The sequence below is a fragment of the Ranitomeya imitator genome, chromosome 7, assembly GCF_032444005.1.
Source record: "Ranitomeya imitator isolate aRanImi1 chromosome 7, aRanImi1.pri, whole genome shotgun sequence".
Taxonomy (NCBI): Eukaryota; Metazoa; Chordata; class Amphibia; order Anura; family Dendrobatidae; genus Ranitomeya; species Ranitomeya imitator.
The window spans coordinates 192,486,800-192,558,888 of record NC_091288.1 but is presented as its reverse complement, the minus strand read 5'-3'; the positions used below and the strand labels follow the sequence as shown (position 1 = coordinate 192,558,888).

General features: G+C 44.2%; 1 pseudogene; it reads right to left on the bottom strand.

Annotated features, from left to right (window-relative positions):
- Positions 1-16,068: 16,068 nt before the first annotated feature.
- On the bottom strand, positions 16,069-68,095 carry LOC138645180 (cytochrome P450 2K6-like; annotated as a pseudogene).
- Positions 68,096-72,089: the final 3,994 nt, after the last annotated feature.

The following is a 72,089-nucleotide window of genomic DNA, read 5'->3' as shown; positions in this document are numbered from 1 at the left end:
GGCCTTCGATGCCTGTCTGCGGTCACTCCTTCCACTAGGCCTCCACTGACCACACCACTGCTGCCCGTGTACCCCTGGAACCAACTTAAAATTGCCTACAGCCAGCCCAATTTTTTTATGTTAGGCCTTCGAAGCCTGTCTGCGGTCCGTTCTTTCTACTACTACTACACTGACCAGGCCACTGCTGCCCGTGATCCCCTGGAACCAATTTAAAATTGCCTACAGCCATCTGTTATTATGTTAGGCCTTCGATGCCTGTCTGCGGTCACTCCTTCCACTAGGCCTCCACTGACCACACCACTGCTGCCCGTGTTCCCCTGGAACCAATTTAAAATTGCCTACAGCCATCTGTTATTATGTTAGGCCTTCGATGCCTGTCTGCGGTCACTCCTTCCACTAGGCCTCCACTGACCACACCACTGCTGCCCGTGTACCCCTGGAACCAATTTAAAATTGCCTACAGCCAGCCCAATTTTTTTATGTTAGGCCTTCGAAGCCTGTCTGCGGTCCGTTCTTTCTACTACTACTACACTGACCAGGCCACTGCTGCCCGTGTTCCCCTGGAACCAATTTAAAATTGCCTACAGCCATCTATTATTATGTTAGGCCTTCGATGCCTGTCTGCGGTCACTCCTTCCACTAGGCCTCCACTGACCACACCACTGCTGCCCGTGTTCCCCTGGAACCAATTTAAAATTGCCTACAGCCATCTGTTATTATGTTAGGCCTTCGATGCCTGTCTGCGGTCACTCCTTCCACTAGGCCTCCACTGACCACACCACTGCTGCCCGTGTACCCCTGGAACCAATTTAAAATTGCCTACAGCCAGCCCAATTTTTTTATGTTAGGCCTTCGAAGCCTGTCTGCGGTCCGTTCTTTCTACTACTACTACACTGACCAGGCCACTGCTGCCCGTGTTCCCCTGGAACCAATTTAAAATTGCCTACAGCCATCTGTTATTATGTTAGGCCTTCGATGCCTGTTTGTGGTCACTCCTTCCACTAGGCCTCCACTGACCACACCACTGCTGCCCGTGTACCCCTGGAACCAATTTAAAATTGCCTACAGCCATCTGTTATTATGTTAGGCCTTCGATGCCTGTCTGCGGTCACTCCTTCCACTAGGCCTCCACTGACCACACCACTGCTGCCCGTGTACCCCTGGAACCAATTTAAAATTGCCTACAGCCAGCCCAATTTTTTTATGTTAGGCCTTCGAAGCCTGTCTGCGGTCCATCCTTTCTACTACTACTACACTGACCAGGCCACTGCTGCCCATGTTCCCCTGGAACCAATTTAAAATTGCCTACAGCCATCTGTTATTATGTTAGGCCTTCGATGCCTGTCTGCGGTCACTCCTTCCACTAGGCCTCCACTGACCACACCACTGCTGCCCGTGTTCCCCTGGAACCAATTTAAAATTACCTTCAGCCATCTGTTATTATGTTAGGCCTTCGATGCCTGTCTGCGGTCACTCCTTCCACTAGGCCTCCACTGACCACACCACTGCTGCCCGTGTACCCCTGGAACCAATTTAAAATTGCCTACAGCCAGCCCAATTTTTTTATGTTAGGCCTTCGAAGCCTGTCTGCGGTCCGTTCTTTCTACTACTACTACACTGATCAGGCCACTGCTGCCCGTGTTCCCCTGGAACCAATTTAAAATTGCCTACAGCCATCTGTTATTATGTTAGGCCTTCGATGCCTGTCTGCGGTCACTCCTTCCACTAGGCCTCCACTGACCACACCACTGCTGCCCGTGTACCCCTGGAACCAATTTAAAATTGCCTACAGCCATCTGTTATTATGTTAGGCCTTCGATGCCTGTCTGCGGTCACTCCTTCCACTAGGCCTCCACTGACCACACCACTGCTGCCCGTGTACCCCTGGAACCAATTTAAAATTGCCTACAGCCAGCCCAATTTTTTTATGTTAGGCCTTCGAAGCCTGTCTGCGGTCCATCCTTTCTACTACTACTACACTGACCAGGCCACTGCTGCCCATGTTCCCCTGGAACCAATTTAAAATTGCCTACAGCCATCTGTTATTATGTTAGGCCTTCGATGCCTGTCTGCGGTCACTCCTTCCACTAGGCCTCCACTGACCACACCACTGCTGCCCGTGTTCCCCTGGAACCAATTTAAAATTACCTTCAGCCATCTGTTATTATGTTAGGCCTTCGATGCCTGTCTGCGGTCACTCCTTCCACTAGGCCTCCACTGACCACACCACTGCTGCCCGTGTACCCCTGGAACCAATTTAAAATTGCCTACAGCCAGCCCAATTTTTTTATGTTAGGCCTTCGAAGCCTGTCTGCGGTCCGTTCTTTCTACTACTACTACACTGATCAGGCCACTGCTGCCCGTGTTCCCCTGGAACCAATTTAAAATTGCCTACAGCCATCTGTTATTATGTTAGGCCTTCGATGCCTGTTTGCGGTCACTCCTTCCACTAGGCCTCCACTGACCACACCACTGCTGCCCATGTACCCCTGGAACCAATTTAAAATTGCCTACAGCCATCTGTTATTATGTTAGGCCTTCGATGCCTGTCTGCGGTCACTCCTTCCACTAGGCCTCCACTGACCACACCACTGCTGCCCGTGTACCCCTGGAACCAATTTAAATTTGCCTACAGCCAGCCCAATTTTTTTATGTTAGGCTTTCGAAGCCTGTCTGCGGTCCGTTCTTTCTACTACTACTACACTGACCAGGCCACTGCTGCCCGTGTTCCCCTGGAACCAATTTAAAATTGCCTACAGCCATCTGTTATTATGTTAGGCCTTCGAAGCCTGTCTGCGGTCCGTTCTTTCTACTACTACTACACTGACCAGGCCACTGCTTCCCATGTTCCCCTGGAACCAATTTAAAATTGCCTACAGCCATCTGTTATTATGTTAGGCCTTCGATGCCTGTCTGTGGTCACTCCTTCCACTAGGCCTCCACTGACCACACCACTGCTGCCCGTGTTCCCCTGGGACCAATTTAAAATTGCCTACAGCCAGCTGTTATTATGTTAGGCCTTCGATGCCTGTCTGCGGTCACTCCTTCCACTAGGCCTCCACTGACCACACCACTGCTGCCCGTGTACCCCTGGAACCAATTTAAAATTGCCTACAGCCAGCCCAATTTTTTTATGTTAGGCCTTCGAAGCCTGTCTGCGGTCCGTTCTTTCTACTACTACTACACTGACCAGGCCACTGCTGCCCGTGTTCCCCTGGAACCAATTTAAAATTGCCTACAGCCATCTGTTATTATGTTAGGCCTTCGATGCCTGTTTGCGGTCACTCCTTCCACTAGGCCTCCACTGACCACACCACTGCTGCCCGTGTACCCCTGGAACCAATTTAAAATTGCCTACAGCCATCTGTTATTATGTTAGGCCTTCGATGCCTGTCTGCGGTCACTCCTTCCACTAGGCCTCCACTGACCACACCACTGCTGCCCGTGTACCCCTGGAACCAATTTAAAATTGCCTACAGCCAGCCCAATTTTATTATGTTAGGCCTTCGAAGCCTGTCTGCGGTCCGTTCTTTCTACTACTACTACACTGACCAGGCCACTACTGCCCGTGTTCCCCTGGAACCAATTTAAAATTGCCTACAGCCATCTGTTATTATGTTAGGCCTTCGATGCCTGTTTGCGGTCACTCCTTCCACTAGGCCCCCACTGACCACACCACTGCTGCCCGTGTTCCCCTGGAACCAATTTAAAATTGCCTACAGCCATCTGTTATTATGTTAGGCCTTCGATGCCTGTCTGCGGTCACTCCTTCCACTAGGCCTCCACTGACCACACCACTGCTGCCCGTGTACCCCTGGAACCAATTTAAAATTGCCTACAGCCAGCCCAATTTTTTTATGTTAGGCCTTCGAAGCCTGTCTGCGGTCCGTTCTTTCTACTACTACTACACTGACCAGGCAACTGCTGCCCGTGTTCCCCTGGAACCAATTTAAAATTGCCTACAGCCATCTGTTATTATGTTAGGCCTTCGATGCCTGTTTGCGGTCACTCCTTCCACTAGGCCTCCACTGACCACACCACTGCTGCCCGTGTAGCCCTGGAACCAATTTAAAATTGCCTACAGCCATCTGTTATTATGTTAGGCCTTCGATGCCTGTCTGCGGTCACTCCTTCCACTAGGCCTCCACTGACCACACCACTGCTGCCCGTGTACCCCTGGAACCAATTTAAAATTGCCTACAGCCAGCCCAATTTTTTTATGTTAGGCCTTCGAAGCCTGTCTGCGGTCCGTTCTTTCTACTACTACTACACTGACCAGGCCACTGCTGCCCGTGTTCCCCTGGAACCAATTTAAAATTGCCTACAGCCATCTGTTATTATGTTATGCCTTCGATGCCTGTCTGCGGTCACTCCTTCCACTAGGCCTCCACTGACCACACCACTGCTGCCCGTGTTCCCCTGGAACCAATTTAAAATTGCCTTCAGCCAGCCCAATTTTTTTATGTTAGGCTTTCGAAGCCTGTCTGCGGTCCGTTCTTTCTACTACTACTACACTGACCAGGCCACTGCTGCCCGTGTTCCCCTGGAACCAATTTAAAATTGCCTACAGCCATCTGTTATTATGTTAGGCCTTCGAAGCCTGTCTGCGGTCCGTTCTTTCTACTACTACTACACTGACCAGGCCACTGCTTCCCATGTTCCCCTGGAACCAATTTAAAATTGCCTACAGCCATCTGTTATTATGTTAGTCCTTCGATGCCTGTCTGCGGTCACTCCTTCCACTAGGCCTCCACTGACCACACCACTGCTGCCCGTATTCCCCTGGGACCAATTTAAAATTGCCTACAGCCAGCTGTTATTATGTTAGGCCTTCGATGCCTGTCTGCGGTCACTCCTTCCACTAGGCCTCCACTGACCACACCACTGCTGCCCGTGTACCCCTGGAACCAATTTAAAATTGCCTACAGCCAGCCCAATTTTTTTATGTTAGGCCTTCGAAGCCTGTCTGCGGTCCGTTCTTTCTACTACTACTACACTGACCAGGCCACTGCTGCCCGTGTTCCCCTGGAACCAATTTAAAATTGCCTACAGCCATCTGTTATTATGTTAGGCCTTCGATGCCTGTTTGCGGTCACTCCTTCCACTAGGCCTCCACTGACCACACCACTGCTGCCCGTGTACCCCTGGAACCAATTTAAAATTGCCTACAGCCATCTGTTATTATGTTAGGCCTTCGATGCCTGTCTGCGGTCACTCCTTCCACTAGGCCTCCACTGACCACACCACTGCTGCCCGTGTACCCCTGGAACCAATTTAAAATTGCCTACAGCCAGCCCAATTTTATTATGTTAGGCCTTCGAAGCCTGTCTGCGGTCCGTTCTTTCTACTACTACAACACTGACCAGGCCACTACTGCCCGTGTTCCCCTGGAACCAATTTAAAATTGCCTACAGCCATCTGTTATTATGTTAGGCCTTCGATGCCTGTTTGCGGTCACTCCTTCCACTAGGCCCCCACTGACCACACCACTGCTGCCCGTGTTCCCCTGGAACCAATTTAAAATTGCCTACAGCCATCTGTTATTATGTTAGGCCTTCGATGCCTGTCTGCGGTCACTCCTTCCACTAGGCCTCCACTGACCACACCACTGCTGCCCGTGTACCCCTGGAACCAATTTAAAATTGCCTACAGCCAGCCCAATTTTTTTATGTTAGGCCTTCGAAGCCTGTCTGCGGTCCGTTCTTTCTACTACTACTACACTGACCAGGCAACTGCTGCCCGTGTTCCCCTGGAACCAATTTAAAATTGCCTACAGCCATCTGTTATTATGTTAGGCCTTCGATGCCTGTTTGCGGTCACTCCTTCCACTAGGCCTCCACTGACCACACCACTGCTGCCCGTGTAGCCCTGGAACCAATTTAAAATTGCCTACAGCCATCTGTTATTATGTTAGGCCTTCGATGCCTGTCTGCGGTCACTCCTTCCACTAGGCCTCCACTGACCACACCACTGCTGCCCGTGTACCCCTGGAACCAATTTAAAATTGCCTACAGCCAGCCCAATTTTTTTATGTTAGGCCTTCGAAGCCTGTCTGCGGTCCGTTCTTTCTACTACTACTACACTGACCAGGCCACTGCTGCCCGTGTTCCCCTGGAACCAATTTAAAATTGCCTACAGCCATCTGTTATTATGTTAGGCCTTCGATGCCTGTCTGCGGTCAGTCCTTCCACTAGGCCTCCACTGACCACAACACTGCTGCCCGTGTACCCCTGGAACCAATTTAAAATTGCCTACAGCCAGCCCAATTTTTTTATGTTAGGCCTTCGATGCCTGTCTGCGGTCACTCCTTCCACTAGGCCTCCACTGACCACACCACTGCTGCCCGTGTTCCCCTGGAACCAATTTAAAATTGCCTACAGCCATCTGTTATTATGTTAGGCCTTCGATGCCTGTCTGCGGTCACTCCTTCCACTAGGCCTCCACTGACCACACCACTGCTGCCCGTGTACCCCTGGAACCAATTTAAAATTGCCTAAAGCCAGCCCAATTTTTTTATGTTAGGCCTTCGAAGCCTGTCTGCGGTCCGATCTTTCTACTACTACTACACTGACCAGGCCACTGCTGCCCGTGTTCCCCTGGAACCAATTTAAAATTGCCTACAGCCATCTGTTATTATGTTAGGCCTTCGAAGCCTGTCTGCGGTCCGTTCTTTCTACTACTACTACACTGACCAGGCCACTGCTGCCCGTGTTCCCCTGGAACCAATTTAAAATTGCCTACAGCCATCTGTTATTATGTTAGGCCTTCGATGCCTGTCTGCGGTCACTCCTTCCACTAGGCCTCCACTGACCACACCACTGCTGCCCGTGTTCCCCTGGAACCAATTTAAAATTGCCTACAGCCATCTGTTATTATGTTAGGCCTTCGATGCCTGTCTGCGGTCACTCCTTCCACTAGGCCTCCACTGACCACACCACTGCTGCCCGTGTACCCCTGGAACCAATTTAAAATTGCCTACAGCCAGCCCAATTTTTTTATGTTAGGCCTTCGAAGCCTGTCTGCGGTCCGTTCTTTCTACTACTACTACACTGACCAGGCCACTGCTGCCCGTGTTCCCCTGGAACCAATTTAAAATTGCCTACAGCCATCTGTTATTATGTTAGGCCTTCGATGCCTGTCTGCGGTCACTCCTTCCACTAGGCCTCCACTGACCACACCACTGCTGCCCGTGTTCCCCTGGAACCAATTTAAAATTGCCTACAGCCATCTGTTATTATGTTATCCCTTCGATGCCTGTCTGCGGTCACTCCTTCCACTAGGCCTCCACTGACCACACCACTGCTGCCCGTGTACCCCTGGAACCAATTTAAAATTGCCTACAGCCAGCGCAATTTTTTTATGTTAGGCCTTCGAAGTCTGTCTGCGGTCCGTTCTTTCTACTACTACTACACTGACCAGGCCACTGCTGCCCGTGTTCCCCTGGAACCAATTTAAAATTGCCTACAGCCATCTGTTATTATGTTAGGCCTTCGATGCCTGTCTGCGGTCACTCCTTCCACTAGGCCTCCACTGACCACACCACTGCTGCCCGTGTTCCCCTGGAACCAATTTAAAATTGCCTACAGCCATCTGTTATTATGTTATCCCTTCGATGCCTGTCTGCGGTCACTCCTTCCACTAGGCCTCCACTGACCACACCACTGCTGCCCGTGTACCCCTGGAACCAATTTAAAATTGCCTACAGCCAGCCCAATTTTTTTATGTTAGGCCTTCGAAGCCTGTCTGCGGTCCGTTCTTTCTACTACTACTACACTGACCAGGCCACTGCTGCCCGTGTTCCCCTGGAACCAATTTAAAATTGCCTACAGCCATCTGTTATTATGTTAGGCCTTCGATGCCTGTCTGCGGTCACTCCTTCCACTAGGCCTCCACTGACCACACCACTGCTGCCCGTGTTCCCCTGGAACCAATTTAAAATTGCCTACAGCCATCTGTTATTATGTTAGGCCTTCGATGCCTGTCTGCAGTCACTCCTTCCACTAGGCCTCCACTGACCACACCACTGCTGCCCGTGTACCCCTGGAACCAATTTAAAATTGCCTACAGCCAGCCCAATTTTATTATGTTAGGCCTTCGAAGCCTGTCTGCGGTCCGTTCTTTCTACTACTACTACACTGACCAGGCCACTGCTGCCCGTGTTCCCCTGGAACCAATTTAAAATTGGCCTCCACTGACCACACCACTGCTGCCCGTGTACCCATGGAACCAATTTAAAATTGCCTACAGCCAGCCCAATATTTTTATGTTAGGTCTTCGAAGCCTGTCTGCGGTCCGTTCTTTCTACTACTACTACACTGACCCGGTCACTGCTGCCCGTGTTCCCCTGGAACCAATTTAAAATTGCCTACAGCCATCTGTTATTATGTTAGGCCTTCGATGCCTGTTTGCGGTCACTCCTTCCACTAGGCCTCCACTGACCACACCACTGCTGCCCGTGTACTCCTGGAACCAATTTAAAATTGCCTACAGCCATCTGTTATTATGTTAGGCCTTCAAAGCCTGTCTGCGGTCCTTCCTTCTAATAGTTCTCCACTGACCAGACCAATGCTGGCCGTGTACCCCTGGAACCCAGCTGAAAGTGCATGTAGCCTCCTTTTTTTCTTTGTTTTATATTTAGAAAGCCCAGATGAACTACGCTGTACCACGGTTCAAGCTACCCAGTCGACATTTCTTTTGCGAGAAAAGCCATCCCAGCCCTCCAGCGGCATGAAAAAGTCTGCATTGTCATAGCACTCAGGCAATCAAACAGTAGAAAGGTGCACCTGACAAGAGACGCATGGACCAGTAGGCATGTCCACAAAAAGTTACGTGTCCATTACGGCGCACTGGGTTAATGTGTTGGATGCATGGTCCACAGGGGACAGCCTACAAAGTCTGTCTGCAGTCCCTAATTCCAATTTTCCTCCGCTGACCACACCACTGCTGCCCGTGTACCCCTGGAACCAATTTTACAGTGTCTACAGCCTAATTTTGTTATGTTAGGCCTACTACGCCTGTCTGCGGTCCCTCCTTCCAATACTCGTCCACTGACCACACCACTGCTGCCCGTGGACCCCTGGAACCTATTTTTAATTGCATAGAGCATCCTTTTTTTAATAGTAGGCGTACAAAGTCTGTCTGCGGTCCACTATTGAAATTGTCCTCCACTACCCAGAGCAATGCTGCCTGTGTACCCCTGTAACTTTTTTAAGCTGCAGTGAGCCACATTTTTGTGTCTGTCTGCGCCACTCAATTCAGCTGTGTTCCTTTGAAAAAAGCTGAGCGTCAATAGTCTTGTTTTCAGCCTCTAGGAATTATAAAACTGCATTGGGGGTACAACTTTGGTAGGGCCTACTAACGGAGTCTGCTTCCCCAAGGTGTGCCCCAGGTTTCCTCACCATTGCTTTGATCTTAATGCTCTCGTTTAGTAGTTGTTGGAAACTACACTGCATTAGGCCTACAAATTGGGTATGGGGTGTAGAGAGATGGTGTGTTCCACTCCAAGGTGTTCCCCAGGTTTCCTCGCCAATGCTTCGATCTTCATGCTCTCGTTTAGTAGTTGTTGGAAACTACACTGCATTAGGCCTACAAAATGGGTATGGGGTGTAGAGAGATGGTGTGTTCCACTCCAAGGTGTTCCCCAGGTTTCCTCTCCATTGCTTCGATCTTCATGCTCTCGTTTAGTAGTTGTTGAAAACTACACTGCATTAGGCCTACAAATTGGGTATGGGGTGTAGAGAGATGGTGTGTTCCACTCCAAGGTGTTCCCCAGGTTTCGTCCACATTGCTTCGGTCTTCCGACTCTCGTTTAGTAGTTGTAGAAAACTACACTGCATTAGGCCTACAAATTGGGTATGGGGTGTAGAGAGATGGTTTGTTACACTCCAAGGTGTTCCCCAGGTTTCGTCCACATTGCTTCGGTCTTCCGACTTTCGTTTAGTAGTTGTAGAAAACTACACTGCATTAGGCCTACAAATTGGGTATGGGGTGTAGAGAGATGGTGTGTTCCACTCCAAGGTGTTCCCCAGGTTTCCTCTCCATTGCTTCGATCTTCATGCTTTCGTTTAGTAGTTGTTGGAAACTACGCTGCATTAGGCCTACAAATTGGGTATGGGGTGTAGAGAGATGGTGTGTTCCACTCCAAGGTGTTCCCCAGGTTTCCTCTCCATTGCTTCGATCTTCATGCTCTCGTTTAGTAGTTGTTGGAAACTACACTGCATTAGGCCTACAAATTGGGTATGGGGTGTAGAGAGATGGTGTGTTCCACTCCAAGGTGTTCCCCAGGTTTCCTCTCCATTGCTTCGATCTTCATGCTCTCGTTTAGTAGTTGTTGGAAACTACACTGGATTAGGCCTACAAATTGGGTATGGGGTGTAGAGAGATGGTGTGTTACACTCCAAGGTGTTCCCCAAGTTTCGTCCACATTGCTTCGGTCTTCCGACTCTCGTTTAGTAGTTGTAGAAAACTACACTGCATTAGGCCTACAAATTGGGTATGGGGTGTAGAGAGATGGTGTGTTCCACTCCAAGGTGTTCCCCAGGTTTCCTCGCCATTGCTTCGATCTTCATGCTCTCGTTTAGTAGTTGTTGGAAACTACGCTGCATTAGGCCTACAAATTGGGTATGGGGTGTAGAGAGATGGTGTGTTCCACTCCAAGGTGTTCCCAGGTTTCCTCTCCATTGCTTCGATCTTCATGCTCTCGTTTAGTAGTTTTTGGAAACTATACTGCATTAGGCCTATAAATTGGGTATGGGGTGTAGAGAGATGGTGTGTTCCACTCCAAGGTGTTCCCCAGGTTTCCTCTCCATTGCTTCGATCTTCATGCTCTCGTTTAGTAGTTGTTGGAAACTACACTGCATTAGGCCTACAAATTGGGTATGGGGTGTAGAGAGATGGTGTGTTCCACTCCAAGGTGTTCCCCAGGTTTCCTCTCCATTGCTTCGATCTTCATGCTCTCGTTTAGTAGTTGTTGGAAACTACACTGCATTAGGCCTACAAATTGGGTATGGGGTGTAGAGAGATGGTGTGTTCCACTCCAAGGTGTTCTCCAGGTTGCCTTTCCTGAGCTTCGATCTTCTGGCTCTCGTTTAGTAGTTGTTGGAAACTTCACTGCATTAGGCCTACAAATTGGGTATGGGGTGTAGAGAGATGGTGTGTTCCACTCCAAGGTGTTCCCCAGGTTTCCTCTCCATTGCTTTGAACTTAATGCTCTCGTTTAGTAGTTGTTGGAAACTACACTGCATTAGGCCTACAAATTGGGTATGGGGTGTAGAGAGATGGTGTGTTACACTCCAAGGTGTTCCCTAGGTTTCCTCTCCATTGCTTGGGTCTTCCGACTCTCGTTTAGTAGTTGTAGAAAACTACACTGCATAGGCCTACAAATTGGGTATGGGGTGTAGAGAGATGGTGTGTTCCACTCCAAGGTGTTCCCCAGGTTTCCTCGCCATTGCTTCGATCTTAATGCTCTCGTTTAGTAGTTGTTGGAAACTACACTGCATTAGGCCTACAAATTGGGTATGGGGTGTAGAGAGATGGTGTGTTACACTCCAAGGTGTTCCCTAGGTTTCCTCTCCATTGCTTGGGTCTTCGGACTCTCGTTTAGTAGTTGTAGAAAACTACACTGCATTAGGCCTACAAATTGGGTATGGGGTGTAGAGAGATGGTGTGTTCCACTCCAAGGTGTTCCTCAGGTTTCCTCGCCATTGCGTCGATCTTAATGCTCTCGTTTAGTAGTTGTTAGAAACTACACTGCATTAGGCCTACAAATTGGGTATGGGGTGTAGAGAGATGGTGTGTTCCACTCCAAGGTGTTCCCCAGGTTTCCTCGCCAATGCTTCGATCTTCATGCTCTCGTTTAGTAGTTGTTGGAAACTACACTGCATTAGGCCTACAAAATGGGTATGGGGTGTAGAGAGATGGTGTGTTCCACTCCAAGGTGTTCCCCAGGTTTCCTCTCCATTGCTTCGATCTTCATGCTCTCGTTTAGTACTTGTTGGAAACTACGCTGCATTAGGCCTACAAATTGGGTATGGGGTGTAGAGAGATGGTGTGTTCCACTCTAAGGTGTTCCCCAGGTTTCCTCTCCATTGCTTCGATCTTCATGCTCTCGTTTAGTAGTTGTTGGAAACTACACTGAATTAGGCCTACAAATTGGGTATGGGGTGTAGAGAGATGGTGTGTTACACTCCAAGGTGTTCTCCAGGTTGCCTTTCCTGAGCTTCGATCTTCTGGCTCTCGTTTAGTAGTTGTTGGAAACTACACTGCATTAGGCCTACAAATTGGGTATGGGGTGTAGAGAGATGGTGTGTTCCACTCCAAGGTGTTCCCCAGGTTTCCTCTCCATTGCTTCGATCTTCATGCTCTCGTTTAGTAGTTGTTGGAAACTACACTGCATTAGGCCTACAAATTGGGTATGGGGTGTAGAGAGATGGTGTGTTCCACTCCAAGGTGTTCCCCAGGTTTCCTCTCCATTGCTTCGATCTTCATGCTCTCGTTTAGTAGTTGTTGGAAACTACACTGCATTAGGCCTACAAATTGGGTATGGGGTGTAGAGAGATGGTGTGTTCCACTCCAAGGTGTTCTCCAGGTTGCCTTTCCAGAGCTTCGATCTTCTGGCTGTCGTTTAGTAGTTGTTGGAAACTACACTGCATTAGGCCTACAAATTGGGTATGGGGTGTAGAGAGATGGTGTGTTCCACTCCAAGGTGTTCCCCAGGTTTTCTCGCCATTGCTTTGAACTTAATGCTCTCGTTTAGTAGTTGTTGGAAACTACACTGCATTAGGCCTACAAATTGGGTATGGGGTGTAGAGAGATGGTGTGTTACACTCCAAGGTGTTCCCTAGGTTTCCTCTCCATTGCTTGGGTCTTCCGACTCTTGTTTAGTAGTTGTAGAAAACTACACTGCATTAGGCCTACAAATTGGGTATGGGGTGTAGAGAGATGGTGTGTTCCACTCCAAGGTGTTCCCCAGGTTTCCTCGCCATTGCTTCGATCTTAATGCTCTCGTTTAGTAGTTGTTGGAAACTACACTGCATTAGGCCTACAAATTGGGTATGGGGTGTAGAGAGATGGTGTGTTACACTCCAAGGTGTTCCCTAGGTTTCCTCTCCATTGCTTGGGTCTTCCGACTCTCGTTTAGTAGTTGTAGAAAACTACACTGCATTAGGCCTACAAATTGGGTATGGGGTGTAGAGAGATGGTGTGTTCCACTCCAAGGTGTTCCCCAGGTTTCCTCGCCATTGCTTCGATCTTAATGCTCTTGTTTAGTAGTTGTTGGAAACTACACTGCATTAGGCCTACAAATTGGGTATGGGGTGTAGAGAGATGGTGTGTTCCACTCCAAGGTGTTCCCCAGGTTTCCTCGCCAATGCTTCGATCTTCATGCTCTCGTTTAGTAGTTGTTGGAAACTACACTGCATTAGGCCTACAAATTGGGTATGGGGTGTAGAGAGATGGTGTGTTACACTCCAAGGTGTTCCCTAGGTTTCCTCTCCATTGCTTGGGTCTTCCGACTCTCGTTTAGTAGTTGTAGAAAACTACACTGCATTAGGCCTACAAATTGGGCATGGGGTGTAGAGAGATGGTGTGTTCCACTCCAAGGTGTTCCCCAGGTTTCCTCTCCATTGCTTCGATCTTCATGCTCTCGTTTAGTACTTGTTGGAAACTACACTGCATTAGGCCTACAAATTGGGTATGGGGTGTAGAGAGATGGTGTGTTCCACTCCAAGGTGTTCCCCAGGTTTCCTCTCCATTGCTTCGATCTTCATGCTCTCGTTTAGTAGTTGTTGGAAACTACACTGCATTAGGCCTACAAATTGGGTATGGGGTGTAGAGAGATGGTGTGTTCCACTCCAAGGTGTTTCCCAGGTTTCCTCTCCATTGCTTCGATCTTCATGCTCTCGTTTAGTAGTTGTTGGAAACTACAGTGCATTAGGCCTACAAATTGGGTATGGGGTGTAGAGAGATGGTGTGTTACACTACAAGGTGTTCTCCAGGTTGCCTTTCCTGAGCTTCTATCTTCAGGCTCTTGTTAAATAGTGGTTAAATGGAACAACTGCATTTGGCGTACTAGTTGGTTTGGGGCCTACTAACAGTGTCTGCCGCTCCTTGCTGTTCTCCTCCACTGAACAAAGTTGTGCCGCCTGTTTACTACGGTTGCTAATTTTGAACTGCATTTCGACTACTTACTGATTTGGGCCTACTCTCTGTGTCAGCCTCTCATTTCAGTTGTCCTCCACTGCAATGCCCCCTGGTTAGTCCTGTGTTACCAATTTTGAACTGCATTTAGCCCACTTTATTCTTTGGGCCTATATCTGTGTTTCCTCCTCATCCTGCCCATTGCCCAGCCAGTGATAGATGAGTCTGCTGGTACATTGACCCATAACGCAAAATTCCCTGTGCACGCTACACAGCAAGATTGTGACCCTGCTGAAAGTCACGTTCCTCTTCCCGCATACCATACCACCTTACACGGGGACAAAGAGGAAGGTGCAGATGAAAGTGCAGGTTCCTTCATCAGGTGGGGGGAGGAATACTAGTTGGTGACGTCACTGGCACAGGGCCTCTCATAGTATGCAAAAGTGTTGCTGCCGGTGGGAGGCGCCCCCGCCGTGCAAACACACCGCTGTACTTTGAGGGGCCCTGTGCCAGTGCCAATGCCAACTAGTGGGCCCCCCCTGCTTGCTCAGGATCACAGCACTTGCAAAGTTGAAATACTTACCTCTCCCTGCTCCACTGCCGTGACGTGTTCCAGATTTCCTGGGCCCACTAATTACTTGAACCAGCCCTACCCCCCACAACTTTAGCCAAATGACCCCCAATTTCAAATGCCTTCAAATTATTATAAGCTAAATTACGATTGACAAGCTTCAGTAACAAGAATGGATGTTTTTGCCATTAAAATGGGCAGTGTAGATGTTTTCCTGGCCTCCACTCACTGCCGACATTGCTCCCCCATTGACTTGCATTGGGTTTCGTGTTTCGGGCGATACCCGACTTTTCGCGATAATCGGCCGATTCCACTCGACTCGACTTCTAAGATAGTCGGGTTTCGCGAAACACGGCTCGACTCCAAAAAGGTCAAGGTCGCTCAACCCTACTTGTAGGCACTGTAAATAAAATGGGAATGGTTGGTGATATCAACATCCTTTTTTGTGGCACATTAGTATATGGGATGGGAAAAACTCTTCAAGATGGGTGGTGACCATGGCAGCCATTTTGAAGTCGGCCATTTTGGATCTAACTTTATTTTTTCAAATGTGAAGAGGGTCATGTGACACATGAAACTTATTAAGAATTTCACAAGAAAAGCAATGCTGTGCTTGGTTTTAGTGTAACTTTATTCTTTCATGAGTTATTACAAGTTTATCTTTGTTTACAGCCATTGACATGTCGCAGATGTTAACTCATGAGGAGCGGAAAGAAATTGTGTTGATGTCTGGTAACACAATGGGTAACACAATCCAACACAATGGGCAGCACTTTGAACACATTTTATAAGTGGTTATAAACTTGTAAATAACTCATGAAAGAATACAGTTATGTTAAAACCAAGCACCCCATTGTTTTTCTTGTGAAATTCTCAATAAGTTTGATATGTTACATGACCCACTTCCCATTGGAAAAAATAACGTTGGATCCAAAATGGCCGACTTAAAAATGGCCGCCATGGTCACCACCCATCTTGAAAGGTTTTCCCCCTCCCCCTGTGCCACAAACATGAAGTTGATGTCACCAACCATTCCCATTTTATTTAGGTGTATCCATTTAAATGGCCACCCTTATTTCCCTGCATGTGTGTGCAATAATAACAGCAGCAATTACAATCATTCACTATAGCTGGAAGCCCCCTAGAGTACTTTCCTCTGTTTTATGTTTTATGCCATTGGGTGTAATAATCGTTTCCAGGACTTCCCTCTTCTGAATAATTGCATTGTTGTCAGTCAAGGGGATGGGGAATGCCCGAAAGACCCTGATTAGCGATCTATAAGTGCCGATAAACCTAGAAAAAGGTCAGTCTTAATTGACTAATAACTATCTCTCCTGACATTCCAAAATATGTGCACTCTTGGTTTGTAAATGTTTAATGACAAAAGTAGAGAAAGGCTTACAGCAATTAACTTGATAATGACTGAGCGTCCTTTCTGACTTCATTAGTTGGAGAAAAGTCAGGGGGCAGCTATACACATTAGATGTTTGTTCAACTTTAACGTAATGTGTATATGGTTCCCCACCAATCAAAAAAATCCTATCAGTATTTTGTAAAACTAAAAAAAAATTCCTTTAGCTTAAAGGTCAATTAAGATAATTAGAGGCAATTGCAAGATTTATTCCACAGCTTGTAAAGAGATTTGTAAATTAGATTTAAAAAATAGAAAAGTAAATATATTAAAATATAATCAAACAAAAAAACATCAGTCTCTGTGCTGTCTCTGTTTTTCACCCCAAACTAATAGTTTGTCTTCGCACAAGTCATGTATGGTGTGGGCGTTAATGTGAATCCAACACGAGGTTTGAGATTTAGGTCTTCTCTGGAAACTCCTGGAGGAGGATAGAAAGTAAATGCTTGAAGAAGTCCAGTAAAAAACAGGAAAAGTTCCATCTTGGCCAAGGCCTCCCCTGCACAAGCTCTTCTTCCTGTAGAAATGGGATTAGTGAGTTAACAATCTCATGCTGAAAGTAGATTTTGACTCTAAAGGTACCGTTACACTAAACGATTTACCAACGATCACGACCAGCGATACGACCTGGCCGTGATGGTTGGTAAGTCGTTGTGTGGTCGCTGGAGAGCTGTCACACAGACAGCTCTCCAGCGACCAACGATGCCGAAGTCCCCGGGTAACCAGGGTAAACATCGGGTTACTAAGCGCAGGGCCGCACTTAGTAACCCGATGTTTACCCTGGCTACCATTGTAAATGTAAAAAAAAAAACCACTACATACTCACATTCCGGTATCTGTCACGTCCCCTGCCATCATCTTCCCGCACTGACTGTCAGCGCCGGCCGGCCGTAAAGCAGAGCACAGCGGTGACGTCATAACGTCACCGCTGTGCTCTGCTTTACGGCCGGCCGGCGCTGACACAGTTAGTGCGGGAAGCTGACGGCGAGGGACGTGACAGACACCGGAATGTGAGTATGTAGTGTTTTTTTTTTTTTTACATTTACAATGGTAACCAGGGTAAATATCGGGTTACTAAGCGCGGCCCTGCGCTTAGTAACCCGATGTTTACCATGGTTACCCGGGGACTTCGGCATCGTTGGTCGCTGGAGAGCTGTCTGTGTGACAGCTCTCCAGCGACCATACAACGACTTAGAATATGTTGAATATGTTGGCGGTGAATAAATACAATTATTATTATTACTCTAGGCTATTTTACAAAAAAATTACAAAGTGCTCATGCATATGCTGAGCATCTTAATAAGACCATAGAACATTTTTAAACGTTCTGGAAGAAAAAATATGAGATTTAGAAAACATACATATTATTCCTTGTTAAAATATAGACATTTTGTTGAGCAGTGTTTTAGGGGTCGAGTTCCCGCCTTTGTACAGGGGGAATCCCATTCTTCTCCTGCCACAGTGGAGTCTGCTCAGCGGAGACGTCAGTCCCAGCGTCTTGCTCAGTCCCACTCTGTACAAAGAGTTACTGCTGCTTTTCCTGCTTCTGCCATTGAAGTCAGTGCTGAGCAGCGGCGAGCAGACGCTTCTGGGACTAAGTCCTGCTTTTCTCGTTCTGAGCATGCCCTGAGTAAGATCTCTCAGTGGAGATCGAGGGTCACATGGTCAGATACTGCAGCTAAGTCCATTGGTCCTTTCAGGAAGGTCTTGTAGGTGCTAGGACTAAGTCCTGCTTTGCACACACTGAGCATGCCCAGGGCAAGATCTCTCAGTGGAGATCTAGGGTCAATTGCTCAAGTATGGCAGTCTCTCATTGGTCCTTCTAGGAAGGTCTTTTACTTGCTGCAGCTATATAAGGCTCGCATGGTCGCACGGCCATGTGCTAGTATCAAATCTGTTATGTGCATGCGCCAGTGTGGTCACATTTATGTGTGTTCAGGGACTCAGCTGAAATAAGCCCCTAGAATGCCGGAACCTCCGACGAGGAGATTGTGTGCGTGGATTTAGGGCCCCGGCTGAAATAAGCCCCTAGAATACAGGCTCCTCCGGTGAGGAGATTGTATGTTTGTGTGACCACAGACTGCCTTCTGCTCTGCAGTTAGCTGTGAACTCCAGTGGGGTTAACAGGGCACAGCGTCTTGTTTCCATGCGACTCTGTGAAGTAACAGAGTTTGCTTAAACCACCATATAGTGCCGTCATTTGCTAGCAGCAGGTTCCTCCTGCATGGTGGACCCCGGGCTGCGAACGCACCAATAATAACATCTATATTTAATCGGTGCGTTCCGCTAGCCCTAACACAGTGTTTTGTCAGTTAAGTGACATGTAAAATGATTTGATTTTTCATCTTAATGCTCCTCATTACTTACCTACTGAGAATGGCATAAATGCATCAGGTCGGACAAATTTCCCATTTTCATCTAAGAAGTGATTAGGATTGAAATCATAGGGAGTTTTCCATTGAGTCTTGTCAAAGAGAACTGATGTCAGGAATGGAATAACCTCTATACCCTGTGAACAATAAATCAGCAAATATATTTTTTATTATATACATTTAAAAAATATGAGATTATTTGGATGACTGTGGACCCCATAGCAGTCCCTTTTACTAATAGGTAAACGCTTACAGTACTTGAGCATAAGGACTTTTTTTTAACATAAACTCTCTTTTGGGATCAGGTATCCCCGCAAATAGACATCAGATGGAGTTGAGCGCGACACGTTCAATGGGACAATATTTCCAAACCTTTGTATTTCATGTATTACTGCATCAGTATAGGGCATTTTCTTCCGATCTTCAACTGTCGGCAGCTGTCCAGGTTTAATATGTGTTTTAATTTCCTCCTGTACCTTCTCTATTAAGCAAAAGAGAACATATTGTGTTACATTTTGTACTAGCACAACAATACCAATGTATTTAATTAATATATTATAGGATTTTGTCATGATTTGTATGGTCTGTCAGTGCTATGGCATGGTTACAGCTGACGCTCATTATGTATTGACAGGTGACTGAAGCTGCGGTGGCTGCGCCACTATGATTGAAAGCCAGAGGCTGCCGAGAGGAATAAAGTTAATTTCCTCCCAGTAGCTGAGCTTTCAGTGCAGTGGCCGGGCAGGGTTGGAATGTTATTAACCTAACACCAAGAATGAACACCAGGCCATAACATATGAAAAAATACAAACTTTATTTTGAACATATCTTAAACCATATACCACACATAAAATTATGGAGCAACCAAAATACAGAGACAACCGACAGGTATGACTGGAACAGTGGCAAAGAACTATACTGTATATAAATAAAAGGAGTAACCTTCCGATCAATCATATAGTGCGTATATACACACCCGCAAGAAAAAAAAAAATCCTGCAGGTGTAGCCTGTAGTATCCCCAATGCAGCGGTCATAGATGACAATGCACAAAGATTATTTAACTAAAATATAAAACATATGTATGTATTAATGTTAAATATATTAAAAGACTAATAGAGAATAAATATATCTAAGTAACAAGTGCAATGTCACCGACAGCCGCAGCATCATGGACAACCACCGTGCAGTCACCAAAATGTTCACAGTACATAGGACCATAGTTACCAAATGTAAGCCACCAGTCAGGGACCCACGACACCCGACGCGCGTTTCGCTGAGGAAAGCTTTGTCCATGTTATTAACCTGCGGATTAACCTTACATCTGCAGGTTAATAGTGTTTGGGAACATGACAGGTTATCTTTAAATAGAGTGGAGATCAAGCATGGGCACTGCGGCTCCATTCATTCTCTATTGGACTGCTGGAGATTACATCAAGAATTCCCGGTATACTCCTTCATGTGACAAAGTTCTAAAGCTTGAAGAGACTAAAATTTGGATTTGTATTGGCTCTGAAAAAAATATTTTAGGTGCAATCTAAATGTCACACTCTGCCAAAAATCACATGTCCCTGTCTAGGGTGGGTGTCAGCATCATGCTAGAACATTAGAAAATATAAAAAATGCAATAAATGCAAAAAATATATGCTAGAATTACTTCAACTTAATTGATAATTTGTTTATGCAATTGTAGTAAAATTGCAATTAAAAATTTACTTCTATAGGGGCCATCAAAAAGATGGCCATTATACAGTAAATAGAATATGATGCAAAAGTAAATAGATAACAGAAAATCTGGGTAAAGTGGTAGCCTTCAGAAAAAGGTGATTTGGTGCTCTATAGACATTGTATCTGTTCACCTACAGTCTTATATAACTTTTAAAAATATATCAAGAATTACTTTGAATTTCTGGATACTTCATCATCAATAAAATTCCCCAACGGATTGTTGTAGATGTAGTTTCAGTTCCAGCACCGAAGAGATCCAGGACGGAAGCAAGTAGATTTTCTTCATTAAAATGTGTCTGAGGTTTCGTTGTTTCCTGAAAATACATAACACAAATATTCCCCATATTACCATAATCAGCTTGATGCCTGAAATACTAAGCTAGTCACAGTAATTTTCTCATGACTGTAGCTTCCTGAATGGGAAGTTTTAAGGAAATGTTAACGTTTCACCCCTCAGTGTGCCTGGGATGCAGTTACAGTTATTGGCAGCTCAGCAGTCCAATCTTGTGATTGACTACAAATTTCAAAAAACTGACCATCACATGCAAACATAGACTAAGTGTGAACAGGTGTTGAACCTAGAGTCACCAACTCATATACAGTCAAATAAATAAGGCAGTACACTATAGCACCAAAACTTGCAAACATGAAATATGAAAATTGAATTGCATTACTGCACTAGAAATATGAAAAATTTAGAAAGTTTAGCGCATAAATTGGCCAATTCATGTGTACCTGGTAGCCACGATAAGGCATTTCTCATATACCAGGGCCTAGCAATGCCTTTCCTCTCTGAGAATAAAGTCTTCATCTGAATGGGAACCTAATGTGAGTCCTTTCTTATCCTGGCTAACAGGTACACATGATTTGGCCAATTTATGTGCTAAACTATCTAAAAAATTTTTGTGACGGTCAGTTTTTTAAATTTGTATTCGTTAGCCTTCTGACTGAGCACGCCACCTTTTAGCCACAGGTGTTTTTAATCACAGCTGGACGACTGCCCCTCCACAGAGAGAGATTTTAGTTTAAGAGAGGACCCACATTAGGTTCCCATTCAGATGAAGGCTTTATTCTCACAGAGGAAAGGCATTGCTAGGCCCTGGTATACGAGAAATACCTTATCGTGGCTACCAGATACACATGAATTGGCCAATTTATGCACTAAACTTTCTCAATTTTTTTATATTTCTAGTGCAATAATGCAATTCAATTATCATATTTCATGTTTGCAAGTTTTGGCGCCACAGTGTGCAGCCTTATTTATTTGACAGTACTTTTATTGACAGCTCAGTCGCCCAATCTGGTACAGGGGCGCGATGCTGAGCTGTTAATGTGTTCATTGACAGCTCGACAGTCCAATCTGGAACTGGGAGGCTCTGGCTGTCTCCAGGTGTTCAAAGTCTCAGGTGATTACCAGGCTACCTAAGTGGGCTGTTACTCCCAGACCTGATGTACATTCAGCTAAGTGTGGTTTATCTCTCTGTGCCTTGAGCTCTGTTTGTAGATCTTTCATTTTAAGATCTTGTTCTAACCTGTGAAGAAACCAGATTATATCTTAATTACCTAGACAACCATGTTTAGCAAACCAAGAAGAATTGACTTTTTATCTGTATGTTGGATTTTGGCTGTAACCCTGTAAGTGTTGGTTTTTGGTGGGTCAAGAAAACTTTTGTTTGTGTAAACCTGGAATATTGACTTGTAAGCTTGTATGTGATATAACATAGTGTGCTTTTATCTTTGATGAATAGTAACATAACATAGTAACATAGTAACATAGTTAGTAAGGCCGAAAAAAGACATTTGTCCATCCAGTTCAGCCTATATTCCATCATAATAAATCCCCAGATCTACATCCTTCTACAGAACCTAATAATTGTATGATACAATATTGTTCTGCTCCAGGAAGACATCCAGGCCTCTCTTGAACCCCTCGACTGAGTTCGCCATCACCACCTCCTCAGGCAAGCAATTCCAGATTCTCACTGCCCTAACAGTAAAGAATCCTCTTCTATGTTGGTGGAAAAACCTTCTCTCCTCCAGACGCAAAGAATGCCCCCTTGTGCCCGTCACCTTCCTTGGTATAAACAGATCCTCAGCGAGATATTTGTATTGTCCCCTTATATACTTATACATGGTTATTACATCGCCCCTCAGTCGTCTTTTTTCTAGACTAAATAATCCTAATTTCGCTAATCTATCTGGGTATTGTAGTTCTCCCATCCCCTTTATTAATTTTGTTGCCCTCCTTTGTACTCTCTCTAGTTCCATTATATCCTTCCTGAGCATCGGTGCCCAAAACTGGACACAGTACTCCATGTGCGGTCTAACTAGGGATTTGTACAGAGGCAGTATAATGCTCTCATCATGTGTATCCAGACCTCTTTTAATGCACCCCATGATCCTGTTTGCCTTGGCAGCTGCTGCCTGGCACTGGCTGCTCCAGGTAAGTTTATCATTAACTAGGATCCCCAAGTCCTTCTCTCTGTCAGATTTACCCAGTGGTTTCCCATTCAGTGTGTAATGGTGATATTGATTTCTTCTTCCCATGTGTATAACCTTACATTTATCATTGTTAAACCTCATCTGCCACCTTTCAGCCCAAGTTTCCAACTTATCCAGATCCATCTGTAGCAGAATACTATCTTCTCTTGTATTAACTGCTTTACATAGTTTTGTATCATCTGCAAATATCGATATTTTACTGTGTAAACCTTCTACCAGATCATTAATGAATATGTTGAAGAGAACAGGTCCCAATACTGACCCCTGCGGTACCCCACTGGTCACAGCGACCCAGTTAGAGACTATACCATTTATAACCACCCTCTGCTTTCTATCACTAAGCCAGTTACTAACCCATTTACACACATTTTCCCCCAGGCCAAGCATTCTCATTTTGTGTACCAACCTCTTGTGCGGCACGGTATCAAACGCTTTGGAAAAATCGAGATATACCACGTCCAATGACTCACCGTGGTCCAGCCTATAGCTTACCTCTTCATAAAAACTGATTAGATTGGTTTGACAGGAGCGATTTCTCATAATAGTGAGGTCTGCTGATATGCTAACTATGCATTATGTTATGGAGCCAGTTTGTTGACTTAGAAGCAGGGAGGGAAACACTATGCAAATAGTTTAAATATTAAAGTAATGCTATTTGATCTATTCACTATTGTTCCACTTTTCACTGCTCTCAGTTAGCTTCCTAAGCTTGTTGTTACCTCCTTGCTGTGGGGGTTATGCAACACTGGAAGCGGCTCTAATCCCAATAAGTCAGCGGAAGGGTGAGACTCGGCAATTTTCTCCATCTTAGGTATTTGCTGGGTCTGTTCTGTTTGCTATTGTGTGTTGTGGTTCAATAAAGTATTGCCACATTGTTTTACCCTCACCCTGTGTTGTCTTAGTAGTGTTCTGCCCATTGGGAGAGAGAGCAGGTGTTCAGTGGTATGAGCCCTGGTCCATGCAGTCTTGCTAAAGACAGCGGGGCCAGCAGATGAGAGCACCCTCTGACCCCCCCTCTCCACATAACCATCCATCTGTTTAACACCTTCTGCTCTGATCTACTATCCTCCTGGTTTTCTGACCTCCCAACATCATCACAAAGCCAATTGCAGGGTCAGATAATTAATTTGTTGAAGACATCCTACAGCTGTCCACTGCTGGCATGGACTGTGATGTCGGTACCCTGTGATGTGCAGTTGATATCTCCCAAACCTGTAATGGCCTGATTAATTTTCAGGAGAGAAAGACCAGGGCATTCAGTGAAAGCTGTCAGTTATTTTTTACCATGCACCTCCGGTCGTCAGGGGAGGAGTGGGAATAACTATGGCCCTACTAAGAAGGTGTCCTCAAGACTGGGCATTTTCCTTGTCCCCAAAAGACCCAGAATGGTTCTCTGTTGATGTTTATTTTCACAGTTTAGGTCTGTTATATGACTAAGATTATGAACCTGACACGGGGGGGAGGTCGTACAGCTGAGAACTACGGTACCAAGTTTCGGCAGTGGTCCACTGAAATTCTGTGGAATGATGCAGCTTCCAGAAGCCAATTCCACAAAGGCTTTCCGAAACCTTTATGGACTCTGGTTCTTCATGATGCCCCTTGTTCTCTGGAAAAGGCCATGACCCAGGCCATACAAATAGACTGCAGAATCTGTGAGAGATGTGTTGAAGCACAGGCTATCCGTTATACTTACCTGTAGCAGGTCCATTTGCCGAAGGTGGATCCATTGGAGGTTAGAGTTGACAGTCTTCGTGTTGTGGAAAAAACATATAGACAAAATCTTACTCTGGTAAAGTACTGATAAATATGGTGTTATCCTTTGAGAACCAGATGTTATCAATATTGGCATTCATTGACTTTGGGTCTGCTGCTATCTTTATTGATTCAGGACTGGTTCTCAATTTAGGGTTAGGGACAATCAGTTTAGAAAGGCCCATTCAAATATTCTCCCTTGACAGGACACCATTAGCCCGGAATATTGTCAAGAGGGTAATGATGGATTTCACTCTCCAAGTGGGAGCACTCCACTCTGAATCCATCTCCTGTTTCGAGTTGGATAATTTACCTGCTGAATTGGTACTGAGGCTTCCATGGTTGCAGATTCACAATCCTGTTATTGATTAGTATCAGAAGGTGATTGTTAAATGGAGCCCCAACTGTTGCAAGATATACAGTTAGGTCCATATATATTTGGACAGAGACAACATTTTTCTAATTTTGGTTATAGACATTACCACAATGAATTTTAAACAAAACTATTCAGATGCAGTTGAAGTTCAGACTTTCAACTTTCATTTGAGGGTATGCACTTTAAAATTGGATGAAGGGTTTAGGAGTTTCAGCTCCTTAACATGTGCCACCCTGTTTTTAAAGGGACCAAAAGTAATTGGACAATTGACTCCAAGGCTATTTCATGGACAGGTGTGGGCAATCCCTTCATTATGTCATTCTCAATTAAGCAGATAAAAGGCCTGGAGTTGATTTGAGATGTGGTGCTTGCATTTGGAAGGTTTTGCTGTGAAGTAAACATGCAGTCAAAGGAGCTCTCCATGCAGGTGAAACAAGTCATCCTTAAGCTGCGAAAACAGAAAAAACCCATCCGAGAAATTGCTACAATATTAGGAGTGGCAAAATCTACAGTTTGGTATGTGGCACCCCTAGGGGTATTTGCCACAAAAATAGTTACTGACAGTAAGTACAAATACTAAAATAGCAAGACTGCACTACCACCTCCGGCCAGAAGGGGGAGCTCCAGAGACTCCCCTTGATCCATTCTGGTCTGAGAGAAGAAATGGCAGTTGGGCTAAGGAGCTGAAAGTGAGAGGTCATACAGTTGAATCTCTAACAGCCCTGTGACTGTTACCAGGCCTAAATCACCGGCCTGAGGAGAAGAGGGATAGAGAAAAAGGACATTGTGAGAACCGGGTAGCATTAATCACTACCCAGAACAGGCGCAAAGACGGATACCGGATCCGTGGCTGTATTCATTATATATAATACAGCAACCGGAAAAACGTGAGGTGATATCAGCTTCACTAGGGCCGGACGCAGCAACAGACACAGAGTTCAGCGGTACTCCCAGAGGGGGTAAGCCGATAAAAGGACTCGGGTTGCCCGTCGAACCAGGACCCGGAGGGGACAGATTGGGCCGGCAGCCAGTTCACATACAGCAGCAGGGCCACACAGAAATTGCGCACAATAAGAGGCGAAGACCCCGGCAGGGTCAAAGTAACTCAGAGTTCCCATACAGACTCCGGTGACAGGACTGGTTGTAAATCCTTTTATGTTAAAGTAAACTGGTTAAACGTTTCAGTGCCTCAGTCTTTCATTTGGACAATAGCCATCTATCCAGGATCGGGATCGTCACCGCTGGGAGAACCTGCTGCTGATCAAGTAAGTGCCTGTCCCCTCACGATACCCCTTACACTGTGCATTGCCTGAGGCCACAGCACCGGGTCAAGCCACCCGTGACATCCCCCTCAAGAGACAGACTCCATTGGTCCGGTGCTGGGTATCCCGGTCTCCTGGGCGTCACAATTGGCGTCACGAACAGGATCTAGCCAGCCCGTATACCGGGTATTGTGTGCCGTGATTGGAGCCCAAAACTGTGAAAACTGGGATGAAAAATCTTGAAAATTGACTTTATTAAAGAAAAATCCATTCCCCATTGAAAACTATTGAAAGTGACTTTTCCCCATTGGTTATAATGGAGTAAAGATGGCCGCCATCCCCTGAGGTAATCACTTCATAACCGTTAGGCACGAGACTGTTAATTGAGCTACGCCATCACCTGAGCCCCAGTCTAACTGAAAAACTTCAGAATCCGCCCTTACAGAGCGCGGTGGGTGGGAGCAGCAGGGGGCGTGTCATTGTGGGCGGCACCAAGCTGAGCGCTCTGACATCAGAGCAAGGGGAAAATCGATCCTGCTGCACAGCGGAACGAATCTACACTATCCCGACGGAAGCGGAGGACCGGAAGGGTCCGGATTAACTAAGGGGGCACAGTAGCACGCACGGAGACGCCGCAGCACCCGGCAACGCTAATGCAGCTGAAAGACAGAGTGTCAATAGAGAGTCCGGCAGCGCAGCGGTGCAAGGAGTGGCGCCCATCATGCCGGTGCTGATGCCATATACCCCGGGTGGTCCATGGCTTCCAATGTATGAAGGTGAGCCTAATACCCTTGACGATTTCAGAGAAAAGATGCTGGCCCATTTTGACATGTTCCCTGTGGGTGAAGTTCAGCGTGTTAGTCTCCTGATGATGCAGTTAAGTGGCCATGCTAAGCGAGAAGTCACAGCATGGGCAGCTGATCTAAAAGGCACTGTTGAACGCATATTTGCTGGATTAAAAGCTACATTTGAAACCACGGCCAGCAGCAAAGCTAAAATACGATTCTTTAATTGCAAACAAAAAGCTAATGAGGGCGTGAGAGACTTTGCCTTAAACCTGCAGGAAGCCCTTAAATCACTTACACTGGCTGAACCCATTTTTAACACCGGAGCGGATAAACTGCTAAGAGATCAATTTATTGACGGACTCTACACCCCTTCTCACCGGGGGCATGTGAGCATGCTTGTTTTTAAGAACCCTGAATTGACATTTGCCCAATTAAAGGAGAGCGCTATACGTCTCCAGCTGGCAGAGGCACCTCGGGATCAGGATCCTGCGCAACCCATGGCAGAGGCACCTCAACAACAGGGAGTGCCAGTGACATCAGCTATGTCTGGGGCCATTGCTAAGCCCCTGGGGCCCAGTACTAATGAGGCTCTTCAACAAAAGCTTGACTCTTTAGCTGATGTTGTTGCTTCAATGGCTAAAACCATGCAGGAGATGAGAGGACACAAGATGGAGTTGGCAAACTGTAGAGAGGATGTTCCATGGATGAGACCCCGGAGATACCCGACATGGAGAGGATGACCCCGCGACCGCTACCAACCGGATGGACAGCCCATTTGCCGCCGTTGCCAGCAGCCGGGCCACTTTACACGAGATTGTGATTTAAATGGGAATCCCCTGGGAATGCGGGCCGCTTCGCAGGAATGAACTTTCAAGGCCCAACACCCTGGCACGACAGGTACATCGGAGGACGACTCATTATCCCTATCGTGCTGGACGGAATTCCCCTCAACGCTTTGCTGGACACAGGTTCCCAGATTTCATCTATACCGTATATCATTTATAAGAGGTACTGGGCTGATGCAGATATTGATAAAGGGCCCTCTGATGTTGAACTAGATATATGGGCCAGTAATGGTAAGTTGGTACCGAAACTAGGATTCAGGGAGATGACCATAAAGATTGGTAAAGTAGAACTGAAGAAACAGGGTATAATTGTTGTTGATGTTGACCGGCGGAACTGTGAACCAACTGTATTGATAGGAATGAATGTGTTAGAGAACTGCTTTTCCGAAGTCATTTCTGTCTTACAGCAAATTGCTGAAACTGCCCAATCCTGCCAGCAGAGAGTTCTCCGGAGGGAAATAAAAGTATTGATGTTAAGGCAACAGGTAGAAGTTGCAGGTGGAGAAATCGGCAGTGTGAGGGTAAGTGATCCAACGTCTATTGTAATCCCACCAAAAACAGAAATGCTGGTATGGTGTAGAGCATCCATTGGTACTAAGGGACGAGATTATCAAGCCTTAATAGAACCAGTGTACACCGACAGCAGGCCCACTATACTCACAGCACGAGGGATAGTCGAGGTACACCGGGGACGAGTGCCGGTACGACTTTTGAACTGTGGAGAGGAAGAGGTCACTTTGCCAAGGTATGCTACAATGGCAAAGCTATATACTGTTGACAACAATGGCATCACAACCATTGAGCCCTTAGAACCAACCTGTCAGGTGGAAGGCAATGGCTCAGATGGAGAAATGGAGGATTGGTGCCAACAGCTACACATGGGCATAAATTCAACACCTACCCATCAAAAACAAGGGGTGTATAGGCTAGTGACGGAATATGAACAAGTCTTCAGTAAACACCCATTGGACTTCGGACGGATAGAAGGGGTAGAACACACAATCCCCACAGGTGACCATCCCCCAATAAAAGAAAGATATAGACCCATACCGCCCGCTCACTATCAATGTGCAAAAGATATGCTGAGGGAAATGAAACAGGCCGGGGTAATAAGAGACAGCTGTAGCCCCTGGGCGGCCCCTCTAGTGATTGTCAAAAAAAAGGACGGAACCATGAGAATGTGCGTAGACTACCGGAAGATTAATAACATCACCCATAAAGACGCCTACCCCTTGCCTAGGATAGAAGAGTCCTTAACTGCTTTGAAATCTGCTAATTATTTTTCCACCTTAGACTTAACAAGCGGGTATTGGCAAGTCCCTGTGGCTGAGAGAGATAAGGAAAAGACGGCATTCACCACACCAATGGGTCTATGTGAATTTAATCGCATGCCGTTCGGACTCTGCAACGCATCCGGTACCTTCCAGCGGCTGATGGAATGCTGCCTCGGACACAAGAACTTCGAGACCGTCCTCCTGTACCTAGATGATGTGATCGTCTACTCAAAGACTTACGAACAACACTTAATAGACCTGGCAGAAGTGTTCGAAGCCTTATCCAGGTATGGCATGAAAGTCAAGCCATCCAAATGTCACCTTCTCAAGCCAAAAGTACAGTACCTGGGACACATCGTGAGTTCGGAGGGAGTAGCACCAGATCCCGAGAAAATAAGCGCCATAAGGGATTGGCCAAGACCTACCAGCGCAAAAGAAGTGAGACAATTCCTGGGATTGGTGGGTTACTATCGCAGATTTATAAAAGGATTTACCAAGTTGGCAGCACCCTTGCAAGACACCTTGGTAGGGCAGACGAAGAAACCTTCAAACCGAAACCCTCCTTTTCAGTGGAACGACGAAAGGGAAGACTCCTTTGAACAACTAAAGAAGGCACTAACCGGAGAAGAGGTTCTGGCATACCCAGATTACCATAAACCTTTCATCCTCTACACCGATGCCAGTAATGTGGGACTAGGAGCGGTGCTGTCACAAAAGCAAGAAGGTCGGGAGAAAGTCATCGCCTTTGCAAGTAGAAAGCTCCGGCCTACTGAAAGAAATTCAGAAAATTACAGCTCCTTCAAATTGGAACTACTGGCAGTAGTTTGGGCTGTGACGGAGCGTTTCAAACACTATCTGGCCGCTGCAGAATTTATTGTCTATACTGACAACAATCCGTTGACCCACCTGGACACAGCCAAATTAGGTGCATTAGAACAGCGATGGATAGCCCGGTTATCTAATTACAACTTCATAATCAAGTATCGAGCAGGTCGCAAGAATGGAAATGCCGATGCCCTATCCCGGATGCCACACTTGAGAGATGTAGAAGAGGAAACGGGGGAGCTTGAAGAAATTGAACTACCAGCCTTCCATCGTCCCAAGGCAAAACATCATCATTCAAGTACCTATCAGAAACAACAAGAGGTGAATTTTAATCCGTTAGCACACCATAGATGGGCTGACACCCAAGACAGCAATCCGGCTGTAAAGTTGGTGAAGGAACTGTTGACTGAGCAAAGTGCATATCCCGATGAGGATGCCCCAGAAGAGACGCATCAACTCTGGAAAGAGAGAGGCAAAATGTTCCTGTATCAAGGGAAGCTCTGTAGAAGGTACACCAATCCGAAAACACATGAATTGGTTTGGCAGATTATTGTGCCTAAACAAGATGTGAAGATGGTCCTCGAAGCTTACCATAATGGTGCTGGTCACTTCGGTTGGAAAAAGTTAGAAGTACTTCTAAGAGAAAGATTTTATTGGGTCGGGATGAGAAAATCAATCGAACAGTGGTGCAGAAATTGTGGCCCGTGCAACCTCAGAAGAAACGATCAAAAGAACCAAAGAGCACCACTGCAGCCCATAATCACCAAACAACCACTTGAACTTGTAGCCATGGACCACGTGAAGTTGACACCAAGCCTGTCCGGCTATGTCTATGCCTTGACCATCGTGGACCATTATTCACGTTTCTTGGTAGTAGTACCCGTAAAAGATCTGACAGCAAAAACAGCAGCCAAAGCGTTCCAAACGTACTTTTGTAGACCCCATGGTACAGCCTTTGAATCAGAGATCTTCAGAGAATTCTGTAATATGTATGGTTGCAAAAAGATCCGGACGACGGCCTATCATCCACAAACAAACGGCTTATGCGAGAAGATGAACCATATTGTAATAGACCTACTAAAGACTTTACCTGAGACAGAAAGGAATCAATGGCCAGAGAAATTGCCTGACTTGGTGGATCTGTATAATCATGTCCCGGTGAGCTCCACCAACTGCACCCCAGCTTACCTTATGCGTGCAAGACCCGGCCAATTACCAATCGATCTAGAAATGGGAATTCTGAAACCAGACGCAGAAGTTCAAGACTCCAATTGGGATATCATACGGCAAAAGCAGTATCGCCAAGTGCAAGAGAGTGTGGAAAGAAGCCTTCAGCAAACTAGAGAAAGACAAGAGCGAACTTTCAACCAGAATGCTCTAGCGACCCCATTAAGACCGGGTGACCAAGTGCTCAAGAGAAATCGTCGAACCAATAAACTGGACAATCAGTGGGAAGCCGTACCCTACACAGTTTTACCAACAAGAGTGGATAATAATAAAATGTGTCTCATTAGCAAAAACGGAGGCTTAACATCTGTACTAGTGTCAAGAGACAATCTTAAATTATGCCCGGAAGCATTGAAAGAGCCAGACGTTGTCCAGCCAGAACCAGAAGTTATTCAACCCATACAGGTTCAACCAGTAAAGGAAAAAGAAGAGGAAGTGTATCACACCTGTATAGGAGACTTTCCCAAAACCCTACTAACATACCATGGTGCAGTAGTGGTTCCCATGGTGGCCTTTTACCCAACACCGAACCCAATACCAGAAGTCCCAAGACAGGAAGAGGCTGACCCCGTACTACAGGAGGTTCCAGGCCAGGAAGAACAGATTCCTGGTCAGAGTAATCCCATTCACGGTGGACTTGCCAACTCCATAGTCGTGGAATTATCTTTAGCAGAGCGGGCAGATACTACATCCGCAGTAGACAGTAGTACACCACATGGAGAGATACCGCTATTACGTAGATCACAGCGTAGAACCCAGGGTCAATTACCGGCCAGGTATGCAGATTACCAACTATAAAGCTCATAATGTGAATTGTATATATGTTATGCCGTATATAGTTAAACAGAAAATGTAGTATAGTCATTGTTATCAGTCTGCAACGTTTAAGCCCAGTGCCTACAGAGACTTGTCTGTATGAACTTATTGCATATTCTTGAACTTTTTATCAGCCCGGAGGCACTAAATCAAAGCTCCGGAAAGACTGCTTTTTGAACTTTGCTTTTTGCTCTTTTTGAACTTTCTTTAGACTTTATATTGATAACTCCGTTGGAAAAATGGAACTAAATTCCTGGACACTAAGTACAGTGCCTTTCCTAATACCTTCAAGGATAGAACTGTATTAATGGACGCTATTTGAAGTGACTTTTTACAGAACTCTATTTTTGTTTCCTTGAGTGGTTTTTGTAACTTTTCATTTTTAAGACTCTGTACATATTAATTGTTATTTCAAAATTTTATCGTCCCACAGTCCCGGAGTACTGTTCTTAACTAAGGGGGAATGTGGCACCCCTAGGGGTATTTGCCACAAAAATAGTTACTGACACTAAATACAAGTACTAAGATAGCAAAACTGCACTACCACCTCCGGCCAGAAGGGGGAGCTCCAGAGACTCCCCTTGATCCATTCTGGTCTGAGAGAAGAAATGGCAGTTGGGCCAAGGAGCTGAAAGTGAGAGGTCATACAGTTGAATCTCTAACAGCCCTGTGACTGTTACCAGGCCTAAATCACCGGCCTGAGGAGAAGAGGGATAGAGAAAAAGGACATTGTGAGAACCGGGTACCATTAATCACTACCCAGAACAGGCGCAAAGACGGATACCGGATCCGTGGCTGTATTCATTATATATAATACAGCAACCGGAAAAACGTGAGGTGATATCAGCTTCACTAGGGCCGGACGCAGCAACAGACACAGAGTTCAGCGGTACTCCCGGAGGGGGTAAGCCGATAAAAGGACTCGGGTTGCCCGTCGAACCAGGACCCGGAGGGGACAGATTCGGCCGGCAGCCAGTTCACATACAGCAGCAGGGCCACACAGAAATTGCGCACAATAAGAGGCGAAGACCCCGGCAGGGTCAAAGTAACTCAGAGTTCCCATACAGACTCCGGTGACAGGACTGGTTGTAAATCCTTTTATGTTAAAGTAAACTGGTTAAACGTTTCAGTGCCTCAGTCTTTCATTTGGACAATAGCCATCTATCCAGGATCGGGATCGTCACCGCTGGGAGAACCTGCTGCTGATCAAGTAAGTGCCTGTCCCCTCATGATACCCCTTACACTGTGCATTGCCTGAGGCCACAGCACCGGGTCAAGCCACCCGTGACATCCCCCTCAAGAGACAGACTCCATTGGTCCGGTGCTGGGTATCCCGGTCTCCTGGGCGTCACATGTACATCCTGAGAAAGAAAGAAAGCACTGGTGAACTCATCAATGTAAAAAAGACCTGGGCGCCCACGGAAGACAACAGTGGTGGATGATCGCAGAATAATCTCCATGATGAAGAGAAACCCCTTCACAACAGCCAACCAAGTGAGCAACACTCTCCAGGAGGTCGGCGTATCAATATCCAAATCTACCATAAAGAGAAGACTGCATGAAAGTAAATACAGAGGGTTCACTGCACGGGGCAAGCCACTCATAAGCATCAAGAATAAAAAGGCTAGACTGGACTTTGCTAAAAAAAACTCTAAAAAAGCCAGCACAGTTCTGGAAGAACATTCTTTGGACAGATGAAACCAAGATCAACCTCTACCAGAATGATGGAAAGAGAAAAGTATGGCAAGGCGTGGTACATCTCATGATCCAAAGCCTGCCACATCATCTGTAAAACATGGCGGAGGCGGAGGCGGTGTGATGGCTTGGGCATGCATGGCGGCCAGTGGCACTGGGTCACTAGTGTTTATTGATGTTGTGACACAGGACAGAAGCAGCCGAATGAATTCTGAGGTATTCAGAGACATACTGTGTGCTCAGATCCAGCCAAATGCAGCCAAACAGATTGGTAATCGTTTCATACTACAGATGGACAATGACCCAAAACATAAAGACAAAGCAACCCAGGAGTTTATTAAAGCACAGAAGTGGAATATTCTTGAATGGCCAAGTCAGTCACCTGATCACAACCCAATTGAGCAGCATTTCACTTTTTAAAGACTAAACTTCAGACAGAAAGGCCACAAACAAACAGCAACTGAAAACCACCACAGTGAAGGCCTGGCAGAGCATCAAAAGGAGGAAACAGCGTCTGGTGATGTCCATGAGTTCAAGACTTCAGGCAGTCATTGCCAACAAAGAGTTTTCAACCAAGTACTAAAAATGAACATTTTATTTAAAATTATTGAATCTGTCCAATTACTTTTGGTCCCTTTAAAAACAGGGTGGCACATGTTAAGGAGCTGAAACTCCTAAACCCTTCATCCAATTTTAATGTGGATAACCTCAAATGAAAGCTGAAAGTCTGAACTTCAACTGCATCTGAAATGTTTTGTTTAAAATTCATTGTGGTAATATCTATAACCAAAATTAAAAAAATGTTGTCTCTGTCCAAATATATATGGACCTAACTGTATCTAAAAACTTTACAAATATGCTCCGCTTGTCGGAAAGGTCTGTCTGGGTAAACTGAAGGTCTTCGAAGATGTGTTCTCGGAAAAAGCACATGGCTGAATAGCCTAATTAAAATCTCTAATAGCAATGGATAAAGAACCTTGAATAATAAAGTATGATGCAAACAATAGTGCCCCCAAACACAGTATAATGCACCCACAGTGAATTCCTCAACAGTATTCACTTTTGTCTGTTCCCCCACTGCTCAGGTCTCTTCATGGTGTCATCAGATCCTCTGCATATCTCGATTCAGAGGGCGCATTGTAATGACATCATCATGCCAGTTGTGCTGAGATGTCAGGCACACGAGAGAAATCATTGCTTTCAACTGAATTGGCATCTAGGATGCAGATATGGTTGAAAGTTCAATGTCGGTGGGAGACCCGCCCAGCACAGCAGGCCAAATATACTCATCTTGTGGCTTACATTTGGCCCTCGAGACAGAGTTTGAAATACGTGTGTGTCAAAAAAGTTGTGTCTCTTATATGTTTTCAACTGATGAATGGATGTAAAAACTCAATTTTGATAAAATGACTGGCGAGATTTCAGCAATAACTATTAATAATATAAAAATACCAAAATAAAAATACCAAGTAAAGAGATAAGCCAAGCAGCAGCTATGTGGTCGTTCATGTAGAAGGTCCCAGCCCCTGTTAAAACCACCCCATTTGGTATTGGTAGGTTAGTACCTGTGCAAGAAATCCATCTCTAGGGTAAATGTACGATAATGGGAGACCCAGTAGATTTCCTATGTCACCACTTATCTAATTTAATTATATGCGAAGACAGTGATATGAGTAAAATTACTGACTACAAGGCTGGCATGAGGAAGGGGATCCTGGGTAACCCCCTCTCCAAAGCTGCCTAATAGTTACGCAGGGTGAGAGGCTTTTGGACCTAAGGGCACGAATACTGATCAAAGATGCAAAATGTCAGTGAACATAACTCTGCAGACACAAATTCTGACTGGCTGAAGTCTTTACAGCGAACTGGGCCAGATGAAAAACATGGTAAAAGTGAACAAGTCCAAGAAGAGAAGACATTGGTCTTGGATTGGATTTATAAGACACACTGCAGAGAAACACTAACAATGGATCTATTGCCTCCCGATTCTGCCCTGTAGTTCATTAACAATTGTGACATTGACCACACACACACTTTTTATACTGCCAGGACAGTTTTGATTGGTAGAACATATGTTGCCTAAACCTGTGGTGCATCTTAAAATCCCAAAAATGCTGTAATTTATGTGCTTTAATGTGCTCTTCATCCTGAACAACCCTAACAGCGCCCAGAGATCGGTGCTTCTACTCTCCGCACAAGACCTTCTGTGCTGACTGAATATGATTGTGTTGTTGGTATAATAGTTCAGCATTTACCTTCTCACTTTTACTTTTGGCCACAGGGTCACACGTCGCCTAAAACCAACTGCATAGATAGTAAAATCCTCAGATGTTCCCAGAATAATTGATATCACAATATTTTGATCTCATAAGTGAAAATTAAGGTAACATATGCACCATTAACGCACCTGTTCCTGCTTCAGAAGAAATGCATCAATATATCCTGTGACGTCATTCGCATCTAAATCCAATCGTCGATTCATCGAACATTGTGAAATAAAACTCCTCAGATCTTCATTGTTCTGCATTAGTTTCTTATGTAGGCCAAGGAGTGATCCGAGGACGGGATAATAATTATACAGCTGTGGAAATCAACAATTCCTATTTAGATTTTCTTGAAGCAAAAGGTACAGACCAGTTCAACAACGGTGTATAACGGGAGAAGCTCGGCCAGTCAGTGGCGCTCCACCCTACATCACTAGGAGCCTAGGTTAGAATCCGGCCAAGTGTAACCTCTGAATTGGGCCCTGTTCATATTTTTTCTACATCACTTTTATCAGTATAGTGGATCCAACTGTATACATTTTTGGTCCTTGTGGATGGATTTCTTTTTACCATTCATGCGTGTCATCCATTTTTCTGATATGAGAAAAATAACACACGTTTCCAAAGCTTCTGCTAGTATTTCTCAGTGAAATACGGACACTGCACAAATTTACTGAAATCAATAAGTTTTATCCACAAAATGGATCAAAATCGGACATGACTTTGGGCGTGTGAAAAGGCCATAGACTGTAATAGTAGCAAATAAGAAAACATAAAACATATATGCAAAACTTGTGTAAATGGGACCTAAGTTAATATGTTCTCCTTGTAGGCTTGCATGGGTTTCCTCGAGGTTCTCCACTGTTTTCCCATATTCTAAAAAGCATACGGGTAGGCTCATTGGTCCTAGTATGTATGTGAGTGAGAGACAGATTTAGCTTGTGACCCTCATTGGGGACAAGAACTGATGAGAGTAATGGCGATCTCTAAGGAGCGTTGTACAATATTATAGTCCAAACCTATTTATCAAAGAGAGCACACGTCACATCAATCAATTAATTATAGGCATTAACTAGGGTTAGAAAAAGGGTCTCCCTTTTATGAAAGAATGCTTCAACTGTGTCTAGTTTTTCACCTAAAAATAATTCACTGATAGGGAATCTATCATCAGAAAATGACCAAAATGGCCTACTGATTGGGTTACATGTATATTTTTTTTTCTTTTTACTATTAAGATCTTTATTTAAAAAAAAAAAGTAATCTTGCAATTTTCACACTGGCCACTGGGGCATTTTTAGCCTCATACTTCCTGTGCTATCAGGAAGCGTTTGCAGCAGACTCCATATCATCAGAGGCAGGAATACAATGACAGATAGCACCTCTATACACAGCTGATAACACAAGATCCAGCAATCATAATAGGAAATGTCACAGCTCTCCCTGCTGTCCCTCCTTTCACAATGACCTGTGCACATGCTCACAAAAACCTGATGTATACATGTATACAATAGGCAATATTATTCCCTTTAATTAATTAAAGGCTATACTGTACTTTGATTAAAATTATTTTGTGCATTAAGAAGTACATAGGTTCTTTAGGTGAATTTCTTCTTATTACCTGTGCAGAAAATATTTTGGTATAAGCTGTGAACAACTATACTTTCTTACCTAGCAGCTTATCTGTGTTCTATAAGGAACTCAGTACCATTTATCAGTGTGAATACTAAAAAGCTCCTTATTCACTTACACGAAATATAAAAACAGCTATAAGATCTACTAACTGCTAATCCTAATGATCCCTGCTGATTCCTGGATCTCTCTTCAGCATCTGACACTGTGGATCTCCAGCTCCTCCTCACTACGCTCCGCTCTATCGGCCTCTAGGCCACTCAGCATTCTCTCCTGGTTCTCCTCCTCCCTCTCTGACCGCTCCCTCACTGTATCTTTTGCTGGCTCCTCTTCCTCTCCTCTTCCCTTGCTGTCAGTGTTCCTCAAGGATCAGTCCTAGGCCCCCTTCTCTTCTCCTTATGCAATGCCCCTATTGGACAAACAATCAGAAGATTTGGTTTTCAGTACCTTGTCTATGCTGATGACACCCAATTATCCACATTGTTTCCACATCACTTGCTCATTACTACAAAACGCCAGTGATTGCCTCCCCATCTAAAACTGAATCTGTCGAAAACTGAACCCATTGTGCTTCCTTCCTTCACTAATATGCCTATTCTCCATACTGCAATTTCTGTGTATGGTTCTACCATTAGTCTCCAGCAGCACGTTCACTGTCTTGGGTTCATATCTGTCTCACATCTTTCCTTCATTCCCCACATTCGATCATTTGCTTGATCATATCATCTACAGTTGAAACCAGAAGTTTACGTACACTATATAAAAAGATACACATGCATGTTTTTCTCAATATCTAACATGAAATCAGAATAAACCTTTCCCGTTTTAGGTCAGTTAGGATTACCATAGTTATTAATATTTGCCAAATACCAGAATAATGAGAGAGCATGTTTTAAGCCATTTTTATTACTTACACTATGATTACTATGCCTTAAAATAATTCTGGACTGTCGATATGATGATGTCATGTATTTTGGCAACATCTAAGTTAATTTGAGATACACCTGTGGATGTATTTTAATGTACACCTGAAACACGCTGCTTCTTTCTATAGCATCATGGGAAAGTCTCAAGAAATTAGCCGAGATATCAGGAAGAGAACTGTAGACTTGCACAAGTCTGGCTCTAACTTGGGTACAAATTCAAGATACCTTAAGGTGCCTCATTCATCTGTACAAACAAGTAAAAACAAGATGAGAATGTCCAGCTATCATATCACTCAGGAAGGAGATGGGTTCTGTGTCCCAGAGATGAACGTGCTTTGGTCCGACATGTGCATATCAACCCAAGGACAAAAGCAAAAGATCTTGTGAAGATGATGGTGGAAGCTGGTGAGATTGTGTCAATATCCACAGTGAAACGAATATTGTATCAACATGGGCAGAATGGCCAATCTGCCAGGAAGAAGTCATTGCTCCAAAAGAAACATTAAAAAAAGAGCCAGATTAATGTTTGCAAATGCACACAGGAACAAGGACCTTAATTTTTGGAGACATGTCTTGTGGTCTGATAAAACTAAAATTGAACTTTCTGGGCATAATAACCATCATCAGGGTCAGACTGGGGTGTCTGGGGCCCACCAGGGGAATGGACTCTAGGGGCCCACTCTACAGCTATATGCAAATATCTGTCATTATAGTGGAGCATCGGCTGTAAAACATCGGCAGCTGCTGCACATCTACAGTGTGCCCCAATAACTATGATGTATAATTACGGTAGTTTACATTAATGGGGTTCTTGGTTAAAACAAGTTATCATCGATCCATGGGCTCCACAGGATAGGTGATCGCTAAGGCTGGGTTCACACTGCGTCTGTGGCGTCCATTAGACGGACTACGTTACACCGCGGCATAACACGGGGTAACGTAGCCCGTTAACGCTGCCATTAAGTTCTATGTCGGACGCATCGCTAGCGCATGCCCACAATGGGCGTACGCTAGCCATGTGCCGTCATTAAGTGACGGACCCTAGGACGCGGGCTGCAGTGTTTCCGGGTCCGTCAATGCTAGCGCAGATAGAGCTAGCAGATGCTCTATCTGTGCTAGTGATGTGACAAGTCGGCACTTGCGTTAACAGCAGCCCGTTAATGTATGTGTTGAACGGGCTACTGTTAACGCAGTGTGAACCTAGCCTTAGCTCCGACCATTAGAAACTGCACCGATTGGAAGAATGGGGAAGTTTTATCCCTGACAGGACACTTTTATCACTATTTTAAAATGCAGCAGCAGGTGGAATGTCTGACCGTAGCTCGATTCATTCTCTTTGGGGCTTCCAGAAAAAAATAAGTGCAGCCACTGAGGGAATGAATGGATCAGTGATCTAGTCGGACATGCCACTCCAGTCTAATGGGGATAAAAAGTTCCACATTTTGCTGAATGGGTCCAAGCAGTCAGACCCCCACCAATCAATACGTTATCACTAATCCTGTGGAGAGGTGATTACTTTTTTCCACAGGAAACCTCTTGTAAGTGCATCTCCGCCGCTTTGTACAAATCATTAAAACTCTAATGGAAATAAAGAATCTTCTCCTAATTAATATCAGAGAGAACAAATGACCGCCATACACAACACAATCCACTATACCAAGACCAATATTACCACATACAGGAAGAAATACTACCACACCATGACCAGACCACATAGTGACCGAATAATACTACATACAAGGGACAAATACCAGCACACCATGAACAGATCACATATTACCACCACATAGTGACCGAATAATATGACATATTAGGGCAGCACGGTTCAGAGGTTAGCACTGCAGTCTTGCAGCGCTGGAGTCCTGGGTTCAAATCCCACCAAGGACAACATCTGCAATGAGTTTGTGAGTTTGTATGTTCTCCCTGTGTTTGCGTGAGTTTCCTCTGGGTACTCTGGTTTCCTCCCCCATTTACAAAGACATACTGCTAGGGAATCTAGATTGTGAGCCCCATTGGGGACAGTGGCAATAATGTCTGTAAAGCGCTGTGAAATTAATAGCGCTATATAAATGACTAAAAATAAATAAAAAAAATATTACCAGCATATAGGGACCACATGATACCACATACAAGGAGAAATACTGCCACGCTGTGACCAGACCACAAATTACCAACACATAGTGCCCGAATACCACAATATTGATTATGAATACAAACCACAATACAACACTGTTATTACCACCAGTGACAATGTACACAGTACCTCTGTATATAGTGTCAGTGTACAGGTAATACAGTGATCACCAGTGACATTAGACACAGGAGCTCTGTATATATTGTATAGTGTACGGGTAATACAGTGATCACCAGTGACATTATACACAGGAGCTCTGTATATAATGTCAGTGTACAGGTAATACGAAGATCACCAGTGACATTACACACAGGAGCTCTGTATATAGTGTCAGTGTACACATAATACAGTGATCACCAGTGACATTATACAAAGGAGCTCTGTACTCAGTATATAGTGTAAATGTACAAGCAACACACTGACTCACCGGTGACATCTGTAGTTGAGGTCTTTTTTCTTCATCCAGTGCAGACCGCCATTACTTCTTCCAGCAAAGACTCGTCTCTGCAGAAAATAACACAGTTAGCTATAGCTGATCGTTTCCAGAGCACATTCCCCACTATTTTCCTCGACTTCTATACAATGTCAGATGAAGAAAAATAAAATATAGTGCCACCCTGCTCAGTAGCAGGACCCTTTTGTTCTCCCCATGGAAGACAGTAAGATCAAAAGTAAATTACAGCAGTAATAATGTCCCCTAATTGGCCCCTACAGCAATTATGTCCCCATTTGCCACCATAAACCAATAATGTATGTTCCTCATCCTGACCTCAATACAGTAATTATGTCACCCCTTTATTTAATAAGGTGCCAGATCCTTGATCCCTTTATTTTATGTCTCCATCTTGGACCCCAATGTCCACCTTAATGAGGTCCCTATCCTGGGCCCCTTCCAGTAATAATGTCCTCATCCTGGGCCCCTTTATTTAATGTACCCTCCCTGGGCCCCTATGTCCGTCCCTATGGCCATTACCCTGCCCAACTACAGAGGGGGGATTCTTCTCACCTTCTTGCGCTCCCCAGCATCTTCTTTTGGCTTCATATTTGGCGTGGTCGTTACAATGGCTGCCGACTGCAGCTGTAACTTCTGTGTAAGGCCACGCGCTGATGTCACATAGCAGTAACATTGAAAGGCCGCCAGCCTATCAAAGGCTGCAGGAGTCATTTAACAAAACTGCTATGTGACTTCAACACATGGCCTGTCACAGAGCAGAGCGCCCTGTCACAGTAGCAGCTGTTATTCATCTTGATGTGCGTTGTCGCCAGGATCGGCTCCAGGTTTTCATGGGCCCCTTTAACACATGCCACGATTCCTGATGCACAGATAAAAAAACAGATATAGTACAAAATATAGGCACCACACAGTGCGCCATACAGTATTACGGGCACCTCATAGTCCTCCATACAGTATTATGGTCAACCACATAGTCCTCCATACAGTATTATGGTTAACCACATAGTCCTCCATACAGTATTATGGGCACCTCATAGTCCTCCATACAGTATTATGGGCAACCACATAGTCCTCCATACAGTATTATTGGCCCCATATAATGCTCCTCCATACAGCACATCATGGGCCCCCTGCTCCTACATACAGTATTGTGGGCCCCGTGCTTCTCCACACAATATTATGCCCCCAGCTCCTCCACACAGTATTATGGGACCCCAGCTCCTCCACACAGTATTATGCCCCCCAGCTCCTCCACACAGTATTATGCCCCAGCTCCTCCACACAGTATTATGGGCTCCTTGCTCCTCCACACAGTATTACGCCCCCCCAGCTCCTCCACACAGTGTTATGCCCCAGCTCCTCCATACAGTATTATGGGCTCCCCGCTCCTCCACACAGTATTATGCCCCCCGCACAGTACTATGCCCCGCACAGTATTTCACCCCCAGCTCCTCCACACAGTATTATGCCCCCCACACAGTATTATGCCCACCCCCTGCACAGTATTATGCCCCCCGCACAGTATTATTGCCCCTGCACAGTATTATTGCCCCCCTGCACAGTATTATGCCCCGCACAGTATCTCCCCCCAGCTCCTCCACACAGTATTATACCCCCGCACAGTATTATGCCCCGCACAGTATTCCCCCCCCAGCTCCTCCACACAGTATTATGCCCCCGCACAGTATTTTCCCTCCGGCTCCTCCACACAGTATTATGCCCCGGGCCCCACACAGTATTCTCCCCCCCCATCTCCTCCACACAGTATTATGCCCCCGCACAGTATTTTCCCCCTAGCTCCTACACACAGTATTATGCCCCCACACAGTATTTCTCCCAGCTCCTCCACACAGTATTATGCCTCCCACACAGTATTATGCCCACCCCTGCACAGTATTATGCCCCCCGCACAGTATTATTGCCCCCTGCACAGTATTATGTCCCCACAGTATTTTCCCCCCAGCTCCTCCACACAGTATTTCCCCCCCAGCTCCTCCACACAGTATTATGCCCCCGTACAGTATTTCCCCCCCAGCTCCTCCAAACAGTATTATGCCCCGGGCCCCGCACAGTATCTCCCTCCCCCAGCTCCTCCACACAGTATTATGCCCTGGGCCCCGCACAGTATTTCCCCCCCCCAGCTCCTCCACACAGTATTATGCTCCCGCACAGTATTTCCACCCCCAGCTCCTCCACACAGAATTATGCCCCCGCACAGTATTTCCCCCCGAGCTCCTCCACACAGTATTATGCCCCCGCACAGTATTATGCCCCCTGCACAGTATTATTGCCCCCCTGCACAGTATTATGCCCCCGCACAGTATTTCCCCCCCCCCCCCAGCTCCTCTACACGGTATTTTCCCAAGCTTCTCCACACAGTATTATGCCCCCGCACAGTATTTCCCCCCAGCTCCTCCACACAGTATTATGCCCACCCCCTGCACAGTATTATGCCCCCCATATAGTATTATTGCCCCCTGCACAGTATTATGCCCCCCGCACAGTATTTCCCCCCCCAGCTCCTCCACACAGTATTTCCCCCCAAGCTCCTCCACACAGTATTATGCCCCCGCACAGTATTTCCCCCCAGCTCCTCCACACAGTATTATGCCCCCGCACAGTATTTCCCCCCAGCTCCTCCACACAGTATTACGCCCCCGCACAGTATTTCCCCCCATCTCCTCCACACAGTATTATGCCCCCACACAGTATTATGCTACCCTCCCCCTGCACAGTATTATGCCCACCCCGCACAGTATTATTGCCCCCCCCCCCCCCCCCGCACAGTATTATTCCCCCTCTGCTCCTCCATAAATTATTATGGGCCCCAGTCAGACATAAAGAAAAAAAAATCCTCACCTCTCCCGTTCCCAGTGCAGGTCCGCTGCACTCAGCGTCTCTCCAGCTCTGCAACGCTCAGGACAGAGAGGCTGAGCGCGCAGTGATAGCGTCATCGCACCCTCTGCCCTGAGACGTCGCAGAGTCAGAGGGCGCTGAAGACACTGCAGCTGCCGCAGGAACCGGGAGAGGTGAGTATTAAGAAGGGGGGCATGATGCCAGCGCTGGCACCGGGGGGGCCCTGGTCTTGGCGGCGGTCAGCGCCGCCCGAAGATTTAAAGGGCCCGCATCTCTGTTTTTTTTCTTCCTCCTCCTCCTTCTCCTCCTTCTCCTCTTCACTGGGTCAGGGCTCACCGGGCATTTCACCGGTATCCTGGTGGGCCAGTCCGACCCTGACCATCGTTATGTTTGGAGAGAAAAGGGAGAAGCTCGGAAGCCTAAAAACACCATCCCAACTGTGAAACAGTTGGGTGGCAGCATCATGTTGTGAGGTTGTTTTGCTGCAGGAGAACTGGTGCTCTTCACAAAATAGATGGCATCATGAGAAAAGAAGATTATGTGTCAATACTGAAGCAACATCTCAAGACATCAGCCAGGAAGTTAAAGCTTGGGCAGAAATGAGACTTCGAAATGGACAATGACCCGCAGCATACTGCCAAAATGGTAGCAAAGTGGCTTAAGAATAACAAAGTTGATGTTTTGGAGTGGCCATCGTAAAGCCCTGATCTCAATCCTATTGAAAATTTATGGGCAAAGCTGAAAAGGCCGGTGCGAGCAAGGCGACATACAAACCTGGATCAGTTACACCAGTTTTAAAAGGAGGAATGGACCCAAATTCCCACCAACTATTGTGAGAACCTTGTGGAAGGATATCCCAAATGTTTGACCCAAGTTTTTCAGTTTAAGGGCAATGGTACCAAATATTAACCCCTTTACCCCCAAGAGTGGTTTGCACGTTAATGACCGGGCCAATTTTTTCACTTCTGACCACTGTCCTTTTATGAGGTTATAACTCTGGAACACTTCAACGGATCCCAGTGATTCTGACAATGTTTTCTCGGGTCATATTGTACTTCATGATAGTGGTAAAATTTCTTTGATATTATTTGTGTTTATTTGTGAAAAAAGCGGAAATTTGGCAAAAATTTTGAAAATTTTGCATGATATCTTTTCCCTGAGGAAGCCGCTACTCAGGCGGTGATACGCGTGGGAGCCTATCCCACATTCTGCTTCCCCACGTCACAAGATTTTTCTCTATGGCTTTGGACTGTGGGTATGACAAGTTTTTTTTTTCCCATGGGATTGAGGTTTTGGGCTCTTGCATTGTCTAGTTCCCCCTCTCCCTCCCCCTCCCGCAGGTCCTATGCGTACTATTACTGAGACACTTCATATATTAACATCTCTTATGCTTTTCTATTTTTTCTACTGTCTCATTCATCACCATTTTTTTGTACGCCTTCTTTCATCAGTTACATTTTTTCTTTTTGCCATATGACTAAAGTTTCTTTATTATTGAAGTATCCTGCACGCATATTATGTGCCTTATTATAGGGATGTATGGTATTGCAATATTAACATCTTTACACCCATTTCATGGAGTGGTCATTTATCCTTGCATTATCTTCGCTTGTGCAGTCAGATTCTTGTGATAACATTATTGTGGGAAGCACATGTCTTGTGGGCTGTCATTTTCCTCATTCTAGGATATGACATTATATATATATATAGGCATGTTTTCTTGCATGTTTGCATTTTTTAAGTGTTTTTAATGGTTTTTGTGTTGTTGTTTTGTGTGTACTTATGTGCAGTCTTGAGTTTTTTGCCAATTTAATAATAAAAACTATTTTTGATACTGGATTATATATGGAGGTGTTCCTGTCTATGTGGGCATGATCTTTTTCTTGCCCTTTCTTCATGTTTAATCACAAGCCCACAGTGAACCTTCCAATCTTTGTTGTATTTTTGCAGTGCCCTCCATTTATATATTTAAATCTTTTCAACTTTGAATTTTCACGCCCTTAAATCACAGAGGTATGTTACACAAAATACTTAATAAGTAACATATACCTCATGTCTACTTTACATCAGCACAATTTTGTAACCAAAATTTTTTTTGGTTAGGAAGTTATAAGGGTAAAAGTTGACCAGTGATTTCTCATTTTTACAACACCATTTTTTTAGGGGCCACATAACATTTGAAGTCACTTTGAGCGGTCTATATGAAAGAAAACACCCAAATGTGACACCATTCTAGAAACTGCACCTTTCAAGGTGCTCACAACCACATTTAAGAAGTTTATTAACCCTTCAGGTGCATCACAGGAATTTTTGGAAGTTTTAAAAAAATGAACATTTAACTTTTTTCACAAAAAAAAATTTTCAGATCCAATGAGTTTTATTTTACCAAGAGTAACAGGAGAAATTGGACCCCAAAAGATGTTGTCTACTTTGTCCTGTGTACACTGATACCCCATATGTGGGGGTAAACCACTGTTTGGGCGCATGGCAGACCTCGGAAGGGAAGGAGCGCCATTCGACTTTTCAATGCAAAATAGGCTGGAATTGAGATCGGACGCCATGTCGCATTTGGAAAGCCCCTGATGTGCCTAAACAGTGGAAACCCCCCACAAGTAACAGCATTTTAGAGACAATACCACTTAAGGAACTTATCTAATGTGTGGTGTGCTCTTTGAACCCCCAATTATTTCACTAAGGTTTATAATGTAGGGCCGTGAAAATTAAAAAAATCATTTTTTTTCCACAAAACTGATCTTTTAGCCCACAATTTTTAGTTTTCCCATGGGTATCCGGAGAAATTGGATCCCAAAAGTTGTGCAATTTGTTCAAAGTACACTGATACCCCATATGTGGTGGGGAACCACCGTTTGGGCGCATGGGAGAGCCTGGAAGGGAAGGAGCGCTGTTTTGGAATGCAGACTTTGATGGAATGGTTTGCGGGTGTCATGTTGCATTTGCAGAGCTCCTGATGTACCTAAACAGTAGAAATCCCCACAAGTGACCCCATATGGGAAAACTAGACCCCTGAAGTAACTTATCTAGATGTGTTGTAAGAACTTTGAAAACCCAAGTGTTTCACTAAAGTTTATAATGCAGAGCCAAGAAAATAAAAAATCTTTTTTTTCCCACAAAAATTATTTTTTTAGCCCACAATTTTGTATTTTCTCAAGGGTACGAAGAGAAATTGGACCCCAAAAGTTGTTGTGCAATTTGTCCTGAGTACGCTGGAACCCCATATGTAGGGTTAAACTACTGTTTGGACGCACAGCAAAGCTCGGAAGGGACCGTTTGACTTTTTCAATGCAGAATTGGCTTTGAAATTCATTTTTTATTTATTATTTTTTCGTAACTAAGATGGTGATAAATGGAGGGTTGATTTACCATTTATATTGGGTTTTTATGTTTGGCAGCTATCACACACTAAAAGATGCTTTTTATTGCAAGAAATAGTTTTTGCATCAATTCACCACAGTTTGAGAGCTATAATTTTTTCAATATTTTGGTCCACAGAGTCATGTGAGGTCTTGTTTTTTGTGGGACGAGTTGAACTTTTTATTGGTACCATTTTCGGGCACATAACATTTTTTGATCGCTTTTTATTCCAATTTTTGTGAGGCAGAATGAACAAAAAACCAGCAATTCAAGAATTTCTTTTGGGGGACATTTATACCGTTCCACGTTTGGTAAAATTGATAACACAGTTTTATTCTTCGGGTCAGTACGATTACAGCGATACCTCATTTATATCTTTTTTTAATGTTTTGGCGCTTTTATACAATAAAAACTATTTTATATAAAAAAATAATTATTTTTGCATCGCTTTTTTCTGAGGGCTATAACTTTTTTATTTTTTCACTTATGATGCTGTATTTTGGCTCGTTTTTTGTGGGACAAGATGAAGTTTTCAGCAGGACTATGCTTATTTATATAAGTCTTTTTGATCTCGTATTATTCCATTTTTTGTTCGAGGGTATGATGATAAAGCATTGTTTTTTGCCTCGTTTTTTTTTTACGGTGTTCACTGAAGGGGTTATCTATTGGAAAAGATTGATAGGTCAGGTCATTACGGATACTAAATATGTGTACTTTTATTGCTTTTTTATTTACATAAAGAAATGTATTTATTGGAACAATATTTTTTTTCTTTATTTTAGGAATTTTTTTTACAATATTTTTACACATGTTAATAATTTTTTTAAACTTTTTTACACTGCCCCAGGGTGGGACATCACTGTAAAAAGTCAGATCGCTGATCTGAGACTTTGCAGAGCTCTGCGTCAGATCAATGATCTGACAGGCAGTGCTGGAGGCTTGCCGGCGCCTGCTCTGAGCAGGCACTGACAAACCACCTCCCTGCAGGACCCAGAAGGACCCCACGGCCATCTTGGATCCGGGGTCCTGCAGGGAGGAGAACGGAGGAGACCCTGAGAACAACGTGATCATCGCATTGTTCTGAGGGTCTTAGGGAAGCACGCAAGGAGCCCCCTCCCTGCGTGATGTTTCCCTATGCCACCGGAGCGCTGCAATCTTGTTTGATCGCAGTATTCCGGGGGTTAAAGTGCTGGGAGCGGTCAGTGACCACTCCTGGCACATAGTGCCGGATGTCAGCTGTGATAATCAGCTGACACCTGGTCACAATCGGCCGCGCTCACCACGTGAGCGTGGCTGATTGCGTTGGACGTACTATTCCCTGCATGGGAATTAGGGCCCAGGTCACATAGATGGAATAGAAGGTCCAATGGTAGAAAGGGGTTAATGAAATGTATGTAAACTTTTGACTTTGCAGTAAGTAATAAAAATGCCTTAAAACATTCTCTCTCATTATTCTGGCATTTGGCAAATATTAATAATTATGGTAATCCTAATTGACCTAAAACGGGAAAGGTTTATTCTGATTTCATGTCAGATACTGAGAAAAACATGGATATGTGTCTTTTTATATAGTTTATGTAAACTTCTGGTTTCAACCATACATCTCAAAAACATCTCTAGAATTTGACCTTTCCTTACCCATTGACTCAGCAAAACTTTTATTGTTGTTCATATTCATTCTCGTCAGGACTATTGCAACTCTCTACTAATCTGTCTCCCTCTTACTAAACGCTGCCCTATACAATCTATCCTCAATGCAGCAGCCAGGATCATATTCCTTTCCAACCACTACACCGATGCCTCTACCCTGTACCAGCCATTGCACTGTTTGTCGATCTGCTACAGAGTCCACTATAAACTTATCACTCTCACCCACAAACTGCTCTAACCCTAACCCTAACCCCTCCCTCAACTCATTCTACCACCCTATCCATGCCCTTTATTCTGCTAATAACCTAAAACTACCATCCTCAGTAATACAAATAATCCAAACCTCCCACTCCTGTCTCCAAGACTTCTCACATGCTTCACCAGTTTTTTTGGAATTCACTACCCTAGACAATTAGATTAATTCCCAATACTTCTAGTTTTAAGCCTGGCCTAAAACACATTTCTTTAGACTGTCCTATCACCTCTCCTCACTTCTCTAACTATCCCCTTTTTGCCCATACAAGATTTTCTTGAAATTCAAGACTCTAGTAGCATCTGTTCACACACTCTTTGCACTTAATAGACCTCTGTGTCAGTACTTGTGGACATACTGGCTGCTGACTGGTTCATGCAGTGTTAGGTGAGTACCCTATTTATTATATTGATGGCTGGACCGTACAACACAAGCTCTTTTTACCATCTACCTTTCGTGTCCCCCATATTTCATCATATATTATAAGCTTGCGAGCAGGGCCTTCACTTATTTTGGTATCTGAGTTATGTGTAATTCTGCAATGTCTTTATTGTCTGCTTAAGTCCCCTCTAAAATGGGAAGTGCTGTGAAATATGTTGGTGATATAGAAATAATAAATCAATAGAGGAGCACAATCAGTATTATCTAGCCTCCATAGCAGTCTGTTTCCTTAAACCCCCTGTTATGTTCATCTTATACCCACTGTATTTGGCGAAAGTTTGAAAAGGACTCCTCTGCTCCAGTACAGTTACCCACTAGATTGGAGAAAGGGGAAACAGATTACTAATTGGATATTGTACTGTAAGGAACAATGTACAAAACCAAGTGCTTGTGCACGCCCTCATCATTTCCCGCCTTGACTACTGCAACATCCTTTTCTGTGGCCTCCCTGCTAACACCCTTGCACCTCTCCAGTCCATCCTTAACTCTGCTGCCCGACTAATCCATCTCTCTCCTCGCTACTCCTCCGCTTCTCCCCTCTGCAAATCTCTTCACTGGCTCCCATTCCCTCCGCGTATCCAGTTCAAATTGCTAATACTGACCTACAAAGCCATCCACAACCTGTCTCCTCCATATATCTCTGAACTAATCTCTCGATATCTTCCCTCACGTGATCTCCGGTCCTCCCAAGACCTCCTTCTCTCCTCCACACTTATTCGCTCCTCATCCAATCGCCTCCAAGACTTCTCCCGACTATCCCCCATCCTCTGGAACTCTCTGCCCCAACACGTCCGACTATCAACCACAGTCGGATCCTTCAGACGGAACCTGAAAACTCATCTCTTCAGGAAAGCCTACAGCCTGCACTGACACCGCTGCTGCCTCATCACTATCGAAGCTACCGCCTCACCAACACCAGAGCTACCGCCTCACCAACACCGGAGCTACCGCCTCACCAACACCGGAGCTCCTGCAACCCTCAACCTACTGTCTCCTTCCCCATAATCCTGTAGAATGTAAGCCCGCAAGGGCAGGGTCCTCGCCCCTCTGTATCAGTCCGTCATTGTTAGTTTGTTTACTGTATGTGATATTTGTAACTTGTATGTAACCCTTTCTCATGTACAGCCCCATGGAATCAATGGTGCTATATAAATAAATAATAATAATAATAATATAGGACACTTTCGTTTTATAACTGAAGTAAATGGAGGGTATTGGGTGAGAACCAAAAGATGAGCTTGGGTCTATTTTCCTGTGCTCATGATTGCACTACAATTAGTCCTAAAGGTGACCCTGAAACTATTCTGACACTATTCTAAGAATTCACTAAAAGGTTAGATATAAGATCTGAAGGTTTTCTTACCATCACTTTGGGTGTCCCGACCAGTTTGACATTTTCATCTAACATGTTGATTAATTTTTGAAACGTTGGGTCATCGTACTCAAACCTTTTCCCAAAGATAATAGAGCAGATTACGTTGGAAACTGCACTGTTTATCACCATATGAGTATTGAATGGTTTGCCTAAAATACCAAATATATATATGTATAATAAAATAAAATATGAATTAAAAAAAATGCTCCAGATATTGTAAGCACTGGTCAACACTACCTTCAGTAATGACAGTAGATTACTTAAACAAACAAATATACAATTGATAATTGGAGCAAATCTACAGCCAATTAAAACCCTAATGATATGTTTAGATGCTGCAGATGTTTTCTATGTGCAGCAAAATGTGATGCAAATATAGAGCAAAAACTTCACACTGTGCTGTATCCTCTACTATATGTGAATGGGGGTCTACAAAACCCCTCTGAATAACATTGTAGTTTAGCTGTGTTGGGGATTGACAATGTGGATTGTGTAGACCGGGTTGTAGAAAACGACAGACGAGAAGTTAGAGTATATGAAAGCTATGAGCTCAATGTGAATGATGTATCTTACCATTGTGAGATCTAAAACTTTCTATAAGGGGCATTAATTCATCTTGAATTCTGGCTTCCACACTTTTCTTCCCCATTCCAAAGTCTCGAAGTGTTGATAGCGTGAATCTCCTCATGGATTTCCATGTTTCTCCATTAGAAAGTATTATACCTAAAATATTGTTAGACAAGAAACATTTTTGTAAGTATTAATCATACTGAATAGTAACTAGCCTTTAGTAATCTAAACAAAGTTGAAGAAGTTTAATTCTGTGATTTAATAATTGCATTTATAAAAAAAACACCCACAAATAAGAAAATACATGTAAATTGACAACCAAGGTTGTCATACACAATAATAGTTTTATTAATAATGAGAACAATTAAAATATTGCAAAAGAGGAAAGAAGAAGAGAAGATAATGATGAGGAAGATGAAGGAAAGGTTTACAGAAGAAGAATGGTGTATAGAAGTAGAAGGAGATTAAATAGAAGGAGATGAAGGAGAAGGTAGATAAAAGTTAAAAACAGAGCTACTAGTTACTTTCTGGGAATAACCTGAGCGCCTCCCTTGCTTCCCTTTTTCTTTTGTGTCTTTCTTGTCATGTTCACACTTGACTGACAAAAATATTCAGTTGTTTGTTCCCCTGGATTTGTTCTATAAATATCAGCAGTTTCATTTTAATGTATATTATTTTGTTCAAAATTAACAAAAAAAGTTTTAAAACATATATGAAAATGAGAAAAAGAATGTAGAAAGGATGTAGATAATAAAGTGATAATAAAGTAGGAATAAGAAGAATGCAGAAGTATAACAACTAGCCACTACGACTTTCTGCAGTCATTACGCAACTTCTAAGAGTTGGCTTAAATGTCTAAAGTGTTCTTCAATTCCTAATATTTGCTCATAAATGACCTTTTGTTGATGTCTTTAGTGAATCTTATATTAGCAGAATCAGCTCTAGTATTCTCCTTCCCTAACAGGTCACCATTGTACGATTGAATGCAAAATATTATAGTTCTATTATAGTTCTATAAATACCATGTCCTTTAGAGACAATATCGAAGAGTGGAGTAGTCGGCCGTTCTCCAAAATCCTCAGCTCGGGTAACAAGTGCTTCCTTTATAATCTTATATCCAGCAAGTATCACCATTTTCTTGGGTCCAAAATGCAAAGTAAATACTTCACCATACTTCTCAGATAACTGCAAAATATAATAATTTTTTGTTTTTATAAAATACTAGCTGAAGAGCCCGGCATTGCCTGGGCATAGTAAATATCTGTGGTTAGTTATAGCACCTCACTTCTCTTATTTTCCCATCACACCTCTCATTTTCCCAATCACATCTTTCATTTTCCCGCTCACATCTCTCATTTTCTCCCTCACTCCTCTCATTTTCTCTCTCACTCCTCTCATTCCCCCCTAACACTTGTCATTTCGACCTCACATCTGTCATTTTCCGATCACTCCACTATTTTCCGTCGCTCCTCTCATTTTGCACTCACACCTTTTCATTTTCACCTCACACCCCTCAGTTTCACCTCAGTATATACATGTTTGCATCTCCCTTATATATAGTATACACCTGTATGTCATCTCCTGTATATAGTATATACCTGCATGTCATCTCCCCTGTATATAGTATATAACTGCTGTGTGTCATCTCCCCTGTATATAGTATATACCTGTATGTCATCTTCTATATATAGTATATACCTGTATGTCATCTGCTTCTATATATAGTATATACCTGTATGTCATCTCCTCCTGTATATAGTATATATCTGTGTCATCTCCTCCTGTATATAGTATATACCTGTATGTCATCTTCTATATATAGCATATACCTATATGTAATCTCCTCCTGTATATAGTACATACTTGTAGGTCATCTGCTCCTGTATATAGTATATACCTGTGTGTCATCTCCTCCTGTATATAGTTTATACCTGTATGTCATCTCCTCCTGTATATAGTATGTACCTGTATGTCATCTCCTCCTCTATATAGTATATACCTGTGTGTCATCTCTCCTGTATATAGTATATATCTGTGTGTCATCTCCTCCTGTATATAGTATATACCTGTGTGTCATCTCCTCCTGTATTAGACCTCATTCACACGTTATTTGCTCAGTATTTTTACCTCAGTATTTGTAAGCTAAATTGGCAGCCTGATAAATCCCCAGCCAACAGGAAGCCCTCCCCCCTGGCAGTATATATTAGCTCACACATACACATAATAGACAGGTCATGTGACTGACAGCTGCCGTATTTCCTGTATGGTACATTTGTTGCTCTTGTAGTTTGTCTGCTTATTAATCAGATTTTTATTTTTGAAGGATAATACCAGACTTGTGTGTGTTTTAGGGCGAGTTTCATGTGTCAAGTTGTGTGTGTTGAGTTGCGTGTGGCGACATGCATGTAGCGACTTTTGTGAGATGAGTTTTGTGTGGCAACATGCGTGTAGCAAATTTTTGTGTGTCGAGTTGCATGTGACAGGTTAGTGTAGCAAGTTGTGTGCAGCAAGTTTTGTACATGGCGAGTTTTGCGCATGGCGAGTTTTATGTGTGGTGCCTTTTGAGTATGTGCAAGTTTTGTGTGAGGCAACTTTTGCATGTGTTGCAACTTTTGTGCATGTGGCAATTTTTCCGCGTGTGCAAGTTTTGCGTGTGGCGAGTTTTCCATGAGGTGAGTTTTGCACTTGAGGCGAGTTTTGCGTGAGCCTAGTTTTTGCATGTGGCGAGTTTTGCGCATGGCGAGTTTTGAGTGGCGACTTTTGTGTTTCGACTTTTATGTGGCGAGGTTGGTGTATGTGTGGTGAAATGTGTGCTGAGGGTAATATGTGTTCAATCACGTGGTAGTGTGTGGCGCATTTTGTGTGTGTGTTCATATCCCCGTGAGTGGTGAGTATCCCATGTCGGGGCCCCACCTTAGCAACTGTATGGTATATACTCTTTGGCGCCATCGCTCTTGTTCACATCTGGCAGCTGTCAATTTGCCTCCAACACTTTTCCTTTCACTTTTCCCCATTATGTAGATAGGGGCAAAATTGCTTGGTGAATTGGAAAGTGCGGGGTTAAAATCTCACCTCACAACATAGCCTATGACGCTCTCGGGGTCCAGATGTGTGACTGTGCCAAATTTTGTGGCTGTAGCTGCGACGGTGCAGATGCCAATCCCGGGCATACACACACACACACACACACACACACACATTCAGCTTTATATATTAGATTAATTTGAGTCGTACTTCTGTAAAGACAAAACATGTATTTTCAAACCACAAAGTCACTTAAACAGAGCTAATAAAGATAAACTTCCAACAAGCAACAGTTGCTGTTTAGACCATGAAGCTAGGGAACTACGCAAAAATCGTGATATGATCAAGGAATTTTGCCTAAGCAGTAACGTTATGGAACAAGAGGCGTAAAGATCTGTTAGAAACAGCTACAAAATTAAGCCTGGCAGGAGAGTGTTGGAAATAGTTAGTGTTTGAAGGATCCAAACTAACTGAAGGAATGTTCTAACCTTAATATGGGAAATGGACTTAGGCCCTCCTGTGGTGACCTTGGGAAATTGAATACATCAGTCTGCCTGCCTTGAAACCGCTGCTGCTCCCAAGATAGTAAGAGAGGAGCCATGGCCTGGAGGCTAATCAGTACTATAGTTAGAGACAGTTTGAGAAACTATGGCTGAGGGTAAGCCCTGAGCCAGCAGTGAGAAACTGTGGCCTTCACCAGGGACCCTGAGCAAAGACACAGTGTGTGTCTCTAGAAGCAGTTGCGTCCTGCATAGGTAAGATAGTGGAAAGCATTCAGAAACAGTTGCTTGAGCCCTGAGTATTCTAGCTGTGATTGTAAGTGGTGTAAGTGATGGAAGAAAGGAGAACAAGACATGCAATAATGATGTGCATACCTAACGTTATGCCGTAAAAATTACACACTTTATTAACCACAATTGTTAAAATCTTATAAAAAATACCAAGAAAACCTGAAGCACAAATCCAGCCATGAAATGGCGATTAAAACAAAATCACAAATAAGGAATCCTCCGATCCTCACAAGATCTCCTACTCTACTCCCCTCTTATTTCCTCTTCCCACAATCGCATACAAGATTTCTCTTGCGTATCACCCCTACTCTGGAACCCTCTACCACAACACATCAGACTCTCGCCTACCATCGAAACCTTCAAAAAGAACCTGAAGACCCACCTCTTCCGACAAGCCTACAACCTGCAGTAACCACCGATCGACCAAACCGCTGCATGACCATCTCTACCCTCACCTACTGTATCCTCACCCATCCCTTGTAGATTGTGAGCCTTCGCGGGCAGGGTCCTCTCTCCTCCTGTACCAGTTGTGACTTGTATTGTTTAAGATTATTGTACTTGTTTTTATTATGTATACCCCTCCTCACATGTAAAGCACCATGGAACAAATGGCGCTATAACAATAAATAATAATAATAATCATAATCATGGAAAATACATAAACAAAACTCCAGGGGATGGACTAGCATAATATCTTTAAAGGCACTAAACAAGTGTTATAATAAGCTGAAAAAGGGGAGTCACAAAAAGTGATAATACAGTTGAATCACCATTAACAAGCATATACAGATATTCAATCTCATAACCGAATAAGGCACCAAAGCTGAAAGCATATCGTTTATAGCACAAAAATTGTGACAGCCAAAAGAAACCCCTCAAACCAAGATTTGAACAGGTAAGTATATACGAGGTATATTAAGGTCCTTTCCGTCCATGTCACCCATGAACGATTTTAAGTGATCTGATGTTAGAGTAAAAAAGAATACTCCTATTACCCTACAACCACTAAGCTCTCTGCCTTAATTTTGAAGTTTAACCACCAAGCTTCACGCCTCAATTCCTGTCCTGAATGCTAAATTGTATTATAGCCTTAAACAGTTTGAGGAACTGTGACTGAAGAAGTGTTGCGGCCTGAACTGGGAGTCTCTATGACTTGAGGTAGTGGTGAGAAATTGTGACCTGCACAAGGAGAACTGGGCAAAGGGACAGTGTGTATCTCTAGAAGAAGTTGTTCCATGCATAGCTAAGACAGTAGAAGAACAAAAGAAACCACTAGGAATGTGTTAGGGGTCGAGCTCCTGCCTCTGCACAGGTGGAATCGAAACCATCTTCGCTGCGGTCTCCCAATCTTCTCCTGCCGCAGTGGAGCCTGCTCAGCGGAGGCGTCGGTACCAGCGTCATGCTCAGTCTGACACTGTGCGAAGGGTTACTGCTGTCCTTCCAGCTTCTGCCATTGTAGCCAGTACTGGTCAACAATGAGCAGACGTCTTTGGGACTAAGTAAGTCCTACTTTTCCCCTTCTGAGCATGCCCAGGGTAAGATCTCTCATTGGAGATCAAGGGTCACATGCTCAGGTACTGCAGCAAATCCTATTGGTCCTCTAGGAAGGTCCTGAAGGTGTTCAACGTCTGTGGCAGCCTCTCATTGGTCTTTCTAGGAAGGTCCTGTACATGCTGCAGCTATAAGAGGTGCGCATGACCGCACGGCCATGCGCTAGTATCAATTTATGTATGAGCTCAGCGCTAGTGTGGTCATGTTTGTATGCAGTCAGGGACCCGGCTGAAATAAGCCCCTAGAATGCTGGCACCTCCGGCGAGGAGTTTCATGTTTGCATTTGACTGCATGACCACCGTCTGCTCTACTAAGTAGCTGTGTGCCTCTGTGAGCCAAACAGGCCACAGTGTTATCTTTGCTAACAGACTCTGTGAAGTAACAGAGTCTGTGTATACTACTATATTGTACCGCCATATCTAGCTGCAGGTGCTTTCCTGCACGGTGGATCCCGGGTTGCGAACGCACCAACTTCTTCTAATAAATATATATGGTGTGCGTTCCGCCAACCCTAACAGCATGGACCTGAAAATAATGGTAAATTGACAATGGTAATAGAGTAAAACACCTTAATTAAACAGTGGGTGGCAAAATGTGGCACTGTGTGCAAAAGAGTGCCTGCACAAGTACAATAATTAATTAATAGAGTGTATTAAAAAAACACAATGTACACAGAATTAAATTAAATTGATTTGGGGAAAAGGGGGAACCACAGAGAAAGTAAGATGGTAAATAATTAATTAAAGTGCATTGTTAATTAGAGTGCAAAATAACAGTAATCCCTTTAAGAATAAGCCTGTGGGAAAAAATATGAAGATAACACATTCATTTATCCAATAGTAAATAGTTGATGTAATATATCAAATCACCACAAATACATTTAAGGAGAACAGTCATAGAAAGGATATATGGGGCATGTAAGGCTGGTTTCACACTTGCGTTTTAAAACGCATGCGTTTGAAAAAAAATGCATGGTGAAAAAACGCATGTAAACGCATGCAAACGCTGCGTTTTTTAGACGCATGCGTTTTTGCATGTGGTGTAAAAAACGCGACGTTTTGACGTGTTCACATGCGTTTTTCCATGTGTTTGCGTTTTTGAAACGCATGCTGAGAAATGTGTGACAGCTACCAATCATCTAAATAAAATAAAAAAAACACTATAAACATAAATAGCTAGGGTTAAGGTTAGGGGTAGGGGTAGGGATCCTAACCCTAACCCTACCCCTAACCCTAACCCTAAAGGGATCTTAACCCTACCCCTAACTCTAAAGGGATCCTAACCCTAACCCTAAAGGGATCCTAACCCTAACCCTACCCCTAACCCTAACCCTAAAGGGATCCTAACCCTAACCCTAACCCTACCCCTAACCCTAACCCTAAAGGTTAGGGTTAGGATCCCTTTAGGGTTAGGGTTAGGATCCCTGTAGGGTTAGGGTTAGGATCCCTGTTGTGGATTCTGTTTTTGGGCTCCCTCTGGTGGTTACAGATGGTACTGGGTGACTTGTGTTCTCTGCGGTCTCTGGTGTCCACCTGTTCTATCAGGATATGGGAGTTTCCTATTTAACCTGGCTTTCTTGTCATTTCCTCGCCGGCGAGCAATGTAATCAGTGTGTCTTGTTACCTCTGCTTTCCGCTTCAGTAATCTTCAGGACAAGCTAAGTTTTTGATTATCCTGTTCCACGTTTTGCTTTATTTTTGTTTTAGTCCAGCTTGCAGTTATGTGATTCCTTGTTGCTGGTTGCTCTAGTGGGCTGATATTACTCCTCATGTTCCATGAGTTGGCACATGAGTTCAGGTAATTTCAGGATGGTTTTTTGTAGGGTTTTTCGCTGACCGCGCAGTTCACTTTTGTATCCTCTGCTATCTAGTTTTAGCGGGCCTCATTTTGCTGAATCTGTTTTCATTACTACGTATGTGCTTTCCTCTCATTTCACCGTCATTACATGTGGGGGGCTGCTATTTCTGTGGGGTGTTTCTCTGGAGGCAAGAGAGGTCTTTGTTTCTTCTAATAGGGGAAGCTAGTCCTTCGGCTGGCGCGAGACGTCTAGAATCATCGTAGGCACGTTCCCCGGCTACTGCTAGTGTTGTGAATTAGGTTCAGGATCGCGGTCAGCTCAGTTTCCATCACCCTAGAGCTTGTTCTGTTTTTTGTGTGCTTGTCCTTTTGTGATCCCCTGCCATTGGGATCATGACTAGGGTTGAGCGACCTTCACTTTTATAGGATCGGGTCGGGTTTCACGAAACCCGACTTTTGGAAAAGTCGGGTCGAGTGAAATCGGCCGATCCTATAAAAAAGTCGGGGTCGGGGTCGGCCGAAACTCGAAACCCAATGCAGTGCATTGGGTTTCCATGGTTCCCAGGGTCTGAAGGAGCGGAAACTCTCCTTCAGGCCCTGGGATCCATATTTAAGTGTAAAATATAGAATTAAAATAAAAAATATCCTTATACTTACCCTCTGACGCGCCCTGGTACTAACCGGGAACCTTCCTTCCTTAGAATCAGCCTTCCAGGACCTTCGGTGACGTCGCGGGTGACGTCGCGGCTTGTGATTGGCCGCGCGGCCGCTCATGTGACTGCTCGCGCGGCCAATCACAAGCCGCGACGTCACCCGCGACGTCACCGAAGGTCCTGGAAGGGCTGATTCTTAGGAAGGAAGGCTGTCGGAAGGAAGCAGGGCGCTTCCGAGGGTGAGTATATTCCTATTAGGTATATACTCACCCTCGGAAGCGCCCTGCTTCCTTCCGACAGCCTTCCTTCCTAAGAATCAGCCCTTCCAGGACCTTCGGTGACGTCGCGGGTGACATCGCGGCTTGTGATTGGCCGCGCGAGCGGTCACATGGGCGGCCGCGCGGCCAATCACAAGCCGCGACGTCACCCGCGACGTCACGGCAAGGTCCTAGAAGCGCGGATTCGAAGGAGGAAGGCTGCCGGTTAGTACCAGGGCGCGTCAGAGGGTAAGTATAAGGATATTTTTTATTTTAATTCTATATTTTACACTTAAATATGGATCCCGATACCAATTCCCGATATCTTAAACATATCGGGAATCGGGATCGGAATTCCGATTCCAGATTCAAAAGATCGCCGACTTCATGGCCGACCCCCCACTGGGGTCGGGTCGGGTTTCATGAAACCCGACCTTGCCAAAAGTCGGCGACTTTTGAACAATTTCGACCCGTTTCGCTCAACCCTAATCATGACAGTGTCGCCGGCCCGAAAAGTGGTAATCATATTGGCTGAAGTAGGAGGAAAAGTAGTCTGAGGAATTTTTTTTTTTTTTTTCCTTCCCTCAGAGTTTGCTGCGTCTTACCTCCTCTTAATCCTTGAATGGCTCTGACCTCAGCTGTTTATCATGGATGTCCAGAGTTTGGCTTCCAGCCTGAATAATCTTGCTGCTAAGGTTCAAAATATACAAGATTTTGTTGTACATGCTCCTATGTCTGAACCTAGAATTCCTATCCCAGAGTTTTTTTCTGGAGATAGATCTAGTTTTCTGAATTTTAGGAACAATTGCAAGTTGTTTCTTTCTTTGAAATCTCGCTCCTCTGGAGACCCTGCTCAGCAAGTCAAGATTGTAATATCTTTCCTGCGGGGTGACCCTCAGAATTGGGCATTTGCATTGGCACCAGGGGATCCTGCGTTGCTCAATGTGGATGCGTTTTTTCTGGCATTGGGTTTGCTCTATGAGGAACCTAACCTAGAGATTCAGGCTGAAAAAGCTTTATTGGCTCTCTCTCAGGGGCAAGATGAAGCAGAATTATATTGTCAGAAATTTCGGAAATGGTCGGTGCTTACTCAGTGGAATGAGTGCGCCCTGGCTGCAAGATTCAGAGATGGCCTTTCTCAGGCCATTAAAGATGTTATGGTGGGGTTCCCTGCGCCTACAGGTCTGAATGAGTCTATGACTATGGCTATTCAGATTGATCGGCGTTTACGGGAGCGCAAACCTGTGCACCATTTGGCGGTGTCTTCTGAACAGGCACCTGAGACAATGCAATGTGATAGAATTCAGTCCAGAAGTGAATGGCAAAACTATAGGCAGAAAAATGGGTTGTGTTTTTATTGTGGTGATTCAGCTCATGTTATATCAGCATGCTCTAAACGCACAAAAAAGGTTGATAAGTCTGTTGCCATTAGTACTTTACAGTCTAAGTTCATTCTGTCTGTGACTCTGATTTGTTCATTATCAGCCATTTCCGTCGATGCCTATGTGGATTCAGGCGCTGCCTTGAGTCTTATGGATTGGTCATTTGCCAACCGCTGTGGGTTTAGTCTGGAGCCTCTGGAAGTCCCTATTCCTTTGAAAGGAATTGACTCTACACCTTTGGCTATGAATAAACCTCAGTACTGGACACACGTGACCATGCGTATGACTCCCGTTCACCAGGAGGTGATTCGCTTCCTGGTACTGTATAATTTACATGATGTCTTAGTGCTTGGTCTGCCATGGTTACAAACTCATAACCCAGTCTTGGACTGGAAAACGATGTCTGTGTTAAGCTGGGGATGTCAGGGGGTTCATGATGATGCACCTCCGATTTCTATCGCTTCATCTACTCCTTCTGAGGTTCCTGTATTTTTGTCTGATTATCGGGATGTTTTTGAGGAGCCTAAGCTCAATTCGCTTCCTCCTCACAGGGATTGCGATTGTGCTATAGATTTCATTCCTGGCAGTAAATTTCCTAAAGGTCGTTTGTTCAATCTGTCAGTGCCAGAGCATACTGCTATGCGGGATTATGTTAAGGAGTCCTTGGAAAAGGGACATATCCGTCCATCTTCGTCTCCTTTGGGAGCAGGTTTTTATTTCGTGGCCAAAAAAGATGGTTCATTGAGGCCTTGTATAGATTACCGTCTTTTGAATAAGATTACGGTCAAATATCAGTATCCTTTGCCATTGTTGACTGATTTGTTCGCTCGCATTAAGGGGGCTAAATGGTTCACTAAGATTGATCTTCGGGGTGCGTATAATCTTGTGCGGATTAAGCAGGGTGATGAGTGGAAAACCGCATTTATTACGCCTGAGGGCCATTTTGAGTATTTGGTGATGCCTTTTGGACTTTCTAATGCTCCTTCTGTCTTCCAGTCCTTTATGCACGATATTTTCCGTGAATATCTGGATAAATTTATGATTGTGTATTTGGATGATGTTTTGTTTTTTTCTGATGACTGGGAGTCCCATGTTCAGCAGGTCAGGAAGGTGTTTCAGGTCCTGCGGGCCAATTCTTTGTTTGTAAAAGGTTCAAAGTGTGTCTTTGGAGTCCAGAAGATTTCTTTTTTGGGGTATATTTTTTCCCCTTCTACTATTGAGATGGATCCCGTCAAGGTTCAAGCTATTTGTGACTGGACGCAGCCTACATCTCTTAAGAGTCTACAGAAGTTCTTGGGCTTTGCTAATTTCTATCGTCGTTTCATAACTAATTTTTCTAGTGTTGTTAAGCCTGTGACGGATCTGACTAAGAAGGGTGCTGATGTTGCTGATTCGTCTCCTGCAGCTGTGGAGGCCTTTCAGGAACTTAAGCGCCGGTTTTCTTCTGCTCCTGTGTTGCGTCAGCCAGATGTTTCGCTTCCTTTTCAGGTTGAGGTTGATGCTTCTGAGATTGGAGCGGGGGCGGTTTTGTCACAGAGAAGCTCCGATTGCTCGGTGATGAAGCCATGTGCGTTCTTTTCTAGAAAGTTTTCGCCCACTGAGCGGAATTATGATGTTGGTAATCGGGAGCTTTTGGCCATGAAGTGGGCATTTGAGGAGTGGCGTCATTGGCTTGAGGGTGCTAGACATCGTGTGGTGGTCTTGACTGATCACAAAAATCTGATTTACCTTGAGTCTGCCAAGCGTCTGAATCCTAGACAGGCTCGTTGGTCACTGTTTTTCTCCCGTTTCGATTTTGTGGTTTCGTACCTGCCAGGTTCAAAGAATGTGAAGGCGGATGCTCTTTCTAGGAGTTTTGTGCCTGATTCCCCTGGAAATTCTGAGCCCACTGGTATCCTTAGGGATGGGGTGATTTTGTCGGCTGTCTTCCCAGACTTGCGACGTGCTTTGCAGGAGTTTCAGGCGGATAAACCTGATCGTTGTCCGCCTGAAAGACTGTTTGTTCCGGATAATTGGACCAGTAGAGACATCTCCGAGGTCCATTCTTCTGCGTTGGCACGTCATCCTGGAATATTTGGTACTAGAGACTTGGTGGCCAGGTCTTTTTGGTGGCCTTCCTTGTTGAGGGATGTGCGTTCTTTTGTGCAGTCTTGTGAAGTTTGCGCTCGGGCTAAGCCTTGCTGTTCTCGGGCCAGTGGATTGTTGTCACCTTTGCCTATCCCGAAGAGGCCTTGGACGCACATGTCCATGAACTTTATTTCGGATCTCCCTGTCTCTCAAAAAATGTCCGTCATCTGGGTTGTGTGTGACCGCTTTTCTAAGATGGTTCATCTGGTCCCCTTGCCTAAGTTACCTTCCTCCTCTGAGTTGGTCCCTCTGTTTTTTCAGAACGTGGTTCGTTTGCATGGGATTCCGGAGAACATTGTTTCTGACAGGGGATCCCAGTTTGTGTCTAGATTTTGGCGGACGTTCTGTGCTAAGATGGGCATTGATTTGTCCTTTTCGTCTGCATTCCATCCTCAGACGAATGGCCAGACGGAACGAACTAATCAGACCTTGGAAACTTATTTAAGGTGTTTTGTTTCTGCTGATCAAGATGACTGGGTTACCTTTTTGCCGCTTGCCGAATTTGCCCTTAATAATCGGGCTAGTTCTGCTACCTTGGTTTCTCCTTTCTTTTGTAATTCGGGGTTTCATCCTCGTTTTTCCTCTGGTCAGGTGGAGCCTTCTGATTGTCCTGGAGTGGACATGGTGGTGGATAGACACAAAAGAGAATAGTAAAACCAAAAACACTCAGTTTGAAAAAATGTTGCAGTAATCCGCAAGTGCTAGTAAAAGATGTAAAAAACAGGGTATTTGGTTGATACGTTTTTTGCAAAAAATGTATACTAAGCTGCTCTACCAATCTTCACGGTATACCCTTATCAGAGCAGTCCTAACTAATGTATGCAATCCCTATCTGATGTATTTAAAAACCTGATCATCTGTATATAACCTGTGTGAACAGGGTTCAGAGAGGAAAAATCCATGTGTGCATACAGGGTAGAACAGCTTTTGTGCAGATAGCCCAAGAGGAGTGGTGGAACTCCCCAGTCTTGTAGACACAAGAGAACAATTATGGAAACAGGAACACATGGGCTACTTGCACAGTGAACAAGTCTGTATGATCATGTTCACACACCACCAAGAAACCTGAAGACACAAAAGAGAATAGTAAAACCAAAAACACTCAGTTTGAAAAAATGTTGCAGTAATCCGCAAGTGCTAGTAAAAGATGTAAAAAACAGGGTATTTGGTTGATACGTTTTTTGCAAAAAATGTATACTAAGCTGCTCTACCAATCTTCACGGTATACCCTTATCAGAGCAGTCCTAACTAATGTATGCAATCCCTATCTGATGTATTTAAAAACCTGATCATCTGTATGTAACCTGTGTGAACAGGGTTCAGAGAGGAAAAATCCATGTGTGCATACAGGGTAGAACAGCTTTTGTGCAGATAGCCCAAGAGGAGTGGTGGAACTCCCCAGTCTTGTAGACACAAGAGAACAATTATGGAAACAGGAACACATGGGCTACTTGCACAGTGAACAAGTCTGTATGATCATGTTCACACACCACCAAGAAACCTGAAGACACAAAAGAGAATAGTAAAACCAAAAACACTCAGTTTGAAAAAATGTTGCAGTAATCCGCAAGTGCTAGTAAAAGATGTAAAAAACAGGGTATTTGGTTGATACGTTTTTTGCAAAAAATGTATACTAAGCTGGTGGTGGTGGATAGGTTGCATCAGATTTGGAGTCATGTGGTGGACAATTTGAAGTTGTCCCAGGAGAGGGCTCAGCAGTTTGCTAATCGCCGTCGCCGCGTGGGTCCTCGACTTCGTGTTGGGGACTTGGTGTGGTTGTCTTCTCGTTTTGTTCCTATGAAGGTCTCTTCTCCTAAGTTCAAGCCTCGGTTCATCGGTCCCTATAGGATCTTGGAAATTCTTAACCCTGTGTCGTTTCGTTTGGATCTCCCGGCATCGTTTGCTATTCATAATGTGTTCCATCGGTCGTTGTTGTGGAAGTATGAGGTACCTGTTGTTCCTTCGCTTGAGCCTCCTGCTCCGGTGCTGGTGGAGGGAGAATTGGAGTATGTTGTGGAGAAGATCTTGGATTCTCGTGTTTCCAGACGGAAACTTCAGTATTTGGTCAAGTGGAAGGGTTATGGTCAGGAGGATAATTCTTGGGTGGTTGCCTCTGATGTTCATGCTGCTGATTTGGTCCGTGCATTTCATAGGGCTCATCCTGGTCGCCCTGGTGGTTCTCGTGAGGGTTCGGTGACCCCTCCTCAAGGGGGGGGTACTGTTGTGGATTCTGTTTTTGGGCTCCCTCTGGTGGTTACAGATGGTACTGGGTGACTTGTGTTCTCTGCGGTCTCTGGTGTCCACCTGTTCTATCAGGATATGGGAGTTTCCTATTTAACCTGGCTTTCTTGTCATTTCCTCGCCGGCGAGCAATGTAATCAGTGTGTCTTGTTACCTCTGCTTTCCGCTTCAGTAATCTTCAGGACAAGCTAAGTTTTTGATTTTCCTGTTCCACGTTTTGCTTTATTTTTGTTTTAGTCCAGCTTGCAGTTATGTGATTCCTTGTTGCTGGTTGCTCTAGTGGGCTGATATTACTCCTCATGTTCCATGAGTTGGCACATGAGTTCAGGTAATTTCAGGATGGTTTTTTGTAGGGTTTTTCGCTGACCGCGCAGTTCACTTTTGTATCCTCTGCTATCTAGTTTTAGCGGGCCTCATTTTGCTGAATCTGTTTTCATTACTACGTATGTGCTTTCCTCTCATTTCACCGTCATTACATGTGGGGGGCTGCTATTTCTGTGGGGTGTTTCTCTGGAGGCAAGAGAGGTCTTTGTTTCTTCTAATAGGGGAAGCTAGTCCTTCGGCTGGCGCGAGACGTCTAGAATCATCGTAGGCACGTTCCCCGGCTACTGCTAGTGTTGTGAATTAGGTTCAGGATCGCGGTCAGCTCAGTTTCCATCACCCTAGAGCTTGTTCTGTTTTTTGTGTGCTTGTCCTTTTGTGATCCCCTGCCATTGGGATCATGACAGATCCCTTTATCACCTTTATGGTGGGGGGTGGCATATCAGTGTGTTTTCTGTTTTTTTAATATAAAAACGCATGCGTTTTTAACGCAAACAAACGCATGCACAATAAAACGCATGCGTTTCCATTAACTCCAATGTATTTTTTGGCCCAAAAAAAATGCATGAAAACACATGCGTTTTTATTTGTCCAAAAAACACCGCTAAAAAATACTACAAGTTGCATTTTTGAAAATGAACGCATGCAGTAAAAAAACGCATGCGATTGAAAACGCGACCAAACGCGGACAAAAAAAACGCATGCGTTTTCAATGTTAAATATAGGGAAAAAACGCATGCGTTTTTTTGTGCAAAAAACGCTGCAGACAAAAACGCAAGTGTGAAACCACCCTAAGCTGCACAGTACAGCAATAAGCATTACCTGATGGTGGTCAGATGGTGGTCCCCGATCCAAGTGCAACACACACTCCGATGTGCATTTTGGAACTTAGTCCGTTCCCTGATGAAGGACTAAGTTCTGAAACGTGCGTCGGGGTGTGTGCTGCACTTGAACCGGGGACCACCATCAGACCACCATCGGGTAATGCCTATTGCTGCTATCCACATTCCCTCTTTCTTTACATGTATTGTGCAGTTTTTTTTTTTACTCTATTACCATTGTCCCTTTACCATTCTTTTCAGATTCATGCCTGCAAAATATAAGAAACGCATAAAGGTTTAGTTCTTCTTTGATCATTTTATATGTTCATGTATTTTCCACTTTCTCAAATGTTAACCATTTAAATGTACTTGCATAGTAATAATGTAGAAAAAGTTCAGAAAGATAAACTATAAAGCCCTGCCATTAGCAGAAGACATAACATCTGTGCAGAAGTCAGGGACCTGCAACCAATGAAGACCTCCGCCATCTATACAAATTATATTTCCCACAGCTACTAGGAACTGATAAAAATGTTTTTTGCAAAGTGTCATGCGAAAGAACCGTACAAAACCCTGATCCCAACAATGAACAATATTAAAGAGGCTGATCGCCCATAATAATCTGTTACAGTGATCAGTTGATCGGAGCAGATTTGTCTTATCTGATTCATGGTGATCAACGGTTAATCCCAAGGAAAGTCCAACAGCAACGCGCAACTTTACTAATGGTAGAAATGCTCCCCAGGATATAGGAAAATGTTATAGCACCAAGAGAGACAATCAGCCTCATATTATAATATTAGCCAAAGTGTTCTAATGAATTGATAAACACTCATGGAAGATGTATTGGAATTACATTTGGCCATATATTAAATGCTATGGTATTGTCAATAATCCATTTTTACTCATCTATTGTTTTGATAAACAAACGAGAAACTAACTTTGCAAATTAACACGTAAAACCATGATAGCAGAACATGGTTGCACGCATCTCTAGCAACACGACAAGTCTAAGGGTCTTCAAGAGGTTCTTGACTTTGAACAATCCCTAGTTTATTAGATGGTCCCGGAACAATAGTTTCACCACAAAATGTCTACCTGTAGACAATTGGAGGGATCAGCTATAATTCCAAGGAATTCTGACAGTAAGTATTCAATCTCTCTCTCCCTCGCCACCACAGAGGAAATGCAGAGTTACACAGTGACCGTTCACATCAATGGTTAGTGTATAAAGCAGCAAAGACCAAGACCTCCAGGACCTTTGATGCCCACCACGAATCCATTCATACTGTACCTGTCTCACTCAGCAACCACCCCCAATTCCATTGCCCCAGCTAAATAATGTTGAACCCTCCTTGACTATACAGTAAGTACAGTATCCTACCTGCATCAGAGATTCGTGGGGCCTATTCAGGTCCAACAGGTTGAGGTTTCCAATGACCGGCAGAGGCATAGGTCCAGGGGGCATCTTTGCTGTGCTCTTCTTAATTCCATTTATCCAATAGATGAATAATGCAATGAAAATTGAAAAGTATACCAACACATCGGCTCTAGCCAAAAAGTAGGCAATAAAAGCCATAGCGAAGTACTGGTAAGAGTCTGTTCTGATTGTGCTGCTGCCCTTATATTTATACACTTTGGCTTATTTTTCCTGCATGTGTTAATCTTTACTAGGACACAAATAACCTATAATAAACTGATTGGTCCATTGCCAGTTACCTTCGTCAGACAATCTTGGCTTAGGTTGCACAATCTTGTTTTTACATACATAACATTATACATTTCATCCAAATGAATGTTGGTCAAGGTGTATTATAAAGTGATGTGTACAGTGGCATAAAGGAATATGATTTGTAATGTTTTATCTTATCTGTTTTGCAGCTGTACCAGTGCCATGGGGTAATGTTCACATACTAACGTTTGGGGACACGAATGAATCTATTTGCAGTTATAGCAGGATGAACTTTATATCTATTGTGCTCGAGTCTTTTGCATTAGATTTTGTGTATGAAAGTTTTAATTAATTACTAATGTAATCAGCTAAACAGAACTTGATGGGAAAGAGGTTGAAAAGATTTTCCATTATTGGACATGTCTGACAATTACACGTATGGGAACCTAGAAGTTGCATCTCCAACAGTGGTCTACATTGAAGAAAAGGAACCTCATCGCGAAATTTGTACCAGGTATTGCCACAAAGGACCAGACTTTAGAATAAGTCCAGTATTAGCTAAGGTTCCTCCTCACCTACAGTAATAGCTGTATTGTCTTTCATTCAAGTTAATGTATGTTTTCGGTAGTCCATATTTTTTACAATAGAATCTGGGTAAAATTATATTCCCCCGAGCGGCGTCGTAAAGAAATTGAAAACCTTTTGCTGCTTTCCATCATGGAGACGCTCAGCAGTGATAACATTAGATTATTATAGGGGAACTTTTTGACCAAAACAGTGGTTAACCAATTAAATTAGAAATTATTATTTATATATATATTTTTAATCATTTTATATTGGAGCAGATTGATTACTGTTTCTGATTTAAACGTAGCATGAAACTAAACGAGGCAGAATATAAGCAAAATAAATCCACTCATTGATATATTTGGAGCATTTTGCTAGACATGTTAAAAGGAACCTGTCACCATCATTATCCAGTCCAATCTGCAGGCACCATGTTATGCAGCAGGAGGAGCTGAGCAGATTGATTTTTTTGAGAACGGATTCAGCACAATTTGTGTTTTCATCATATAATCCTCTGCTCTTTCTGGGATGTTTGGTCCAGTGGGCGGTCCTATCAGTGACTGAAAGCTGTCTCGGCATGCACACTTATACAAAGAAAGCTGTCAGTCACTGATAGGACCGCCCACTGGACAGAAAATCCCCCCAAAAGCAGAGGATTAAATCATTAAAACACAGTTTATTCTGAGACCTTACTTTATGTGACATTGTTAGTCTTAGTTTATATTTGCAGTTGCAAGGTTCAGACTTTCCAGAGCGCTCCCCATGCCTCTGTAGTGCCCATTTTGGAGCTGAGGATGGGCCATTGATTTTGGAGACAAAAGCAGCAGTAGCAAAATGGATCTTGTAAGGTAAAGTGATGATACATAAGAAATGTATAGTTACATTTAACATGAGAGGTGGAGGATATCTTTAACAATTATTAACCCCTTAGTGACAGAGCCAATTTGGTACTTAATGACCGAGCCAATTTTTACAATTCTGACCACTGTCACTTTATGAGGTTATAACTCTGGAACGCTTTAACAGATCCCGCTGATTCTCAGATTGTTTTTTCGTGACATATTGTACTTCATGATAGTGGTAACATTTCTTCGATATTGCGATTATTTATGAAAAAAACGGAAATATGGCGAAAATTTTTAAAATTTTGCAATTTTCAAAATTTGTATTTTTATGCTCTTAAATCAGAGAGATATGTCACAAAAAATAGTTAATAAATAACATTTCCCACATGTCTACTTTACATCAGCACAATTTTGGAAACACATTTTTTTTTTTGTTAGGGAGTTATAAGGGTTAAAAGTTGACCAGCAATTTCTCATTTTTACAACACCATTTTTTTTAGGGACCACATCACATTTGAAGTCATTTTGAGGGGTCTATATGATAGAAAATAACCAAGTGTGACACCATTCTAAAAACTGCACCCCTCAAGGTGCTCAAAACCACATTCAAGAAGTTTACTCTTTACGTGCTTCACAGGAACTGAAACAATGTAGAAGGAAAAAATGAACATTTAACTTTTTTTTGCATACATTTTACTTCAGAACCATTTTTTTTATTTTCACAAGTGTAAAAATGGAAATTTAACCATAAATTTTGTTGTGCAATTTCTCCTGAATATGCCAATAACCCATATGTGGGGGTAAACCACTGTTTGGGCGCACCGCAGAGCTTGGAAGAGAAGGAGCGCCGTTTGACTTTTTCAATGCAGAATTGGCTGGAATTGAGATCGGATGCCATGTCACGTTTAAAGAGCCCCTGATGTGCCTAAACAGTGGAAACCCCCCACAAGTGACACTAATTTGGAAACTAGACCCCTTAACGAACTTATCTAGATGTGTATTGAGCACTTTGAGCCCCTAAGTGCTTCACAGAAGTTTATAATGTAGAGCCGTGAAAAAAAAATCGCATTTTTTCTACAAAAATGATCTTTTTGCCCACAAATTTTTATTTTCACAAAGATAACAGGAGAAATTAGACCACAAAAGTTGTCGTGCAATTTCTCCTCAGTACGCTGATACCCAATATGTGGGGGTAAACCACTGTTTGGGCGCTCCGCAGAGCTTGGAAGAGAAGGAGTGCCGTTTTACTTTTTCAATGTAGAATTGGCTGGAATTGAGATTGGACGCCATGTCGCGTTTGGAGAGCCCCTGATGTGCCTAAACAATAGAAATCCCCCACAAGTGACCCCATTTTGGAAACTAGACCCCCCATGGAACTTATCTAGATGTGTGGTGAGAACTTTGAATGCCCAAGTGCTTCACAGAAGTCTAGAATGCAGAGTCGTGAAAATAAAAAATAATTTTTTTTTCCACAAAAAAGATTTTTTAGCCCCCAAGTTTTTATTTTCACAAGGGTAACAAGAGAAATTGGACCCCAAAAGTTGTTGTCCAATTTGTCCTGAGTATGCTGGTACCCCATATGTGGGGGTAAACCACTGTTTGGGCGCACGGAAGAGCTCGGAAGGAAGGAGCGCCGTTTTGGAATGCAGACTTTGATAGAATGGTCTGCGGGCATTATGTTGCGTTTGCAGAGCCCCTGATGTACCTAACCAGTAGAAACCCTCCACAAGTGACCCCATTTTGGAAACTAGACCCCCCAAGGAACTTATCTAGATGTGTGGTGAGAACTTTGAATGCCCAAGTGCTTCACAGAAGTTTAGAATGCAGAGTCGTGAAAATAAAAAATATTTTTTTTTCCACAAAAAAGATATTGTAGCCCCCAAGTTTTTATTTTCACAAGGGTAACAGGAGAAATTGGACTGCAATAGTTGTTGCACAATTTATCCCGAGTACGCTGATGCACCATATGTGGGGGTAAACCACTGTTTGGGCGCACGGCAGAGCTCGGAAGGGAAGGAGCGCCTTTTTGGAATGCAAACTTTGATAGAATGGTCTGTGGGCATTATGTTGCGATTGCAGAGCCCCTGATGTACCTAAACTGTAGTAACCCCCCACAAGTGACCCCATTTTGGAAACTAGACCCCCCAAGGAACTTATCTAGATGTGTGGTGAGAACTTTGAATGCCCAAGTGCTTCACAGAAGTTTATAATGCAGAGTCGTGAAAATAAAAAATATATTTTTTTTACACAAAAAAGATTTTTTAACTCCCAAGTTTTAATTTTCACAAAGGTAACAGGAGAAATTGGACCCCAGAATTTGTTGTCCAATTTATCCCGAGTTTGCTGATGCCCCATATGTGAGGGTAAACCACTGTTTGGGCGCACAGCAGAGCTCAGAAGGGAGAACCATTTGACTTTTTGAGCGCAAAATTGGCTGTCGTGTTTGGAGACCCCCTGATGCACCTAAACAGTGGAAACCCCCCAATTCTAACTCCAACCCTAACCCCAACACACCCCTAACCCTAATCCCAACCCGA